This window comes from Protopterus annectens, chromosome 2.part1, assembly GCF_019279795.1.
Source record: "Protopterus annectens isolate FY-2018-M chromosome 2.part1, PAN1.0, whole genome shotgun sequence".
NCBI classification, from domain to species: Eukaryota; Metazoa; Chordata; order Ceratodontiformes; family Protopteridae; genus Protopterus; species Protopterus annectens.
The window spans coordinates 886,851,890-886,923,978 of record NC_056729.1 but is presented as its reverse complement, the minus strand read 5'-3'; positions in this window follow the sequence as shown (position 1 = coordinate 886,923,978).

The window sequence follows — 72,089 nt, the reverse complement described above, 5'->3', positions numbered from 1 at the left end:
CATCCAGCCCAGTCATGCAATAGTACAGATAATGTATTCCAACATTTAGATGTATGTGTGTAAATATATTAATATCTAAAAAGATACAACATATCTATATATGTGTATATATGTATATATATATATATATACATATATATATATATCTATATATATATATATATATATATATATATATATATATATATATATATATACATGCAAATGCAACACATATATATATGCTACACCTATATGTCTATATATACACTGCAAGTTACATATATGTAAGCAGATATATATCTATGTAGGTACATATGGACATAGTTTTTATATATATATATATATATATATATATATATATATATATATGGTTCTACCTGACTTCGTCGACAGCGCAGAAGACCGACAACGGAATCCGGAGCTCCAGAAGATCGACATCGAAGAAGACCGACGCGAATCGCGAGTGGCAGAACATCGACAATGCAGAAGACCGACACGACGGATGACAACACCAACGCCGAGGATGCCGACATGGGGAAAGGCTGTGTGAGTATGCGGTAGTGACGGACGTTAGGGTGCGAGGCAGGTAAGTGTGGAGATTGACGGTCTGTGGGGATAGGGTGGGTTAAGTGAGTTAGGGTTAGGGAGCGATAGGGGTGGGTTAAGTGAGTTAGGGTTAGGGAGCGATAGGGTGGGTTAAGTGAGTTAGGGTTAGGGAGGCGATAGGGGTGGGTTAAGTGAGTTAGGGTTAGGGAGGCGATAGGGTGGGTTAAGTGAGTTAGGTTAGGGAGCCGGGTAGGTAAGTGTGCGATAGTGTGGACCTTAGGGGGTAAGGTTTAGTGTGGGCTTGTAAGGATTTTGGTGTGCTTGTGTTGTGTGTGTGGTTTGTGGAATGGGGATGTGTTTTGTTTTTAATTGTTATTGTGGTGTGTGCAGTGTATGGGGTTTCGTGTTTGTGTACCGTCGGTTATTTCGTTGTCGGTTATGTGTGGTTTCGTGTTTATGGACTGTCGAATATGTGGTGTCGGTGATGTGGTTGTCGGTGTTGTGTGGTTTCGACTATGTCAGGTAGAACCATATATATATATATATGTAAGCAAATATATATACATATATATATATATATATATATATATATATATATATATATATATATATATATATATATATGGCCATATATCTGTAGACAACAATGGTAGATTAACTAACATATATGTCCACATGCACCGTTAATGTGGTTGAGAGGCCCCAACAATATACGTCTTGTATGAATAGGTATACCCCCCACAGCCAAACACGTATGCTCTGCAATACACTACCAAGTGTTGCAGATCCCGTAACCAGGACCTGACATGACATGGGCACAGGATGTTAACAGTACTACATCCCACCTGTATGATGTCAGGTTGGTATTGGTAACATATCATGCAATACATTAGGATACATCCTAATGTAACTTTTTCTTACCTGTGTATACTAACTATATGATGCTTTGTTTTTCTCTTTATAATTGTTATTGTACATACTAATGTAACTTTTTTTTTCTTCCCTGGGTATTTAGTGCATAACTACAATCGTATGTTAGCTGTCAAACATTGTTGTAACCTACTATGTACTATTGGAACTTTTTGTAACCTACTATGTACTATTGGAGCTTTTCTCCCCGGGCCTCCGCTGAAAATGGACATGTGTCCAGTCGGACTTTCCCGGTCAACAAATGTAAAATAAATAAATAAATAAAATACAGTCTGGCTCCCATAGGAAATGTAAAATGTGGAAGCTATCAACATCCCCAGGATACATGTACACAGACACATATATGCAGGTACAGATATACGTGTGTGTGTGTGTGTGTATGTATATATATATATATATATATATATATATACATATATATATATATGTATGTGTATATATATATATATATATATATATATATATATATATATATATATATATATATATATATATATATATATATATATATATATATATATATATATATATATATACATATATATATATATAGATAGATATACATGTGATTACACATACACATGCAGTGATATTTACAGTAAGATACATATGTAGAAGGTGCACACAATATACAACAGCCACTATGCCTACAGTTAACACCTTAACAACTGGACACTGTATGGGCTCCACCCATACAAATGGCAATTGTTTCCTGCAACATATAAAAACAGAGAGGTCATAGGATAAAACACCACACACAGGTTTGCAGAAATGGAAAACCTTTATTTGTGTTCTAATACAGTTTTATATGCCATGTCATATAGCTGTTCAGACACTGATATCCATATAAACAGAGTAATGCAACTGTGAAACAGTTATACTAATACAGTAGTCTGGAAAGGTTCACAACTGTTGCTGTCCAGGCCAAGCTATTCAAATTATACAATAGTAAAAACAGACTGGGCCACGGGATACCAAACAATCAACAGTAAGTCATGCAGGTGTATAGTTCAGCAGCCTCTATCTACACTCTGTACAAGATCACTAGGTGGTAAAGACTTCAGTTGACAAAATGAGATGTAACTATTACATCACAAGGCATAACTGACACCATCATAAGCACTCTGACAAACAGAACCGTCTGTATGGCAAGAGGCAGTAGGCCTGCATTAACCCAATTTATGTAAGTAATGTAAATATAGGTGGATATTATGGTACTGTACATTCAGTTACCTTATACCAGCCCACTCTTGATACCCCCAGATTTTGTAACAGCCTAGGTTATTTATGGTGCATCCCCCCACAGACTCAATAATACAGGACCATATACCACTGTTACATATACTGGCCTCTGGAGTGCATAAGGGCACACATGTACTGTGTAGGTGAAGCTGACACATATATGGCCCCAGCCCCACCATATGTGTGGGTGATACAACAGCAGTGGACTGATGGCAGCAATGGCAGCATGTTATACTCACAGTCCACTACAGAACAACCCCTGACAGCATGTCATGTGTGCAAAGCTTGGTATGTAGGTGGAAGACAGAGGCTGGAACACAGGCCCATATTTGGAAAACTGTTGCCATACACTAAGTAAGTTGCTGGTGTTACAGAATAGTCTGCAACATACCCTTAGCCAGGGAATTGAGGTTAGAAACAGAAACACCACACACACTGCCAGTGAAATATCTGACACAGGGTCTGTTCGGTGGACAGACAAAACATGATAGGCACACCTCTGACCACCAAGAGGATAGGCCCACAGTTGAGAGCTATGCAGACAGACTGCATTCCAAGGTAAACTAGTATGTACAAACACACCCTGTAACACCAGTACTATACAAAGCATAACACAACTCTACTCACACTCTGTCTGTAGTTCTGGAACCTCCTACAAATATGTAGCTGGCCTGAGTGTGCCAGTTCTCCTGTAAGAGGTATTGCTACCTGCTGTCTGTAACACTGATGCCCACACACTAGAAGGATGTCCATCACACAGGAAAGTTCAAGGGACCACATTTATAGTAGGTGGTTGCCATGGCAGTGGTAATTGGAAGCACTACACACCAAGCTGCATGCAGTTAGCAAGTGGAGGACACAGATTGGTGCAGAGACCATCACCTGATCATGTGCATCTCCTACTAAAGCCAGGCTGCAATCTATTCAAAGCAGCTCATTCCATTTACTGGAGAGAGAGTGAGAGAGAGAGAGAGAGAGAGAGAGAGAGAGAGAGACAGAAAATAAAAAAAAGGCAGACAAATCTCTTTGCAATAAAAGCCTAAGTCAAAGGCATTTAGCCAGTTGTCATTCAACAAGACATCATTCCCACAACAGGTATGTGAAGTATATATACATGTAATAGAATGTAGTACTGGTCCATAATAATGGGGTAGATGATGAGGAATGGTTTATATGTGTCATCAAGTGTTGTTGTGATGATGTTCAACTGAACAACTGCTATGGACAATAGTGTCTGTCCCTGTGGGTAGTGACTCATAGCCATCAACTATGCAGGTCAGCACTGACAGACAAGATGTAAGCTATCATAGTGTCTGTTGTGTAATGGAAAGTATGTATATTATGTGGCCAATAGCTGTTGGTGGAAGTAATGCCATTATGATGGACATGTGGGAGCCATGGCCCAACAGTGGCAGGATACTCAGGTTAATCTGTAATGTAGCATGCCAGAATGCTATAGGTGTATAATAGGGTTACCTGCAGGCGGGTCCTACATATACCCCCTAATATCAGGCCATGTCCATATGTGGCACCTGTCTGTGTTGTAGCAAGGTAGAACATTGCAGCTGTGCAGGAAGGTGTTGTGAGATTATGGAGCTGATGTCTGAATGTACCCCACATATAGGTATGCATATGTGTACATATGTCACATATTTAATATATAAAGATATATATGTTTATCAGCATGCATGTCCAGAAATATACATATATCCATGTGTAGAACTATATATGTGCGGGATCCTTATAAACTGCATCTTTCACCAAATCCTAATTTGGTGAGCATACTTGCATAAAAGTGCTGTTCACTGAAGCAGCACTTTCGCGCAAGTATGCTTACTGGTCCGGTCGTACTACGGTGTGATAAGGGAAAATTCTCTTTTCCTCACTATAGTGCAACCGCAGAGTGAGAATATTAAAGTAGGGGGGTGTGGGGGCACAGCCCCCCACATGGGGGGTGTAGGGGGGCTTGCCCCACTGCATTAAAGTAGATTTAGTGGGGTTTTTTTAACATACTTTAATGAAAGCGCTTTTTTGATGAAAGCGTTTTCATTAAAGAGTATTCGGTGGTTTTGGATTCGGGCTTTTGAACTTTCATTCAAAAGTCCTAGATCCATATGTGCACATGTATATAACATTGCATATATCTACACATATATAGATATATACCTATATGCACATGTCTACATATATATACAAACACACACACAAACATATATGCATATAAAGACACGTCCCCTGTATTGTTACCACAGTGATGCATGATATTTGCGAGGCAACAGCACACATAGCAATACACACAGATATCCACAGCTGGCAGTGTGTGCAACATGGGTGGGTATGTCACATGTCAGTCCCTTGTTGGGACCACATTGCCCCTGTCTGTGAAGTATGCAATGGGAATATGGGGAAGTATGGCAGGTACACATGTGGAGGTGGTCAGGATTGGTAGATATAGATGGCAGTCTACAGGGGTGGTATGTGACACATGTGGTGGGTAAACATCGTGGATGGTGTGTGTGGTCTGTGATGTGGATGCCCCATGGGCCCCAATATGCTACTGCTACTCACAGCAGCAGTCCATGTCCTAAAGGTGCCTGGTCTGGAGGCTGAGCAGGAGGAGCATGTTGGCTTTGTGAATGTGTACTGGGTGCCTTAGACTGATGTAGCACATCCCACATGTGTCTGTGGAGCCTGGTATGGAACAGACCCTAGACCTGACCTCAGTGGACAGGAACATGTCTGTGTGTGCCCCGAGGTGGCAGAGGACAACATCTCCTGGGTGGTTCCACCTGATGCTATTGCTGGAACAGTAAATGAGGAGGCCCCAGGTTGAGTCACACATGTGATGTGGCCAGCTATCATGGTCAGATGGGTTTGGAGAGTTGGATCTGCTGGCCAATAAAACATATACATGTTATTGTGTCACTGTTATATAACATATCTTGGTAGTAATAGTCTACACAATCCTGGTACATGTCCAACAGTATGCATAGATATCCCCAATAACACAGAATGTCAGATGTGCAGCAATCCCAGAGCAGCCACACCTCTGGCATATATGGAACCACAGTGGCCCTGACAATGGCATGCAGGTGAATAGTCTGAAACAGGCCAGCAATGATAGTGTCCACACAGGGAAATGGCTACAATCGCATAGCAGAAAGTGTGGTCCAATACAATATCTGTCCAACCAGTAGGTAAGATGTAGCCATACCTAATGAGTTGTGTGTACAGTTTGTTGAAGCTGATATGGTGGGCAGTGACAGAGATGTGTATTATGAACTGCGGTAACCTTGCTGTAAGAGTTGCTCAGACCTGTTTCCATCTTTATGTCTTTCAGCCAAGGTGGCACATGCATGGTTGCCCACCTACTTCCCTGCGGAAAATGAAATATTGATATCACACTTGATCCAGCACTATCCACTGCTGTTTGGCAGGGCCACACAAGAGCAGCAGGAGTGGTCCTCCCTGTGGAATAACCTAGTCCACAGGATCAATGATGTCGGACTGCACAACCACAGTTATGAGCATGTCCAGCGTCATTGTATTGACATGCTTCCCAATGCTCGTTAGTATGCTGCTGCAGTTTAGGGGGGATCACCATGCCACAGGGGGCAGGGCCTGCCATCCATCCCCCCGGACATGTGTGGAGAAGCTCCTGGCCAAGCTTGTGGCACCTGCCAGTCCAGACATCCGTCAACCACTGGACTCCTTTGTGGAGGTGGGTGTCACCCACACACCGGCCAAGGAGCATGCAGGTAAGGACATAGGGCACATCAGTAGACCACTGTTGTGTATACATCTGCATTGGTACAGGTAGATCATGCATATCTGACATGTCAGAGATATATTGTGTTGCTGCATTGTAGTGATAAACAGATGTCCAGATGTGGAAGTATCGTGGGAATGTACTGTTGATGTATTGTAATACTGCATCCACCCTGTAGCACTGTCACAGGTGTGGCCACTGACATTGCATCTCTCACCCTCTTATGTAGGTCCCTCCAGGATACCACCAAGGCAGCAGCCTGTAGCTGGTGAGTATGTTTTATGTAGATGCTTGCCAACACACTGGGTATGTAATGGTGATGGTATATTCCATGCACACATCTAACAAAACTACCCTGAATGCATGCTGTACATGTGCATGTATTGTTGCTATGAAATGCACGATCTCACAGGGGTGACCATGATGGGGTAGTGGAATGGTATGGCAGACACCTTAATGATAACTAACATCCTGTCATTGCGCAATGTGTCCACAGGGAGCAACATACTGGTGGTAGACATGGCCTGCAGTAGGAACGTGCTTGGAACAATACCCATATACAGTGCAACACCAGTGTATATACATGTATAACAATGGCAACTGCTGCCAGAGATACACTATGGCATAAGGCATTACAGTAGTTCACATTATCAGCTGGGTCTAGGCTGCAACATGTGGTGTTCAGTGTTTGGGACATTGCAAAGTGACACACATGTGTAGAACGCACTTGTCATGCATCTGCATAAAGGCTGAAGGACGGGAGTTCAGCATGACACACCACTACACTGCAGCGGGGATCCTAAGGATGCTAGGAAAGTGTCTATCTGCACATAGACAGGTTCAGAACCTGTGGCAGCCATAACCCTACCCACACAGCAATAGTGATGGCAGTATGTGAACACCATGGGATGTGCACATGAGTAGAAGTTGCAAACATGCAGAATAGGGGGACATGTGTAGGGCACACTGAACATACACTGGCAAATGCAGATGGTCCATGCTGGTATAGCCCTGCCAGGAGCAGTGACTGCTGTAGTACATGAAACAAGAGGTGCGATAAACCGTCATGATAAGTATGTGCACACATATGCCCACATGGTGTGTATGCATTGTGGTCAGCAGCTGCACACCTTACACAACCTGTAAACACTGCATTTGAAAGTACAGGACATATGTCAAATATCAGACCCATGTACTGCTAAAATATGCAGTGATGTGGTTCCATGTCAGATCAAGGATGTGTGTTTCTAATCAATAAAGGTGTGTACACCCCCATAGCCACAGTATGCTCTTATGGTTGTCAGTGTAAGAGTATTGTAGTGGTCATACATGGTCTGTTGATGTTCATAGGTTCATAGGTTCATACTATATCTCGCCCCCTGGGGCATTTTATAAAGCCTAGTGTGTTTGTGTGTTTGGCTTTCGCCACCCATTTTAAATTAATTTTGCTATGTCCTTTTAAATTAATTTTTCTAGCTGTAAATCAGGCATCAGGCATTCACCAATGACAACTGTCCACATATCATCCCAGGTAGGTGTTGCTGAAAAACATAGGGGCTGTGAGAAGTAAAGCTGAAATAACTGACACAGTACTACACATTCCACAATGGGTTGTACACCTGTGAGTTGTGGTGCACAGTACATGGCAGGGTGCAGAGCAGGTGCACAGCAATACTGTGTACATAGCTGCAGTGGGATCCAGGGGAAGGGGCATCACCTAGTGACATAGCACATGTATCACACACACGTATACAATTGCTAGCATGGATTGACTATAGCTGAACTGCATGCTGTTCTGTACCATATGTTCTGCATGTTGGCAGATGGGTAATAGGAGGAATGTGTGTACTACCATTGTGCAACCTCACCTGTATGTGTGTGTGTGAGTGTGTGCATCCTGGTGGTTAGTTAGTTTGTTTGCAGGGTCACTCTGGTGAAGTGGAGGGAGGTGGATGCATGTAGGATGTCTGTGTGTATGTGTGTGTTTGTGTGGGTGGCCATGTATGCACATGTGTGCTTGTGGGGTGTTCATACAGCTGTATCTCCCTTTAGGACAGTGGAGTACATGGACATGGACTGTCACATTACACACCAGGAATACCTGTCATGTGTGTAATCACAGGACAGCAAATAGTATAATATGGTCTGTAGCATGGAACAGTCATCAAGAGGGAAGGTAGACACCAGGTACACCCTTAATATCACAGTCAGCAGAGAGGTCACCTACAACCCACGTATGCAACTCTACAAATGCATTGGAGAAGTACTAGTCAACACCAGGGAGTGTATCCAAATATAACAGTTGTCACATGATAGGCTGAAGGAGCAGCATATCTGGCATGTACTAAGCATTACTTGCACATGACACACCAATGCGACATATTATGGATACAACATACTAGCCCACACATATAGGGGCCATGCACATCATATCTGGACATGCAGAGGTTGCATACCGAATAACAGCAGTGAGGCCATGTAAAACCACTACACACAGCTCAGGCAGGTAAAGTAGCAACAGGCCTTGTGTTGTGGCCACTTTTGTGGGCATTTAGAGGACTGAGATGTTAAGGAGTGGTATCAATGTGTGTATGTTAACAAGTGTGATGCAGGAGGGGGAAATACATGGACATATATGTGGGACTGTCTGTAAAGCCATGGAGAGTTAGGTATTATGGAGATGTGTATGTGTGTGTGTGTGTGTGTGTGTGTGTGTGTGTGTGTGTGTGTGTGTGTGTGTGTGTGTGTGTGTGTGTGTGTGTGTGTGTGTGTGTACTGTTAGGCAATGCTGTACAGGTTTTAAAGTGCTTTTATTGTTTTCCCCAACAGGTGGCAAGGTGGGTGAGGGTCCCTCCTGCATGCAATCTGATGTTGGTGTCCATACAGACACCGATGATGATATTAATGTTGAGGCACAGGTGGGGTTGTCAGGGGCTGACACTGTGCCAACATTTGACATCCCCCTTTAGCCATCCCACCTCCGCACACAGTTTTAGTGCCTATACAGGCCCTATCACCAGTGGCCATAGCAGAAGGACAGCTGGCATTTGGTGGCAGTGCACAGGAAGGTGTGGTAACCATGCCTACTGTGTCCAGTTGCAGCAGGTATTGCCAGATGTCTGGCAGACCACCACATAGGCAGATGTCCCAGGGTGCTTGTGAAGTGGCGGCTGGACATCATGCCCCTGACAGAGCCGACAAAGTTGGTACCAGCCAAAGCATGTTTCAGGCTGTCATGGCAGCGCAGGCATGTATAGAAAATTACCACAGACAGGGCCTGAGGCTGCAGAGGGCTGCTCTCACATCTTCAAATGATAATGCCCGTGAACTGGCTGGTGCCATCCGTGGATTAACTGAATGCATGGATAGATGGTCTGGTGAGATGATGGCCTTCATCAAACATTGTCTGTCCATGCTTGAACGTGTAGTGAGAGTGTGGTACTGGCCACACGGACGTAGGCCAGCAATGCCAACTGCTGGTAGTCAATGTGGACGTGCCAAACTCCAAGGAGCTCCTGTAGTGGGAGTAGCAGCCCTGGCAGTGCAGGGGTGTGCTGTCCACACCACACCAAAGCAGGCCACTTGCACATGGTCCTGGCCAGTCCCCGGAGGGACCTGGTACCAGCATACAAATGTCATCAGCAGGTGAGAGTTGCACATCAAGGCCTGTACCTGGACGTGCCAGTGGAATCCCTGGCAGGCACAGTCCACGTGTCCATGGCTGGAAGCAGTGAACTACACAACCTGCCAGGTATGGTCTGCAGCTGTCCATAATCATCTGTGTAGGGCAGCCACATGGCAGAACTGTGTGCATGCATAACCAAACACTATGCAATCACACCTAGGACAACCCCATACCTACACACACCACATCTTCTCACCCAGCTCCCAAAAGTACACCCCCTGTCCCATACACATGGTGTCAAATGTATGGCCTACCCTCGGCCTCTGGCAAACTAACATCACACCCTGTGTATATGATGATACCTGTGCCACATCCCTGTCATCCATACCATCAATGCAGGGACAGGCTGATATGGTTCTGATGCACATGGTGACTGTACAATAGTGTACCACAATACTGCAGTGTAACATGTAGTAGGGAGTAGAGTGTAAGGCATATTTGGCAGGTAGTGTAGCTGTCCAGCAATGATGCCTTATAGCTGTTAGTAACATTGGTTGGTTGTAGTCTCTATAATGTTATCCATTTGTGTTGTAGGTGTACATGTGTCAGCACTAGGATGCCCTGTGCATATAATGATACCTGTGCCACATCCCTGTCATCCATACCATCAATGCAGGGACAGGCTGATAGGGTTCTGATGCACACAGTGACTATACAACAGTGTACCACAGTACTGCAGTGTAGCACGTTGTAGGGAGTAAACTGTAAGGCATATTTATCAGGTAGTGTAGCCATCCAGCAATGATGCCTTATAGCTGTTAGTAACACTGGTTGGTTGTGGTCTCTATAATGTTATCCTTTTGTGTTGTAGGTGTATATGTGTCAGCACTAGGACGCCCTGTGCCTATAATGATACCTGTGCCACATCCCTGTCATCCATACCATCAATGCAGGGACAGGTTGATATGGTTCTGATGCACACGGTAACTGTACCACACTGTACCACAGTACTGCAGTGTACCATGTTGTAGTGAGTAGACTGTAAGGTATATTTGGTGGGTAGTGTAGCCATCCAGCAAGGATGCATTAGAGCTGTTAGTAACACTGGATGACTATAGTCCCTATAATGTTACCCATTTGTGTTGTAGGTGTACATGTGTCAGCATGAGGATGGTCCGCAGTCATATTCCACAATGGGGTATGTCATTGTGGTGACACCATAGCTGTGACATATCTGGGGTACAGTCTAACAAATTTCACAAGTTACTACACTGGTTATTACCTGTGCCACATGGACAGGTGGCCCGCTGAAGCATGTATACCCTTAAACCTGATGTAGACCCATCCACATACACGCACACTGTTACTTGGCAACACTGGTACTAACCCCCTACCTAGCTATGTCATGATACTGACGTGTGTGGCTTACATTGCACACACCGCACAAGGTTTAGGGTAAGGTCTGTTCTAGATTACATGGTACATACAGAACCTCCCCGACATGGACAGTATGCTAATGGGTGATGTAATAGGTGTATTTGGACAATGCATAAGTGTGACATACCATCATATACACATTTACAGACACATAACAGCCAGACACACATCTGAGATACCAGGACCTATAGCTGCTAACTAACTTGACCGTGTCTCCAATGCATTACAGGTAGGCTGCACACATCACATGCATAACTGGCTTGGATTGTGGTAACAGTTACCTGTATGATTGATGGTGACAGTGGTAACCATAACGTGGTACATGGGACATATACTGGGTGTACCTTTGTGTAATTACAGTTTACACAGCACCCACATCCCCCACTGGATATTGTACTCTCTGAACCCTATGATAACACTCTGCCATACCCACCATCACACCCCACCATCACACATTGGCCACGACTGTGATACAACCCATAGTATACCCCATCACTGGTACTACATTGATATGCATCTCATGCACATGCCACATGCATATTAGGTCGTTGCATTGTCATGCCTCGCCTATGGGCAGCAACAACACTATCTGTACTACTGTGTGGCAATGGGTATTGTAATAGGAGTATGTGACCTTGGACTACTGTACTCTACAGATATATGGACATGCGCAACTACACACGCATGCCAGAACACAATGAGTATCCCATGCTTATCATCACATTTGTAAACCACTGTTGTGCTGGTACTGCAAGGCTCATGTAGCCGGTATGGGGGCAAGCTTAACAGGGTACATGTAATGTCCCATACAGCAGCAGCCACAACTTACTATGGCAATGGGTGTTGCATTGGTTGTGAAGGCCCTCATGGAATTCCCATGTACAGGTGTGATAACACACAGACACTGCTATACTCAGTCATGCACACGTACACATGTGTCAGTACAGGGGTGCATCCCTGCAGGTGGTCATAGCTGTGTACCTAGCTATTGTCCAAGGGGAGATGTGTTGTGTAGCTGTTGTGTGTACAGTGTTATCCTGCCACCTGCTAGGTGGCAGCGTGCAACCAACCAACAGGCACTCCTGTCGTGAACCTCAGGGTGAGAATGACATTCATCAGCCATTCCTCCAGGTGCCTCCTGCACTTGACCACTGAGGTGGTCAAGGTGACATGTATGCAACATGCATTACAACACATGGTTAGTGTCTGTGATGGTGACCTGTACCCAAGCATGTTACGTTGGCTGTGTTAGTGTAGTGGAGGTACCTGTGGCATGTGGTATGTACAGGGTGACATCACCTAAATGTGCCACTTCTTACACAGCTGGACAGACATGTCAGTGTCAATCAAGCTGCAGTTGCCAGTACCTATCCCAGCTGGATACCTGCCATCTGCACATCTGCACAGGGACTGACAGTCATCAGATTGGCAAGTAGCTATGCAGTAGCATGAGTGAGTTGACAGACATCTGACAACAATATGTATGCCATAACTACATTTCTGATGCCCTCATTAACATGTGCTGTACAGATGGTAGTCTACAGTTACAGTCCCCATGATGGATCATTACCCAGTAAGGGATATATACTGTGACACAGCTCACACACCAGGGATACAACAGGGAGGCATTGGTGCCCTGTTGTCAGTACTACATTAAGCACTCTGCTCTTGTCTGGGTTAGCACTGTCAACAGTAGTACTGCCATGATACACTACATGCCAGTGTGGTAGTGTGCACCCTGGGCTACTGCACCTGTATGTAACATATTCACATGGATAACAGTGCTGTACTGGCCTCATATATGTCTGTGTCCCACACATGACACCCACTCCCCTTGCTACTGTAATGACAGCACATAAGTGCATGTAGTGCACATGGCATTACATACACTTATTATAGGTTATCAGACTGGGTTGTGTGTCCTTGTTACCAGGGCTAAGCTATGCTAAGCAAGTATCAACATTGCTGCAATATTACAGCTAAGCTGATTTGTGCACTGATAAGTGAAGCCTACATGGTGTAAGCGCCCGCATGTTTATCCGTAGCTTAGCACCACTTAACTTCTCTCAAACCCGCATAAATGAGCTTAAAGCTGCTCAGAACTGCCTTAACCACTCTGTATCTGACAACCCATGATGTGCTCATTAACAAAATGAACAGCCCTTAGAGGTCTTGAACCCAGGACCCTTTACACTGAAGTCACAGCACTTAACCACTATGCCATCACCACTATGTAAAGACTGCTATTGTTTTACCAATATAGCAGTCAATACACATATCGAGTAGTATTGAACATTTTGCTGTAGTTCCTAAATTGTGTAGTCCTTGTTATTAATTTGACTTTTGCATCACATATGTTGTTTTATCATAATGTGCACATAGCAGATAAATACGGTGACATACATGTGGGAGGGTGTACACAACCGTGACATTTACTCATGACAGGAATATGGTCATATACATATAATAGTTGTATTTATGTCTACATTTACATACAAATCTATACTCATACATATGTCTGTATACACATATGTATAGTGCTACATATATATGGCCACATGTAATGTACATTTCATATATATATATATATATATATATATATATATATATATATATATATATATATATATACATACAAACATATATGCATATATAGATATGTGTATATATAGATATACCTATATGTATATATAGATATATGTCTATATAGCTATATATGAATGTACATCCTATGTGTACAGATATGTCTAGTTATGTTGGTATATATGTAGATAAAGTACCAACAGCAGACCAGACTATTGTTAAAACTAAAATGCTTTACTTGTTAGCGCTTTCATGCAGAAAAATCTCCGCACTTCTTCAGACAAGTTTACAAGCATTAAACATCAAACATTTATACATCACTTAATGATCAAACAATTAATCAAAATTGCCAATTAGCAATTAACAGATAATTGTATACCAAAATTAAAAAAAAACAAATTACAACTATTTTAACTGTAAGTATTATATTAAAATATGTGAATACCACAAATCCATTCAACGATTCATTCACAGACATAGTGTGTGTGGGAGGTCAAATCTGCTTTTCGTATGTGTACCATTGGCTACTGACAGACATCCTAAGGACATCATAGTACAGTACCACTGCTAGCACATAATGTTGCTGTGGACTACAGCAGAGATATTGGCCAATATATGTGGACATTCTGACCCACTCTGGACAATCCAGAGGTATACACTGAACCCCTTAGTGCGAAACATGTGAACCAAGCCTGACAATGTGGATGTTAACAGCCATGTAGTGGTATACATTTTCCCCATAGGTTATGCATTCACACACCCCTGTCTGTCCTGACACATAATAACTATTGGTACAGAGGTGCCATGGCCACATACTACCCACTAGATATTGACATACATCTGTACAGTATTCCACTTCTCTGCCTGACATACATGACTGTTAAGGGAGGCCTGGTAGCAGTACATCTTGTAAGTATCTGGACATAGCATCTCACTGGGTAAGTACACTAAGCTGCTATGCATGTAACCAAGCACTGTTCAGGCTACAGGCAGACTGGCTCAACACTGGCCTATGGTGGAATGCACATGTACCTGCATATACAGCAGGCTCTACAGGCATGTCACAGCACAGGGTAAGATACGTGTGTGAAAGTGCATAACCACAACAAATGTGAACACAGCCACAGCCACATATGGTAAGCTAGCATAATATTATGGTATATGGACTATCTGTTCAACACCATCCTCATATGTGCCACACACACACTAACCCTACATATACTGGGAAGCTACACAGTGTGGTCCAATCCGGTCTGTGGTATGGGACATGTGTGTGTGTGGCCCTACAAACATTTAATCCGATACAATAACATACAGTGGAACAGCGTGTAACATCAGATAGGATGGGACCAAGAACACTGACATCTTCCACAGTCTGTATACAGGCCAAAGAACATATTAACAATACACACACTGTCGACATTCAAAATAAGTACACAGACCTTAGTACTGTACACACAACCACAGAATGTCCAGGTTATGTCATTAAATGTAACCCCTGCTGTACATAACATGTGTAGCAGTCTGATATCTCACTGGCTTGTTATCAGATATGATGTCACTAATTATGGTGTACAGCACATATGCACCTCTTAATGCATGACATATGTACAAAGGTTGACAGACTTGTGGCTGGAAGCACATCCACAGGGCCAATATTGACATGTAGCTGTGATAACCTCATACATTTACTATTGTAACAGGGTATGTTGCAACATATATCCTATGAGGGATATGAAGTCAGTAAATGTCATAGCTTTCGCCATCTACAGACTGCAATCCTCATACTACCTTCTGCAGTTCACAGATAGATGTTCTGTGGGTAACACATGAAACCAAAGGCACCACACACTGTCCATTCTGCAGATGGCCCTACAGATGGGGATTCATCATAAACCTAGCACTGACATGGCAGGTATTAAAACATGTAGGACAGCCATATCCACACACTCCCTGTTAAACCAACATTACTCCAAATGCAGTATAGCAGCACTTACAGTCTGTAGTCAGGTCAGGCACATCCCTCTACTCTGTATTGATCTGTTTCCACAGTGTATGTTGTTAGAGGTAAATCCCCACTCCATCTGAGATGCTGTTTGCCAAACAACAGATCGAGTTCCTGCTCACAGTGAATGAAAAGCCTCACCACCAACATGATGTTCCTAGATATCAGAGTGTGTTACCATGCAATTAACTATGGGAATGTTACCACAGCTGTTCTGCATGCAATCAACTAGAGGAGGGCTGCAATTCGTGCAGAGGCCATCAGCTGATCATGAGCATCACTTAAAATACATATGCTGCTGCCTAAGCAAAGCAGGTGTAGATCTCCACATCCACCAGAGAGGGAGTGAGAAAGGCAGACAGAGGTAATGACAAGTCAGGGAGTGTTGGGAGAGTAAAACCTAAGCATGTTTGTGTCACACACCTACCAGCACATGGTATCAACCCCCTGATGACTATGTAGTGCTTTCACATTTCTATGCAGTTATTGGATATACCACATAGGTTACATGTTGAGTAGCCCTCAGAACGTATATGTTATGTTGAGTGACATCTGCAACAGGGATATGGTAGCTATACGGTAGGTGTAGTATACATGCCTGTCCAACTGAAAAGGTGCCAGCATCAACACAGCCACACTCTCACAGGGACACACACATATTGACACACTTGGCAGGCCAGGAATACAACTCATCACTAGTGAGATTGCTGAAACATGTTATTGTGCAGGAATCACATGCACCACTGGGGTCATATGGAGATTATATGGGCAAAGTGTATGAGGAGGTGTCTGACATCAGACAGCATGCTTCAGTATGCCAATGGGTGTTGTAGTGAGTGTGAATGTGATCACTGGCATCATACAACACACACACACACACACACACACACACACACACACACAGGGTGCCAGTACTGACATGCATGGGTGCATTGATTCACAGGTGTGTGGTGGTCGACTGTGCCAGTTGGCTATACAAGGCTAGGTGATGGGTATACCTTTGCATCACACAACATGACAATGGTCTGCTTTGTGGCTCACGGGTGTAGTTTCTGGATTTGCCCACACAGGTGGGTATTGTATTCACCATCCAGTCACCTGGGTGACTATTGCATGTGGCAGATGCTGTGCATTGCTTGCCATGCATGTGTTCCTTAGTCCATGACATAGATGGTGTCTGAAGTGCACACCTCCCACATGCATGTACAGTGACATGTGGAACTGTACCTGGGGTGTCTGACCCATGTTGTGTACACAGATTATCATCAGATGTGCCAGTCTTGGCCTCATGTAGCAGGAACTGGTAATGGACAGCAGGTTTACCCTGCACCTTCATTGATAGCATGTTAACAGCATTCCCTGGTGCCAGTGGCATCTGTCCATACAGGGCATGTTTTCAGACATGGTATGTCCTTTGTGGGTCACATTTGATGGCACCACAGGTGTTGCAGGTGTCCAGTGGGGAACATGGGGAAGGTACACTGCCTGCATGTGCATGCTATTGGACAGATGAATAAGGTGCCATGCCCTCTGAAGGCCACTGCAATCACTCCATAGTAGCTATCAGTGGGCAATATGCAGTGTACTACACTAGCTACTATTGTGGGCATCCCTAAGGTACACAAGAATTTAGTCCAACCCCAATTTAGACCTATCATCTCGGGTAGCAGGTCAAAAACATACCCTATAGGGGTCTTTATCAACCGATGGATCAAACCGGTATACAATAATGTACCACACTTGGTAAAAGATTTGTGGGTCTTTTTAAGTTCCCTTACACCCACTATTTGGAACAAAGAACTTATTTTTGTTACCATTGATGTGGTCAACCTTTTTACGAGTATCCCAAAAGATATAGGCCTTGATTATTTTAGTAGTAGTCTAAGGAAATATTCTAATTTTGAATGAGACAAGATCTGCCTTCTTACCGATATGATGGGCCTAGTATTAGATTATAATTATATTTATTTAGAAAATGAGTTTTTTAAACAAATTAAAGGGGTGGCTATGGGGGCATCTTGTGCCCCCATATTTGCCAATTTGGTAATGTTAGAGTGGGAAACAGAAAAAGTATTTCAGAGTGAATTTTACAAATATGTGAAGTTCTACACAAGATTTTTGGATGATATCTTTTTATTATGGGAAGGACCTGAAACATTAATAGAACCATTTATTGAGTATATCAATCAAACAACTGATTTTTTACGTTTCACTTATAAATACAATAAAAAAGGGATAGCATATTTGGACACATATATTGAACATGGTGAAAATGGTTTTATATCTATTATTTATAGAAAAGAGACGTTCTCGAATGATTATCTCGAATATAGCAGTAATCATCCGAAACATGTGTTCAAGAATATTCTAAAAGGACAGTGCATTAGAGCAGCACGAATGTCCTCTACTAAAGAGATTATGTTAAAAGAAGTGAAACTCATTGGTTCTATGTTTCAGGACAGAGGATATCCACAGTACCTAATAAATGATATCAGTAGATATATTAGTGACCAATGGGAAGTCAAATATTTACCCATTTTGGGTAATCCTATTGCACAGAGAAAGAACAAAGAAACAGAGGCTTTCCAACGAGTGTGTGTATTGACATATTCGCCTGTGACTCAATACATTGAAAATATAATCAGGGACCATTGGAATCTGATCATTATGGATGATTATTTAGCACAAAGGGTGGGGAATTATCCTCGAATCGTTTACAAAACGGCACCCAATATAAAAAGATTGATGGAGACAGGAAAACAATACAATACCCTGAATAAAGCAACTGTAAAATGTGGTGCTTGCAATCAATGCAAGTACATATGTGAAAGTGAGGGAGTGAGATTGAGGAATGTCAATAAAACATTTATAAAAGGAGTAGGTGGTAGTTGCAATACCAAATTTGTGGTATATTTAGCCATCTGTGATGCATGTCCTGCCTTCTACATCGGAAAGACGGAGAGACAATTCAAACGTCGAATATACGATCATATGTACAGCATCAGAAAAGGAGATAATAAAAATGCGCTATGTAGACATATTATAAAGAATGGTGAAACTCATAGATTCAAATTTATCATTATAGATCATGTTGTATCCACACTAAGAGGGGGTAATATTAAAAATCTATTAGCTCAGAAAGAGAGTAAGTGGCAAATTCTCACCGACACAGTAAGAGCCCCTGGCATTAATGATTTTATCAGTATCAAGCCATTTCTTATTTCTTTTTAGACCTTCATATATTTTTAAAGCATTTAATAACAATTTTCAAATATTGCTTACACTTACATTCTATGCATTGTGTGTAGATTTTTATATACACACTTGTGTGTTATGTATATATTTTTATACACATACATTTTTATACATATTTTAATACTGCTTACATATTTAAGCATATGCATTATATATTGTATATACAATTGAATGAGGATGTTGGATCATGAATTGTGTCATTAAGCTATTTATATATATATATATGTTTTTTCTGATTATTTTAAAATACAACATATACACGTATAAGTGTTAGGCAAAATTGTATTTATAATATAACTACAGCAGTTTTTGCACAATCTCATAGGTTTATGAGATCAGAAGTTGTATATAGGGTTAATACAGCTTTAATTATCAATTAAGTTTTTTTAAAAAAGTTTTGGCGCCAAAGGTGATGAATAAATGCATTGGGAAGAGTGAAAATAGTAGTTCTGATGAAGTCTGCTTATCGCAGATGAAAGCGCTTAACACTGGTATTGTACTACGGATTTTTGGATGTACTGCATTTCTTGTAATTTTATTACTACATTAAAGGATTCCTGTTCCAGCTGAGGACTTGTGTGTGGCCGTCATGTAGGACATGTGTTTAAGGCCTAGGATCCTCTTCCTGAGGTGCTTTTGTGGCGTCTCCAGCTGTTGCAGGTGTCTAGTGAGTTACATGCCAAATGGGGCATTATACTCTATGATTGGTCTAATGAGGGAAGAGTAGAGAGAAATGATGACCTCTTTCTTCCTGGATGCAAAACCCTTGGTAATGAGATGCATCACATAGAAGGACTTTCTGACCACAGTGGCAATGTGGTGGATGAAGTAGAGGTTGCTGTCAACCTGTGTCCCCAGATCTCTTATAAAACCTTCAGTGTTCAGTGTGCTCCCATCAATGTGGTAAATAGTGGGAACAGTGTTTTTCCCAAAGGGAGTGATGATGCATTTGTTTGTCATTAAGCTTAAGGCCATGGTTTCAACACTAGTCATTGGTCTCAAAGAGGCCTTTCTGTAGGATATCTACATCACTTGGGGAGTTAATAATGACTCTCAGCTTGCAGTCATCTGTGAATTTGGTCAGACAGAGCCCCTCTATGTTGGCCTGGTCTTCTGAGAAGTAGATGCCAAACAGGAGAGGACCCAGGACCAATCCCTGTGGGATTCCACTCGTGACTGGTCAGCAGTCTGACTTGGAGTCCACTACTTTCACACTGTGTGTTCTGAGAGCCAATTTGCAACCCACCTAACGATATAGGTGTTGATGCCTAGGTTGGAGGGTTTATCAATAATTCCTGAGTGAGGAATGGTATCAAAGGCCTTGGCCAGGTCGAGGTAGACTGTATGAACTGCCTTAACTTCATCCACTGCTCTGGTGACTGACTCAAAGAAGTCAACCAGGTTGAGCAGACATGATCTACCTTTCACAAAACCAAATTGTGTGGGATCTAGAGTTTGGAGATTCCCTATATCCTTGTTAATTAGGCCCATGATGATGTGCTCCACAGCCTTACATATCAGACTCATCAGGCTAACGGGGCGATGATTTCCAGGGTCTGTAGTTACTCCTTCTTTATGAAGAGGGATAACTGTAGCAGTGCACCATTTGGTAGGGACAAACCTGAGGTGAGGCTGTGAGTGAACAGAGCACAGATATGTGGTGCCAGTTCACTTTATAATTCATGTAGAATACAGCCAGGGATATTGTTGGTTCCCATGGAAGCTGTATTCTACAATGCAGCTTTAACACTGTGCTGCAGTAATGCAGGGTGCCTGGCATTCTTCCGTTATTGAGTTTGGTCCTTTAAGGGGGGAGAGATGGGTAAAGTTGCCACTGAATCTGTCAGCAAGTATGTTGGCAATATATGTTTGCTCAGTATAGGAGGTACCATTGTGCAGTAACTCACAGCAAAACTGGGTATTGCCATGGAGATTCTTGTTATAACTAAAGAAGGTGTTGTGGTTGTTTTTAGTGTCTTCTGCAATTCTGCCTTCATAGCTAGCTTTGGAGGTTTTGATGAGGGATATCAACTTTTTTTGAGGCTATAAGGGAGTTTTTCCAGTCTTGAGACTTCAACTTTTTCTGCAACAGTTTATTCATTCTTTTGTAGAGTTTATTAATGGCAGGGAACCAGCAGACTGGCTTCATTTTTTTGGAGGAGAGAGTCTAGGTTCTGTTGGGTATGGCTAGTTCCATGCATTTATGTATGTGTTTGTACAGTGCATCGGTGTATGATTCGGCAGTCATGGATCTACTCTCCATTGGCATAGGTGCTGTGAAGTTAGCTACCTCTATTTTTAGGAGTCCAAAATCTGATTTGGAGAAGTTTTTCATGGTGGATACATTTGCAGGGTGTGTGGGTGAGATGTGGATTTCCATGGTGATTAGTTTGTGGTCGGATCTAACCAGGGAGGAATTGACTATTGGTGTAGAGCAATGGTTGCCCATGTTAGTAATAACTAGGTCAAGGATGTTGCTTCCTCTATGGGGGTTAAAAATGAGCTGGTCCAGGGCATTGGAACTGATGAATTCCAGGAAGCATTGGGCCAGTGGATTGGTGCTTGAGTAGTTTTCCCAGTTGATGGAGGGGTAGTTGAAGTCTCCTAGTATGAGACTGTTTGGTTTGACCTTGATAGATTCCAGGGTGCTTAGGTATTTGGAGTGAGAGTCTAGGGACATGGTTGGGGACCTGTAGCAGGCTATGACCTGGGTTGCAGTCTTACCTAATGTTTGTTGTTTTTTGTGAGCAAGCTTTGATCCATTCTGGTAAGGTAAGTCTATACACTTATAAAGGTGTTTATATAGGGCATGTCTGTATACCTGGATATAAGAGTCTTTACTGTCAGTGGTGTCAGGAGTTTTTAAACTATTTATGCCATTGCTTAAGATGTCATAGTTTGCTTTAGAGAACCATTTCCACCTTTTGTATCATGGGGGGGGGGGTTCAGGTATGATTGTTACATTGAAACTGACTGATTTATAGTCAGACCTTGCCAGGGAGGGTCTCACACATGGGGTGGTACAACAATCTCCCATGTTGTCGAGTAATAGCTCAGGGACATTTGAGACCCTTGCGAGGGTGTGGAACAACTGTTCCAGAGCATTTGTGTTTGCTAAGTGCATGAACCTTAGGGCGAGTGTGTTTGAGCTCATATATTTATCCCAATTGATAGAAGGATAGTTAAAGTCACCCATGCCTAGGGTATTTGGCTGTATTATGAATGATTCAAGTAGGTCCAGGAATGCACTGTGTGGTTTTCATGGTTCATGTTGGTGGACCTGTACCTAACAATGACATGGGGGTGGTCTATCCTACAATTAGTTGGACTTGGAGTAACTGTAGGGAATTGTACAGCTTAACCAGTCTTGAGGTGTATTTGTCTTTTATGATGATAAATACACCTCCTCTTTTGGTACCTTCATGTCCATTTTGTGGTCTGAATGTGTGGAACGCATTATAGCCTTTCATGGCCTGAGTACTCTCTGCAGCCCTAAACCATGTCTCTGTGACTGCACAAACACCAACATCTTCCCAAGTAAAACCAGAAAGAACTGTAGATACTCTGCCTGCCCACAAAAATTCAAAAGGATAAAAGAAAAAATCAGGTACTGGTCACCACGCTGAACAGCTTCAAAGCTTTTATTTAAAACACAATTAAAAACACAGGAATGAGCGCTTTGGGGACCAAGCCCTTCTTCAGATACAAAACTCAAATGAAACTGCAGTTTTTATATAGCTTTTCAGTTAACATTCAGTACCACACCCTCCTTTTCTTTACTGCAGGTCTTAAAGGTATAACCCCATTTAAACCTGGGGTTTTGTATGCTGCCAGCTCAATGATCCATTTAGTTTCATTCATCTCTGTCTCATTAATCAATTCACCTCCCCTTTTGTTTTTATTTACACATTGTATAATCATAAACTTAAACTTATGATTTTCTTATTTAGAAATGTGCTGAAAATGTGCATTATGTTCATGTTTTAGTCTTTTTTTCTCAATTTTTGTTTTATTTTTCAAATACATTTGAATGAATTCCATAGTATTTATACATAACATCTTAAATAACTATGTACACTATTTATGTTAGCCTGACACTAAAACAGATCTTAATGTATACAGTTACTTTATAAGTATGTCCAATCCATTATCGGAGTATATGATCAAATATTGTATAGTGTCATTCAACGATAATACTTTTCCACAAGCTTTGTGGATAAATGGCTTTGGAAAAATTCTTAGCTCTTTAATTTTAATTTCCAATAATGTTGTGGTCTTCAGCAGGCTGTAGAAGTCTTCCAAAGTTGGTATTGTGTTTGTATTTGATCTTCTTCTTATACACTTTCTTGAATCTGCAAGTATAATCCATACTAGATACGTTTGACCTATTCAAATGAGGACCTTCGTTCACATTTAATAATACAAGAGCTTTAATTAAATAAAATGATTCATTAAATAAAGCTTGTAGAAAGTTATTAATACCATTCCAAAATGGCTTAATTTTAACACAAAGAAAATGTGGTTCCAATCTGCATTGTGTACTTGCTCACATCTCCAGCATATTCTTTTTATGGAATAACTAATTTTCCTGATTCTATCTGGGGTTAAGAATGCTCTGTGCAACCATTTCCAATTAAAAACTTTCCAGTATTGTGTAAAGGATGCATATTTTATCGATAATAAGATATTTGTTTTAATATCTTCAGTTAACTGCATTGAGTGTCCTTTTGTTATATATTTCCAATATGAGGTTTTGGGTGTTGTTTTATAGTTTATCAATATTTTGTAAAATTTTGAAATACTGTTTCCCATGTCAAAGTCATTATATATGATTTCATATATGTGTTTTGTAAATTTAGGTATTTCTTTAAATGAAAAATTGTTAATTATTCTACTTAAATCTTGCAAATATGACAGAATACTCTGTAAAGTTAGCCAGTCCTGTTGTGGAATTTTGTATGCTGTTTTCATTACTTGCATATCTAAAACTTATAGTTCTTTGATACATTGGAAACAACAAACAAATCCTTTCTGTTCCCAATAATTAATAATTTCCCTACTTATTTTATGTGGAAAGTTTTTTATGACTATAAATGGTGTTAAAAGATCAAACCAGAATTTTAAATCTATATTTGCGTTAATAATTTTCCTAAATGAGTCAATGTAATAATTAATTATATGGGTTTTAGTGGGTTTAGTTATGTTATATTGTATACTAATACATAATGTGTGCCATGGCAAATTGTTTTTATCTATTTGATTTTTTTTTTGTAAATCAAATTCATTTATAGATATTAAAGTTAATAATTCTTTCCACTTTGCAGAGTAATTTGGACTTATCCAGTCTGAGATTGTTTGAGATATTGCTGGTTTTATATATGTTTCTGTATCAGGAATGTTTTATCCTCCCTGTTTAAATGGTTTCATATGATGTATTAAAGCTATTCTGTTTCTTTTGGGAAACCATACAAATGTTATTAGGCATGAATTTATTTCTTTAAGTATATTCCTTTCTTGTAGCAGTTGTATTGCCCAGGATATATATAGGATCTTGGGCAGTAAAACCAATTTTATTAACTGTAGTCTATCTTCAAATGTTAATATTATTTTATTCCATTTTACCATAGAGATTTTAATTGTAATGATGATAGCATTGTATTTTTTTAGACTAATTCATTATTATCCTTGCATAACTCAATTCCTAGATATTTTAAGGTAGCTACTTGTTTCCCTATGATGTGATCCCCCTTAGTCTGCAGTTCTTTTTTTTTTATTTAAAAATAAAAAAAATGATTTTGATTTATTGAAATGGAGTCCTGAAGTCATGTGAAATTTGTCAATGATTATATTGAATTCTTCTAATGTCTCTTTTGTATTAGATAATATTAGTAATATGTCATCAGCAAATAGCATTACTTTACAATTACATTGTTCATAAACATCCATTCCTTTGATTTTTATATTGCTATGAATTGAATCTGCCAATATTTCAATAGCCAGAGCAAATAGAATCAGTAACATGGGACATCTCTGTTTAGTGCCTTTTGTTATATGTATAGATTCAGAGGTAAAAAGGACATAACTTGACATACACTAAATTATTTGTATATATTCTTTAGGAGATTAACAAAGGACACAGGAAATTCAAATAGCATTAGGATTTAGATAAATAGTCCCAATTTAGGGAATGCTAGGCTTTTTCTATATCTAAGCCAATTATCAGTGTTTCTTATTTTCTTTATTAACATAATCTATAAGTGAAATTATCATTTTAATATTGTCATGTGTGTGTCTATGATATATAAATCCAGTTTTATCAATATTTATTGTTTTGGATAGTGGTATTTTCATTCTGCTAGTTAATATTGTCATAAATATCTTATAGTCATTATTTAATAATGATATAGGTCTATATGAGGTACAGAGGTTTGGGGGTTTGTTTTCCTTTAGGATTGGTGTGATTAAGGAATATCAATAAGAGGGTGGTATTAAAGCTTGTGACTAAATTTCTAATAGAGTTTTATGGAAGAGGGATAGTATCTTTGAAGGAAAAAGTTTGTATATTTCCATAATTATGCCATCTATACCTGAAGCTTTATTATTTGTACCCTCTTTTATTGTATCTGCAATTTCTTTGTAGGATATGGGTGCTTGGAGATCTAGTTTTAATTTTTCTGTTTTTTTTATATTAGACAATTTTTCATCTACATTTAATTGACCGATATGTATGTATGTTTTCTTTTTGGAAATGTTCCATATAATGATTTCTATAGGCATCAAGAATGTCACCTATATACAAGACATTTTTTCCTTTCTTTTCATGGAAGATACTTTTAATGATATTAGCTTTTGATTGTATTTTGATTCTTGTGGATAAAATTATGTAGATATTTGGGAGAAGTCGCCAAAGTATTAATTTTTAGTTTTTCTAAAGCTAAACTAGTTTTATGAGTTCGAATTTTGTTTTATTTATTGTTTAATACTTCTACTTTCTTTTTCATCTCCAAATGATTTTGATTTTTTTCAGCTTTTACTGACAAAAGTTTGGATTGTAGATCTAATACTTCAAAATCCCATTCTCTGATTTTTTTATACCAAGTTATGGTTTTACCATATATGTAAGCTTTTAATGAGTCCCATATCATTATTTTATTTATCTCTGTGGTGTAATTAATAACTAAGAAGAATTTTAATTCAGATGATAACCAGGGTTTGAACTCTTTAATTTTAGTTATATATGCTAGAATTCTGGAGTTAAAGATTAATGGTTTGCACCCATTTTGAAGTTTTAGTATTAATTAATTGTGGTCTGAAATGTGGCAGGGAGTGATTGAGAAAGTAATGGTTTTAGAGTGTAAGTCATGGGCAGCAAATATTTTATCTGCTCTAGTTTGGGTATGAAATCTGTGATCTTGATGGGAAAACAACAAAGATTTATCTTCTTTAAATTTGAAAGTATCTACAAGATTAAATTATTCTAACACCTTGTTTAAAGTTTTTGATACAGCAGATGTATGCAGCGGTCTTTTATTTGTAGTTTCAGAAATATCAACTATAAAGTTAAAATCTCCTCTTAATATTAAGTAGCCTTTATAATTATTGGAAATTAAATCCAAATTTCTTTAACAGTTCCTGTTCCAATGCTTGGGAACCAGTATAGATTGGCTAAGGTCCATATTGTTATTATATTTAACTATTACTAATGCCATAAGGTCTTCTTCATCTTCATACTTATAAATGATTTCAGGATTAATCACATTTGTTTTCCATAAAATTGTTACCCCTTTTGTCTTTGTCTTATAAGTGGATTGCATCAATATCATATATTCCTTAGGATTCCATTTGTAATTGTCATTTGTTTTAAAATGAGTTTCTTGAAGGAAGGCAGTCTGTGCTTTGTTCAATTTAAATATTTCAGTAGATTTGATCTCTTGCTATGATTGTTTAAGCCATTGGTATTTAAAGATAATAAAGTTAAATCCATCTTAGATTATTTAGACTATGTATTTTTTGTTTTATTGTGACTATTAAACATTTTCCTCTGATAACTATAAAGAATATGTTTGAGCTTTTAAAGGAAATTACCAGTTTTATACTTTGACTGTTTACCAATAAAGTAATGTTTTGGTCAGGCATACTAAAAATGTTTTTGTGAAATAACAAATTTAAATTAATAAATGTTAACTAAATTAAGATCCGCACTAGCCATGGAATGAAAATAATTCCTAATCTGATGGATAAACCTAAATCCATCAGATTATCACTCATACCTTGACAATCCAGAACATCTGAGCTCCATAAAATGAAGTATCATATGGATAATATTTGTAATAGGAATAAGCAATATTTATATTATTCTGAACAGGTACAGTACTATTGTAGATTAGACAGAATTCTAATACAATATAAATGTCTACTTATTGTATAAGCAATTAATATTTATATGAAAGATAGATGACAAGCAATTAAGTCATAGTAAAGTAGGGTGTATCATATATAAAATCTTAGTAAAAGATTATAGCACACAGTCATTTAACATATTCACCCTTATTGATGAAGTCTTTCAAAACTTATTACTTAAAATAAATACATGGTAATAATATTTATACCTAATGTTTATAATACAATGTATTTTACTGGATATATCAGAAGTTATATTTCATTGTTTACCAGCATTTAAGTAATCACTTTGTTTGTTGCTAACTTACTTAAAGCATCAAGTTTGTTTTATGTAAACATTGATGAAAGTTAGTGCATTTTAATTATCAATGCGTCCCTCTTCCCCCAATTACCTACACATAAGGATTTTCATATCTGTCATTTCTTATTATAAAATGAGTGAAATTATAGATTAAAATCAACAAATTCACTTATCTTGACTAATGATTACAAGTTCCCTTTCCATATTCATAAATTGCCATTTTATGGCATATAATGAAATTTTAGATTTAAATGGTAACATTCTATTTTGTATAATCAACAAAGGTTAAACTGAATGATTATTGTCAATTTAATACTATTTGCTCAAAATGTGGTTGTTACATTTTGTGACATTCCTAATTCAGGCTTCTACTGTTTCCCCTTGAACAACTTTGATAGTTGGATATCATGTGTTAAACATTAGTTACCTTGGTAACAGCTTAAGTATTATGTATGGTCAAGATGGGTTACAAAACCACAATTTAAGATAAAGCAATTATATGACTTGTTATGCTCATTTACTTATATGAGAAAATCATCACACTTCCCCTTGATGTTCAGTATAATGTATGTCATTTGTGACAAGTTAAAACAGTAGTGTTATTATACACAAGTCCATATTATTAAACCGAGTGTCTATTGTCAATTTAATACTATTTGTTCAGAATATGATTGTTATATTCTATGACATTTCAAGCTCAGGCTTCTATAGTTTCTCTTGAACAACTTTGTCAATTTGATGTCATGTATGAGCATTAGATACCTTGGTAACCGCTTAAGTATTATATATGGTCAAGATAGGTTACAAAAACTACAATTCAAGTTAAAGGAAGTACATGACTTGTTATGCATATTTATTTATACAAGAAAATCATCATGCTTCCCCTTGATGTTCAATGTAGTGTATGCCATTTATGACAAGTTAAGACAGTAATGTTATAATACACAAGCTCATGTTATTAAATCCTTTCTTTAATACTTAAATTCAGCAGACTGCTTCATTATATGGCGATTATATATTTTATGTCTAGATTTACTAAAATTATACACTATATAACTATTGTGTGTTTTTTTTTTTGGCTGTTGCTTAGTTATCTGAGAGACCACAAGCTGTAATGCTTATTCTTATTGTTAGCTCCTTCCAACCATGCTTATATAGTCCATAGACTTTAAATTATGAGACCCTTTCAGTTTATTTGTTATAAGTATATTTCTATCCTTACATACACACATATCAGTACTTCAAGCATGGGCAGCAATACCCATCCAATTTTTCCAGAATACCATTCGCTAGTTCATGTGGTGTGTTTCCAGGCTGTTCTTAAGATATCCAAACCAATATTTGTCCTGTTACATTTTACCAGCCTATTCCATGCAGTGGCCTCTCTGCCAGTGAACCACTCAACACACCTTCTATTCCCACAGAAATTTCCACAAAGGAAATCTGATGACTCTCTAGCACTTCCTGGCAACCCCAAACACCCCTAGAATCAGCTATCCCCATATGCCCAACACGTCCAAGCAAGCTCACCTCCCAGACCACTGCAAAGGGTACTGCACAAGACCAAGTGCTCTTAGTCTTTCACAATAACTCAGACTTCCACTCTTATGTAAGTCCTTAATGTGTTTGGACCAAAATATATTTTAAATATAAAATTGTGCTTATTATTTATTTATTTATTTTTATCAAAATCAACTTAATGAGCTAATTATATATATATATATATATATATATATATATATATATATATATATATATATATATTTTAAACCAAAAACATTGCTGAGAATCGTCTCAGAGGCTCCTCAAAGCCATTAAGCATTATCATCACTCTGTCTTTGTTACCATAGCAATCTGGGAGTGTCTGTTTCTGTTAGTGTGTCTGTGTATGGCATACCAGAAGCTAGCGATGCACCTGAAGCAAATCTTCACTTCACTACAACTTCAAGCATAAAGTCCCTCCCTTTCAGCATGCTCACTCAGAAGATGTATAAACAAACAATTATCTGCCAAAATATTTCAAATCACAGTTTTATCCACCCCTGGATCCAGGCTAAAACACCAAATGTCTCTCCCTAATACACACGCCACAACCCACAGCTTCCCGGAGATGAAAATGGCAACATACAACAGCTGCCAGACACAGCTGCATCCACACACACCATGTCAGGCTCAATCAAATAGCACTCAGAGCTATGATACCTGCCATAATTGATATTAACTATGTTTAGACAGAATAATAATGACATTTGTACTAGCTGGCAGATACGGCTGCATCCACACACACCATATCAGTATTGATCAAACAGCACTCGTAGCTGTGTTACCTACCATAATAGTCATTAAGGGTCTATATTAATAGACTGAAGATGCATTCTTTCAGTTGCATCTTGGTAACACTTAAAAGATTGAAAACACAAAATATCGAAGCAGCTGTTAAACAAATTCTTTCCCTGGGAAAGATTTTGCTTGGCCACTTTGGTACTTTGCTGTTTTCGGCACTGTAGTGCGGTCTCAGAGTTGGTATATTTAAGTAGGGGGGTGTGGGGGTGAAGACCCCACTTAATGTAATGTTTGAAATTGTTTTTTATTTATTTTTTTGTTGGAACAGCGATTTTTTCCCTTGGAAAAATATCGCTGTTCTGACACTTCGATGTTGTAAGCTTTCACTTACATAGGGTAGATTAATCACCGTTCGCTTTTTAAGCATTTGGTGATCTAATATAGACCAGATATTAACTATATTTAGACAGAATAATGATGACATTTGTACTAAGAGCTTGCTACTATTATTCAGTCAGGATATACATGACATTTCTATATCATACTCTAATTGAAGAAGGCATTAGTCTCCATGACAGCATTTTTTTTTTCAAAACACTCTACTGTTACTGCTATTATATATGATGTTAATGTGTTACATTTGAGTCTGAACTCTGATGAATGGAACCTTGTTGAATTAGTTCATTAATTACTTAAATTATTATAAGTAAAAACAATGAAAAATGAACAAGATAAGTACTCATTGAGTCCAAGTAGGGGAATAGAAACTTCTATGTTTGTATTATATGTTGCTTTATTTGGCTTATATATAATGTAAATAGTAATCCATCTTGACCTACCTTTGTTTGTTTATGAAGAATTATTGGACTCTGAATATTCTGAATAAATCATTACTGTTTCTCAGTTGTTTAAGAAACCTTCTTTTTTTTAAATAAAAACAGATGACAAATGATGTCAGCTGATACTTTGAGAGATGCAGTTGTAAGAGTTATTTATTTATTTATTTATTTTGAGACAGCTATCTTGGAATCAGATTTTTGTTTCTTCTTTCTAGCATCAGTCCAAGTATTCATTACTTTTATTCTTTTCCATTCCATTTCATCTGAGATAGACACTATGTTGGGGTTTGTGATGAATATAGTAGCTTCTTCTAAGTCATTAGAAATTCTCATCTCATTACAAAAAGTATTTTTATCTTGGCTGGAAAGGCAAACTGTGCTTTAATGTTGTTTTGTTTCAACAGTTTTATTATTGGCCAGACTTTTTTTTCTTTGTTCTAGTATTCTGGAAGAATAATCATTATCAAACCTTATCAGGCTTTGATTGTATTTTAAGGGTGATTTTCTCCAAGAAGATTTTAATATCAGTTCCTTGTCCAGAAATGAAAGAAATTTTATAACTATGGATCTAGGTGGAGTATTTGTTGAGTTAGAAGCAGGTTTCCTCAGTGCTCTATGCACCCTTTCAATTCCAAATGAAAGTCCCTCTTTCAAGTCTAAAAATTCAGGAATTCAGGTTAAGAATGAAATAATGTCTTCTCCTTCAATGTTTTCAGGCAGCTCAAAGATCCTTATGTTGTTCCTATGAAAGTTTTTGAGATGGGGAAAGGGTTCTTTTCTATCACTGCCTGTACCAGTCAAGAAGAAGGGCGAGTGGAGACAGAGCCATATGAATCAGAGAGAGAACTGAAGAAGTGATGAATATCCACTTGACTGGTGATACTAACTGCATTGTTTATAATATATCTGACTATTCTTTGTCTGCAGATGAACAATATGTTCTTAACAAAGGCTTAACATTTGTTCTGAGTACAGGAACTGTATATTCTCAGGTTATTCTTGACTTGATGTTATATGGTAGGAATGTGTCACTTAAAAATGTATATGGTAATTCAAACCTGCCACAAAACAAAGGGTTGAGACAGCTCAACACTTTTACTCCACCTATTAACTCTACTGTTAACACTTTTTTGAGAGTGTGTGAATCAGATATAAAGTGTTACCTAGAAGATAATGGCAATAGCAAGTTCTTTAATATGTCCATTTCACAGAGGCAAGCATTGAATTCATTGAAAAACAATGCAGATATTGTGATAAAACCCGCGGATAAGGGGGGAGCTGTAGTAGTAATGAATAAGAGTTTATATCAGAGAAAAGTCTTACAACTGCTACAGGATGAACATACTTTTATTTGTATATCCCCTATAATGGTTAATCATATAGCTGACAAGGTAAAGCAAATGTTTAGAGAATTAAAACAATCGGGGCTAATGTCAGTGGTCTTACACACATTTATATGGATAGAAAATCCAATGGTGCCTATATTTAAGGCATCCCTATGTCACAAGATGGGTTGCCAACTGGTTCACTGACAGAACCCACACTGTGAAAGTAGCAGACTCCAAATCCAGCTTCAGACCAGTGACAAGTGGAGTAAAACAGGGTTCAGTCCTGGGTCCTCTCCTGTTTGGTATCTACTTCTCTGAAGTACAGACCAACACATAAGGTCTTTGGCTAACGAAGTTCACAGATGACTGCAAACTAGGAGCCATCATCAAAACTCCAAAAGATGTGGACATCCTACAAAAGGGCCTTGCTGAGACAGATGCCTGGTGTCAAAGCCATGGCCTCAAGCTCACTGCCAAAAAGTGCATTGTCATTCCTTTTGGTAAAAACTCAGTACCCATGAACTACCACATAGGTGGTAGTCTACTTAACATTGAAAGTGTGATAAGAGACCTTGGCGCACAGGTGGACAGTAGTCTCTCCTTTGATAATCACATCACCACAGTAGTCAGGAAATCCTTCTATGTGGCACACTTCATCACAAATGGTTTCTCATCCAGGAAAAAAGAGGTCATTGTTCCCCTCTACTCGTCACTCATTAGACCCATTATAGAGTACAATGCCCCTTTTCGTATGTACCTCACAAGACATCTACAACAACTGGAAAGGCCACAGAAATACCTCACAAAGAGGATTACCGGTCTCAAAGAAATGCCCTATGCAGACCATCTAAATAAACGGCAGCTTTACTCCATTGCATATCACCTACTCAGAGGCGATTTCTGCCTAACACACAAAGCTATGTCAAACCCAGAGCTTTTAGACATGCTACACTTAAAGAAATCCCAATCCCTATGAGCTACATGCTCTAGGGACCTAAACCTCGTCGCCACAATAAACAGAACATGCTGGAGGGATAGATTCCTGTCCCAGAGACTTCCCATACTCTGGAACAAATAACCTATTTATATCAAACAAAGCTCCTCATTAGCACTGTTCAAGAAAAATCTTGATGATTGGATGGGAGATAAGAAATTCACCCCGGGTATCACTTCTGTGACTCTGCTCGACAGTGGCACAGGAAAATAATTTTCTTGGGTGGCGAAAGCCAGGGTACCTTTGGCTAGGCTTATATAGGCCCTAGGGCCAATAGACTAGTACCTACCTATGAACCTATGAACTACCCAAGATACATAAAGATCTGGTTGACCCCCCCCCCCACTGAGATCTATCATCTGAGACAGGGGTTGAGTTACAGAGAATGTATCCATTTGGATAGAATGTACATTAAAAAAAGTTTTAGATACATTTCCTAGTATACTAAGGGATACAGGGCACTTCTTAACCTTGTTGCGTGAGTGTATTATATGGAATGAAGGACAGAACTATATTATGGTTACACTAGATGTAAAGAATTTATTTACTGTTATTAGCAATACCTATGGCATATCAGCCATAGAACAAATACCATCACAAGTAGCTAACTTTCAGCTTGATAACATTAGACTGATAAGTGAGCTTCTTAAAATAATGTTAGAAAATAACATATTTATGTGTCAAGATGCATATTATTGCCATAAGCAGGGGGTGGCCATGGGCACCCTCTGTTTTAACACTTATGCAAATTTAGTGTTGGCTTACTGGGAGAACAAAGTTATATATGGAAGACAACATCCATGGAAGGATAAGTTAATTTTCTATGTGTGTTTTGTGGATGACATTTTTTGTTATGGGGGTTGTGGATTTACAAAAAAATTGTTGAATATTTGGAATCTATGACCACTTTTCTGAGATTTGCCATGCAGTATTCCAGTAGAGCTTTAGACTTTTTGGATGTAAAATTGCTGAAGGATGAGAATGGAGTTTTGGACATGACCTTATTCAGAAAAAACTGTTGGAAAAATGGCATGCTATCTTATGACAGCATACATCCAAGGTATATGTTCAATGGTATAATAAGAGGGCAGGTTGATAGAATGTCATGTATATGTACACATGATACACATTTTGAACAAGAAATAGACAAGTTAGAGAGTAACATTTGTTGAAGGAGATACAATTAAAGTAGAGTAAAAGATGCTATTACTAAGAACAAACAATACAGAAGCAATAGGTCTAGGTCTAGGCTTTGGTTCTCCCATAGACAACAGGATGGAATACCTGTTCAGTCTAGAGCCTCATAGATGGATAATGTGAGGCTAATGATAACATATAGTAATAACATAGGGGGAATATGTGATATAATAAAACAGAATTGGAATGTTCTACTGACAGATGAAAAAATAGCCAAGGTGGGAGAAAAAACAATTTTTCGCTTTAGAAGATATAAAACTCTGAATGATTTATTATGAGATAAAGGGAAGACAGAAAAAAAGTAGGAACAACTTTACACAGTGTGCAGGTACACGAAAGTGCAGAAATTGCAAAGCATGTGAATACATTGTGGAAGCAGAATCCTATGTACACCCTGTATCAGGAAAACAATATTGTTTTAACGATTCAAAGATGGCTGCCATTCTGTAAGCACTGTTAATCTATAGCTCTCCAAATAGTCAGAGGAAGACTTAACCCAGAGGTTATATTATGACTTATTTAACAATAATTTTTTGAAATAACAACTCTAACTATTGTTCAGAATCTCAGAAGGTGTGAATGAACCAGAAAAATCAACAAATCTAGCAGGATTACAACAGATTACCTGAAACTGAAGTGAGTCTCAAACAAAGAAGCTGTGTGCTCAGGAAAATCTCCTCATCTACATTTATAAATACATCAAGAACCTCTACTTGTACAATACGTCAAAAGAAGACAAAAACATGGACACAACAACAACAAAAACTAAACTTTCAGAGCTTTTATCTCCTGAGAAAGATTTAATTTCGAAATGACTGAAAATCACAAAACAACAAGAATCTCTAAAACCAGGGAATAAAAATAAAACAGATCAACTGGCAAACATGGGTGATATTAAAGCAGCTTTACTACCTATCCAGGAAGCTATAAAAGAATTATCTAATCAAGTCCAATCCTTTGGAACTTCCTTCAGTCAAATCTTGGAAAGAATGGATAAATCTGAAGCTAAAATCACTGAGAACGAAGACAAAATAACCCTGCTTACCAAAAAAGCTGATTCATATGAAGCAGATATTCAAGCTATGCAAGCTAAAATTATTGATCTGGAGTCAAGGTCTAGAAGAAATAACATAATCATCAGAGGAATGCCAGAAAGTATTCAATATAATGAACTAATCCCATCTATCATACAAATATTTACAACATTATTCAATGATCCTAAAGCTGCACAACAAATAACAATAGAGAGAGCCCACAGAACCCTGAGGGAATCCCAAGCTTCAAATATCCCAAGACCTGTATATGCCAAAATTCTCAAATTACAAGATGTTAACAAAATACTATTAACTGCAAAGAAACTTGGGGGCTCATTTATGTGGAACAATAACAAAATTTCCCTGGCCCAAGACTTGCCCCTTCAAATTAGGCAAGCCAGACAACTTTTATCTCCTTATTGCAAGTTTCTGATTGAAAAGCAGCTAAAATTCCAGATGAAGTATCCAAATTCACTATTGTTCTTGGATGGTGGGATTAAATTTTCAGTCTCAACTAAAAAAGAAGCAAAATCTACCTTTATGAAGGTTTTTAAAAGCATACCTCCTTCAGAGAATTAATGCCAAGTTCCGATGCAGTCCACAAGACCTCCGGGGTCTGTTGCATCTCCTACTGCCAGCCGAGGTCGTCCTTTTTGTATATTTGCTATTTTCCTGGATCTAGGCTGTATTTAGGGCTGGTACGACCTTTTTTTTTGAGCTTTAATCCGCGAGACTGATAACCGGAAGTCTACAGCCTCCACGTCATCCAATTTTCCCACGAGAGGAACCAAGAGTGGTTTTGATGCCTCAGAAGTCTTGTTTGCGATGTGGAGCATCTGGAAGTCCATCTGGTATATGGGTCCCCCATCGCGAAGCTAAGCAATCGGCTTAGCTGATCAAAAATCCGAAGGAGAATCTATAGCATCTGTTTTAAAGAAAGTCAAAAGAAGTAATTGTACTGTCACAAATTCACCAAATACATGTCCTGTAATGTCAAAAATCATTAGCATTGTCCCATTGATATTATGTAAGGTGTTAAACTGGTGATATATTTAAGTATATACAGTCCTTATTTATCTTCTGTGAGACTGAAATAGTTTGTTAGACTAGCTGACAGGAAACTAATCTATAGTAAGGCATCAAGTTACACCTGCAAAATATAACCAGAATATATTTTCATTACAACTAATTATGTTTAATTCTACCTATATACATTATAATTTACCATGCAATTGCACATTTACAATATCAGGCATGATAATTTTAAAGCTCAAACTTAACAAGATTGCTCATTTAACTACAGGCTCACTTTTACTAGTAATATGAGCACTAATCTATGATAACATTATAGTTATAAGCTGATACCTACTGAAATCCAGAAATAATTTCAGATGATGCAATCTAGGGATGTTTTGTGATATTCCTTACTTTGGATCCTAATACAACTTAAAGCATAAATTTTACTTTGAGGTTTCCACAGTTTTATGGGTATAATGTTATGCAATATACCTTTCTAGGCAATAAATAGTATAAACGATACTATGATAAGCTATTACAATGTAGGATTTTTAATGTATGTGGTTATTAGTACATCTAGATTAGGCTTTTTATATACCTTAATTTGATATAATTTAAAGGACTAAAAATATTTTAACAAAGGGGAATTACTTATAATAATTGGTTTAAACATAACTCAATACTTCGATTGGAACAAGTCACTTATAATCTTAAGAGAACATATACTAAAATAAATATGTGTTGTTTTTGGTCTGTTTATTAATAATTTAGTCAACATTGTTAGTTAATAATCCTCTATAGGTTCACTTGAGATGATGTGTGACATTAAGATTATATTATTCATGCTCACAATTATGGAAGTTTATGAATCTAAAAGTTTGAAGTAAACTTTTATGTCACTTTCTTGTTAACTTCGTACCAGGTTCAAATAAGTGTTTTGGTAAACTTGAAAATCTCCTTTACAAGTAAAACTAATGCTTTCCTAACTAATATATCCTTAACCATTTTAGACTTGTTATATATTGGACTATCTAACTACCTGGGTTTATGTTCATATACTTATTGAAAGTTGAACTGAGAAATATTTACATTGTTTTTCTCCAGGAATCAGTAACCTATTACTAAATCTAATGAATGTTGAATACCATATCTATAACTGAAAAATATCGCCTCAAACCTATCTAAAGCTGTGGTATCTAAGCTCTTTAAATCACTAGGTGAAAGGCGTAAAGCTGGGAGAAATTAGGCACTGGGATTTCATAAGTAGTGTGATAAGACTTGAACCTAGAGGAAAGTGTAGGACCACACATAAATGAAGGCTACATATACTGGATTTATATTTTATGTATTTAGTTGTTTTATTAATCTGAGAATACAGATTTAGTAATATTTCAATATACTACTTCTGATAAGTTGTGTAATTTGATGATGCATATGTTGAGCTATAATTGAGACAGATGATAATGTCTATACATTCTTTGAAATCACATAAACAAATTCATTAAGAAGAGATGTAGGTGATAAGCAGTGTTTACTAGGGAATGAGTGGGATAGGCTTTGTACAAATATTTCTAGATTATTCAGGACCAATATGTTTCACTTACCTTTCATACGTTAACTTCCAGAACATATTCTTACCAATGACACAATATAATATAACTTCCAATTATGCTAAGGTCCTGGGTATTTACTGGTCAAGGGGTTTAGTGGGTAGGCACTGGAAAGGGACGGGAATTCAAGAATGCTTTCATAACTTACATCTGGTAACTGAGCAAAATAATCTATCATATTTTCTCAGATTTCTAGATTACTTACATAAAATTAGCTTTAGATATGTGGGAAATAGATTCATGGAATATTAAAGGACTGCAGAACATTAAGAAAAGGAAACTGTTTCTGCACTTATTTCTGCAGGCTAAGGCATGCTTTATACTACTTCAGGAAACCCATTTAACCAATGAACAATGGTCAGAAATTAAAAAGAAAAAATGGATAACAGAAATAATTGCCTCTGAAGGCAAAACTAATAGTGCGGGAGTTGCGATTATTATTAAAGATCAGTTTCAAGACAAAATTATAGAATACAAAATAGACAAAGAAGGTAGATGGTGCTATGTGATTCTTTCTTCTACTGTATATGATAAACCCATTATACTTCTCAATATATACGCAACTTGTTATAATCAGCATTCCTTCTTCGCTTCACTATATCCTATTTTAAATCAATACAACAACCACTACATAATCATAGGAGGGAACTGGAATGCTTAACAAAATCCTAAACTGGATAAATCAAGTTCACAAAGATCATATAATAGTCAAGCAGTGTTAACTTTAAGTGAACTTAAATGTGATTTTAAATTATATGATCACTATAAGTATGGTAATAAATCTCATACTTCAAATAGCTTTACATTCTACTCAAACTGCCATAAAATGTGGTCAAGAATTGACTTTTTTCTAGTTTCGGAAGCAATAATTAACTTTGAGCCCATAGTATCTATCCAGGCCCACTACCTATCAGATCATTCTAAAATTACTTTAAGTTTTATCAAGGACTCTAGAAATAATGTATCTCACAAGGGCTATAATTGGTCCTTAAACCCCAACTTATTATAAAAAGCAGATAACCCAGGAAGTCCAGGACATTCTTAAATCTTTCTTAGCTAAGTTAGTTAAACCGCAACACCCACCTGATATTGAATGGGCATCAACTAAAGCACAGATAAGGGGTATCTTTCTTCAAAAAGCCTCTTATTATAAAAAAAACTCAACTCAGGGAAGAACAAGTTTTAGAGGCTAAAATTAAAACATTAGATCAGGAATTAATGGGAAACCATATTATACAAACTGAAACAGAACTATTGAAATGCCAGAAAGACCTCTTCTTGATCCAAAATAATAGATTGTCATTTCATGAAACTAAAATACTTGCAAAATATGCTAATTATATTCAAACTCCATCAAGGGCACTAGCAAGAATTATTAATCAATCTAAATCTCCCTCTCAAATTCCGGAATTATACTATAAAAATGAAACATATACGAAATCTGATGATATTATTAACACTTTTGAATTGATATACTCTCAAATCTATGGAGAACAAGAAAACCTACCTACAAATGAAAATGATTATGATCTCCTACAAAAAATTAACCTCCCTAAAATAGAAGAGAATTCACAGAAAGATCTAATAAAACCAATATCCATTGAAGAAATAACAACAACAATTAAAAAATTGAAATCGCACAAAGCTCCTGGCCCAGATGGCCTTACAACAGAGTTTTATAAAACCTTTTATAGTATTATTGCCCAAATATTGTCATACATATTTAATTATATAATCAATAATAAAATTAATGACCTACATTTTAATGCATCCAAAACAACTTTTTATACTCAAGGAAAACTCAGATCCTCAGAACCCAGATAACTATAGACCTATAGCACTTTTAAACATTGATACTAAAATTCTGACATCTATTTTAGCTAATAGACTGAAGAAAATAATGAACCTAATCATTTCTAACATCTAGGCAGGCCAGTGACAATACCTTAACACTTCACACATTAATCTCTTATGCTAATCAAAATAATTTAAATATGTACGCTCTCATTATAGATGCACAAAAGGCTTTCGATAGAGTCAACGTAAAATTTCTATTTAAAATTTTACCCTACTTTAATATACCTTAAGAATTCATCCTAAATTTAATATTATATAATAACCCTTATACAACTTTATATATAAATACAATGTGTTCTAAAAGAATCCAAATCAGAAATGGTACCAAACAAGGATGTCCTTTATCCCCCTTATTATTTAACCTATATTTAGAACCTTTATTTTTACACATTAAACAAAATGTGTACCATAATGCCCCAGTAATTTATGGTACTAAGATCTCTCTGGCAGCTTTTGCTGATGACCTTAATATATATTCTACAACACCGGTCTCAGACACGAAAAAAATGCTATCTGCTACTGATGATTTTGCATTAACATCAAACTATAAAATAAACCTTAAAAAAAAACAATATATTTCCTTTAAAAACTCCAAAACCCTTCTCACTTTTACCATTGATAGGTCAAGTAAAATCTGAAGAAAAGATTAAATATTTAGGTATTACTTTTTCTACAGATAACAAGGACTTTTATCTTAATAATGTTAAACAAACTTGGGATCACATTGTATCTGATCTAAAGAGATGGAACAATCTGAAACTACCACCACTTGCAAAGGTCTCTATTATTAAAATGAATGTCTTGCCCAGACTATTATACATCTTTAGGTGTACACAGTTGATAATACCCAAGAAGTTTTTTAAACAAATCCACACCGAATTTGCTAAATTTATATGGGAACCAAAGAAAACTAGAATATCATATGATAATCTGATGATCCCGAAAAATAGAGGTGGTTTAGACTTACCCAACTTCGAAAACTATTACTTAATCATAAATGCCAATAAAATTTTAAGAATTGCAAATTATGATACACAAAGCAATAATTGGTCTCCAAACTGGGTAAGACTAAGCAATAAACATACTGAGAACCTGAATATAAATCCTAAATCACTACCCTTTTTAAACAGAGACAATATTAAAACATATGATCTAATGAATTACATCAAAAACTATATAACACTATCACAAAATCTCTTTAGATCATTAAATCTTTTCCAATACATGATGATCCTACAACCTTTACATAGAAATCCTAACCTGAAGATTAACAATCAGCTAATAGATCTCAAAAGCTTCCCACTCATAATTAACTTATGTATACCCATACTTGAATTACTCGGCTCATGAACTAAGACAGGAAATGGGTCTTCCCAAATCATATTTATTGATCTTGAGACAGATCAAAGAGTTGTCCACAAGTTACTTTAAAAATTTAACCATTAGTAAAGAGAATTTAATGAAAGGTATCTCAATTTGGCAAGCCCTCTTACAAAGTACCAAATTTATAACATCAAATGTCAAGACCACCCTCTCCTATCCAAATATTGGAAAGAAAAATTACCATTGGTTGAAGAAAGTAAAATAATAAAAGCAATCACTTTAATGGCGAATTCCATCTCCCTGAAAAAGTTATCATTTACCCAACTCATGATATATAATAATGCCTACTATACACGTCTTAGCTTGCATAAATTTAACCCAAAAAATTCTCCTAAATGCCCATATTGTAAAGATGAAATGGCTGACCTCTTGCATATGTTCTGGGGCTGTAAATGCATATATAAACTTTGGAATTCCTTAAAACTACAACTACAGAAGATGGGATACCAAAATTCAACACTTTCTTGGGAATTTATGATATTGCATATCCCTCCAAACAACTTATCTAGATCCCAAATGACTATACTCATCAATATTTTTCTACTAATGAAGCTTTATATAGCTACTAACTGGCTGACTCCATCTTAAACCTCATGGGAGAATTTTAGGACCTTAGCGATAAAACACATCTTAGCCCATAAATACGTAATTAATAATCAAAACAAAAATCCACATAATTTGAAACTATGGGAACAAATCTTCAATATTATACTTATTTAAAACATGGAATCTGAAATATTCCTTTGTTATACATATTATAAATTACAATGCTACTTGGAACCACATTATTATAAGATACTATTCCTGGAGAAATAAGCTTTATTTGTACAATTATGGAAAGTATGGAAGCATTCATGTAAATAGTGTATATATGTTGTCAGAATGTTGTTAGAAACTTTGTTTGAAAACCTCCTGTGTATTTCTCTGTCAAATATTTTGTATGAATAAGGAGAAAAACAATAAAGAATTATTGTTGAATATAAAAAAGGAAAACAATATTGTTTTGATTTGTATGCAGATTGTAGAACATAAAATGTTATTTACCTGGCTGTTTGTCAGGACTGCAGCTCATTGTATGTAGGAAAATCTAACTGCAGGCTGAAAAACAGAATTGTGAACTATTTGTCCTCTGTAAGATTAAAACACAAACATAATGCACTTTTCCAGCACATTTCTAAATATGAAAATCATAAGTTTAAGTTTATGATTACACAATGTGTAAATAAAAACAAAAGGGGAGGTGATTTGATTAATGAGACCGAGTTGAATGAAACTAAATGGATCACTGAGCTAGCAGCATAGAATACCCTAGGTTTAAATGGGGTAATACCTTTAAGACATGCAGTAAAGAAAATGAGGGTGTGGTACTGAATGTTAACTGAAGAGCTATATAAAAACTGCAGTTTCATTTGAGTTTTGTATCTGAAAAAGGGCTTGGTCCTGAAAATGCTCCTTCCTCTGTTTTTAATTGTGTTTTAAATAAAAGTTTTGAAGCTGTTCAGCGTGGTGGCCAGTACCTGCTTTTTTCTATCTTCCCAAGTAAGTAGTGCCTCCATTGAGCATAGTTTCTGATTTACATTCATAGTATTAAGCAGCATAACCTTGAGTTTGTCTTTTGAGGATATATTTATTTCAGGAATTTTGTTCTTATGACATTGCCTAAAAAGCCAGTATGGAGAGGCATGTACCTTTGCCAGTAACTGATAGGCAAGGGGTGAGAGATGAAGACCATCCCTGGTAAAGCAGAATGGTCTGTCGACTATATCATCCCAGGCTGAGCCAGTAGCTAAGCCAATTGTTGAAGTCAATAATGCTTTTGTTTGCATTGAGGCATCATCCTAGGTGAAGGTAGAATGTTGCTTAGGGCTGCAGATACCTGTCTGGGTCATATAATCTGAGAGCTCAGTCATATCTCTCTTGATATAGTCCAGTGAAGTACAGCTGAAGTCATTTACTCCAACATGGTGCATAACAGAGGTGTAACTTTGCTTGTTGTTGAGACACTTGATTGAATGTATGACTTTACAGATCTTGGCACCAGACAGGTAGCTGTCTCCTGACTTTCTGCTTGTACAACCTGATGAGAGGAACATGTGTGTGTCTCACTATGGATTCTCCTATGACCAGGTTTTCAGGTGTTTTGCCTTAAGACCTTAATGGGTGACACAATGATACATTTGATTTTATGTGTAGTGAATTCCATTGGGAGTGTAATGTGTGCAGAAGATTTGCATTTGCTAGGTCTCTGCTCGTTTAGTAAGCTTCTAATGACTGCCTCTGTTTATGTGGGGTTCTGTGTTGTGCACTTGTTGAAGAGGTGGTGTGTGTGTGTGTGTGTGTGTGTGTGTGTGTGTGTGTGTGTGTGTGTGTGTGTGTGTGTGTGTGTTGACAACCTGTTTGATATCCAGTTTGTTGTTACCTGAGAGAGAGAGAGCATTTATTGTAGATTCATTGTATAGTTTCATCTGTCACATACTGTATTTGTAAGTTTTAGGAGCACATGGTTGTCAGTATCTATTAAGCATATTTAGATGGTCATTGTTAGCAGAGAGATTTTGTGAGCAGCAACAACTGAGCCTATCATTGAGAGACATAGCTGCCAACCCAGAGGTGACTTTACAAGCTTGAGCAGGGTTATTAAGGAACACCGCTTCGCAAACAGGGAGAGACTATTACAGAGGAGTGTAAATCGCGTGATATATCTGTCTCCCCAGCATGTTCTGTTTATGTCTTCGACTAGGTTGAGAACCCTGGGGCAAATTATAGTTGTCCATTTGAATTGCAGAAGTCCATCATTTCCATAAGTGCAGGTCTGAGACTTCTCTGCAAGGCAGGCATAGGTCACATCTCAGCAGCCTGCATGATACCGAGTATAGTGTTAGGTATGTAAGTCTTTCCATGTATGTCATGTTTGTAGGCCTAGGAATCTTCCAGGTGCTATAGTCTATTCTCTCCAGTTGGTGAAGGTGTCTGGTGAGGTACAGAGAGATGTCGGCATTGTACTCCATTATTGGTGTAATAAGGGTAGAGTACAGCAGAGGTATGGCTACCCTGGTCTTGGATGTGATGTCCATATGTGTGATGTTTGCAATGTGTGTCTCACTACTACGGACACATAGTGATTAAAGTGTAGATTGCTATGCACGTGTTGTGTTCACAAGTCTCACAACACTGTATATGAGCTGAGGGGGGTGCTATATTTATCTTAATTAGAATGGGTACTTCATTAGCACAAGGTACAATGAGGCATTGTTTGCTGTAAGGTTCAGTCTGTGAGTTTGGCACCAATCATTTGTCTCTATTAGCCCCTTCTCTAATATGTCACCATCATTGGGGCAATCTATATGACTGTGTCCAATTAACAGTCATCTGCAAACTTTGTAAACCATAGACCATCTACCATTGCCTGTTCTTCAGGGAAGTAGTTAGCACAGTTGAGGGGCAAGCAAAGATCCTTGGTGTATTCCAATGGAAAGTGGAGTGGCTAGTGGGGGAGTGCAGTCCCCAACTTTGAGAGTGTGTGTTCTGTTGGTGAGCCAGTTGGCTATCCAGGTAGTACTGTATGGCTTAATTTCCAGATGGAATATTTTTACTATGAGACATGAATGAGGGACATTGTCAAAGGCCTTGAATAACTGATGATAGGCTGTATGTCCTGTTATCCATCATCCAGGTCTTTGGGATCAATATCAAAGAAGTCCACTATGTTCAATAGGCAAGGTCTATCTTGAAAACACATGGATTGACTCAAGTGTATTGAAGTTCACCTATGTCCCTGTTGATAAGTTCTGTGCTGATTCCTTCCCTAGCCTTGAAGATAAAGCTTGTTAGGCTTATGGGTCTATAGTTGTAGTTCTGCATGTTACCAGACTGATGTGCACTGTATGTGATACAACATTTGATGTTACTGTCGGTAGTGTAGGTGATATATGAATGAAAAAAGTACAGAGACACCAGGGTTGCATTGCTTGGGGGGCAACACATGGCGGTACTGTAAATATGTGACATAGTGTGTGATAGGGCCTTCATTGTTTAATGTTTTCACATGTAATGTCATGTCATACACACAAAATGGATAGTAATATTTAATAATATGAATGTCATGCAACTAATCCTGTTGCAGTAGGTGTTAAGTGCAGTGCTACAGTCCAAATGGTCTGGGGTTCTAGTACAGGGTGTGTAAAGTCAGTTTTACTATTGTGACATTGCAGTTTATATCAATGAACTGCAACATAAGCAAGTGCTTTGTCAACCTTCTTGCGGCAACAGGTGCAAGTATAGAACTACCATGCATATGGTCCTGGGTTCAAATACAGCACATTTCAAACACTTTTAATGTTGTTCCATTTACTATTGTAGTCACTCTCACTTATAACCCTTGACATATAGTGTAGCTAATACTAATTTTTATAAGTATGAGAGCTGAGTCACTAATATTTTGTCAGTTATTTACTTATTTATGCATCTATGTATTGCCCATTTATTATCAAATGTATGATGTGGGAATACTGTGTACTATGTTCCTGTAAGCATATTTATTCTGTCTGGAGTGGAATGACCTTCACATTTGAGAAAGACACTTACACAACTGCCTGCACATCAAATGACCTTGAAATTGCATTGTTCACCACTGTTGCACACAGCTTAGCATTGTGCAGCCCGGAGCCCAGTGTTTGCATGATGGTGTGTGATGTGCACCATTTCCAAACAGTGTGCACATTCTCAGAAAATGTGATAACTGGAAATTGGCAGGAAACCATCAGTCTCCATTGCTCTTGATCTTTAGTAGACATGGCAGGTGTTTGTGGAGAGTGTCTGAAATATAAGGCTTAGAAATGGGGTGTCCAGGAGTCCAAGATTTTTGTTGGGCTCCTAGTGAAAGAACACAGTGCCAGGCTGGTGCAGGAGGACTATTCTGGGAGCCAGTTTAAGACAGAGGCTTGGGGTAGTTTGGCCTGGGCTGTGACCAGTGCCAACAGTATCCTCGCATTGGTGAACAATGTAGGCATCTGGAGGAGGAAAAGGGGTACCCTCAATGCTTGGATCAAGGAATTTAGGACAGAGGGCACCCTGCAGATGTGTAGGTATCAACTACATAGAGTACTTGTAACTCTTAAAAGCTGAATATAGGCAAGACTGATATTCATAATAGCATTCTGTTCTGTTCTGTTTTTTCCAAAGCTGCGGCTGAGAGGGAGTACAATATTAGGACCCATGCCACTAGATTGCTGAGGATGAAGGAGGCATGTGGTATGAATGCAGAAGAAGAGTAGTAAGTATTGTACCATTAAAGGTTAAAGATAGCTGTTTTGGAATTTTATCGAATTGTATCAAAGTGAGCATGCATATTCCAACTGTAAATGCAAGTATGCATGTATTAGTCTGTAGCACAAACCAAAGGTGCAACATTAGACTTTAGTCAGAGGTGGTAGGTTCAAAATTTCTCACTTTCCAACTATGCACTAACTGTTAATTCTTCAATTATGTATAATGTAAAGGTTTAAAGTAAAAGATCTATACAAGTGGCACACATGGCCTGCTGTAAACTGTATTCTGGATAACTGGAACATACATATGTGCAATATATGCACATGTAAAGGAATAGTTGCTGCAATCTGTAGTAGACTGTGCATCTGTTAGGAGCTGCTAGTCTTAAAAGTAACATGTTATCTGTTAGGAGGTGGTAGTCTTAAGAGTAAAGGTTAAGATAATAGAGTCAAATAATTGTATTAATGCATTGTATGTTACATATGAAGGTACTAATCATATCCTTTTTTCTCTCACCCCAACCCTTATCTCTTTTAATTAATTTATTTTTTTATTTATTTACTTTTTTGTTTTATTTTATTATGCATTGTCAAAATGTGTTCCATGTCATCCATGTGTACCACATCATGAAATGCTCCACAGCACAGCAGGGTAGGCCTGCCCCACAAGATCCACCTGCCCCCACTCCAGCAGGCATGGCACTGATGTCCAGCATGTCTGGGGGCCAACCTGGTAGCACCACCTCTGCTACCCCTACACTACCTACTGCCACAGGTAGCTCTGTTCCGAAGGATAGGCCAGTGGTTCCCTCAGGAGTGGCAGGAGGTGGTGCATTTATTACCCATGCTGAACTGCCAAGGATGGTGTGTAGGGTTGTGCACCACACTGTTGGTGCAACCCTATGCAGGGTGGAGGGGCTGCTGTTCCTCATTTTACATAGGAACAGGAAGATGAAGAGTAGCAGATATTGTCAACTCCAGCCAGTGGCAGAGTGAGTTGAGAGTGATTACAGCCCTGTGGGTGAGAACTCAATTCTCACTGTCAACAAGTTTGACATCCATGGGTCCTGGATATCCCCACCCTTACCCCATATATGGTGTCCACTGATGTCTTGTGTCTTATCACCATCCCTGTGTCTTGTCTATCTACAATTTCATCCTCACTTACCCAAATTAGCAGACCCAGACATACCTACATCCCTTCCCCAACATTCATATCTCTATCTCCAAAATAAAATGGGCGCCTGTCCCCCCAAAAAAATTACCCCATGCGCAGCTTTCCATTTCACATACTTGTCTTCTTGACACACGTGATGCAGTCCAGTTCGCTATACAACATGATTGTGTTGTGGTCAACCCTCTCTCTGGAGGTGACAGTCCAAATTCAAGTAATATTTTGCATATATTATCAGTATTTACTACTGAAGAATGGATAGCTATGGTTCTTTCCTACCTTTCTCCTGCATGTTCTTGTGTTGCTTTCCATTTCTTCCTCCCGCTGCTTACTCCCCATTTCATCACTGTCTTATCTTCCCAATTTTCTTTTCTTTAATGCATTATTGTTCAATGGTGTGCAATGGTAATATGAAAGAACTTAAAAGTATTGAATTGAACTGTATTTAAACCCAGTACCATCTGGCCCCAAAAAGGAGCATAGCCTTGCATTCAGTACATTAACACCTGCTGCCACAGAGTCAGTTAAGCAGCAGGTGTGTTTCCTAAACTCAATCCTATTTGTCAAACTTTAGCAATGCAGCTCACGTTTGTGCACTGCTTAGCTAAGTGCATGCACTTTGCTAACCATTGCACAAACCTGCTGCTCACCATGCTATGGAAATTTATATATTATGCTGAAGTTTTGTTGTTTGCTGTCCATTTCTTTTGTATGACATGAAATTAGATGTATAAACATACAAACTGAGGCCCTACCTAACTGTATGTTGTACATTTAAAATACAGCCAAGTGTTGGCACCCCATCAAGCATTTCAACCCGGGGATCTCAGCACTTTTTCCACACATTTATCAGCCATGCTACAAAATGTAATATCAAATGTTGTATGCTATGCAAAACTCATCAATCTGGTAACATGCAAAACTACAACTACTGACCCATATACCTAAAAAGCCTTATCTGCAAGGCTACTGCAGGAATCAACATGGACCATATCCAAAGGGACAGAGGTGACCTTAAATACACTTCACCCTACTCATCTTGGTTTTGTCAAGGGTAGATCTTGCTTATTGACCCTTGTAGACTTCTTGGATAGTGACCCCAAAGACCTCTATGTGGGATAACAGGACATGCTACCTATGTTGAGTTATCCAAGGACTTTGACACTATCCCCCACTCATGTATCATACTGAACATCTCTCATCTGGGAATTAGGCTATACAACATTAGATGAATAGCCAACTGGCTCAATGACAAAATACACACTGTAAAAGTCCCTAAAGCATAGCCAACAGCACATGGTGTGTGGTTTACCAAGTTTGCAGATGGCTGTTAACTAGCTGCACTCATATACACTGCTCCAGTGATGGTCACATATTAAGTAGGAGCTGACATAGACAGATGATTGGTGACAAACTCACAGACTGAACATTAAGCATACAACGACTTTTTGTCACCTTTGTCAATGAAGTACCCCTGACAATTATCGTATATATATCACCCCCTTAAGCTCAAAGACAGTGTTGTGAGACTTGGTAACACATGTGCATGGCACTCTACACCTTCATCACTATGTGCCCATAGTGGTGAGACATACAATCTGCATTGTGGTCATCATACATATGGACATTACATCTAAAACCAGGGTAGTTATACCTCTACTGTACTCTACCCTTGTCACACCAATAATGGAGTACAGTTCTAACATCTCTGCAGAAATTGACAGAACACTGGAATGTGCCTCGGAGAATCCCAGGCCTACAAACATGACATACATGGAAAAACTGACATACTTGTCACAGTACTTGGTATCATGCAGGCTGCTGAGAAGTGGGTTATGGCTGCCCTGCAGATCAGTCTCAGACCCTGCCCTTCCAGAAATGATGGACATCTGCAATTTAAATGCGGCAACTATAATTTGCCCCAGGGTTCTCATCTTAGCCTGTGACATAAACTGAACATGGTCCAGAGACAGATATATCCCACAACAATTCACACTTCCCTATAATAGGCTCCCGCTGTGTGTGAAGCAGTGATCCTCAATGAACCTGTTCAAGCATACACTTGACTACTTGTTGGGTGATTGTAAAGTCACATGTGGGCTGGCACCAGTGTCTCTCATAGAGAAGGCCAGTTGGTGCTGCTCATAAACATGCTCTGCTAAAAATGAACATCCAACTATGCTCAATAAGGGTACTTGTATTTTTACATAGCTACACTACTAAACACCCTAGTGCTATTAGGCTGGCAGCCTCATATGAACCTATGAAGCTATGTGTCTATGCAGGCCTCACAATCTGTTGTTTCCCACATGGCCTGCTGATGTCATCTACTATATGTTCACCTGCTCTCTTGGATAAATCAGATTTGTGCCATGGTGCTTGCATTGAGAACTGTGTTTTGTAGTCTGTGTACTTAGATAGATAAGGGTACTATTCTGACTCCAGTCAACTGTGAGTGTGTGTGTGAGCTGCTGCATGAAATTACTGTGAGGAGTTTGCTGTAGAATGTGGGACACTATCTTATCCTCAACAGATGCTGCTGATTTCATCAGCTATAAAGTGTTGTCTGACAGATGCAAAGTCTGACTTGAACTGTGGTGCTTGCATAAATTACAGTGCTCTTTAATATGTGTACTTAGATATGTAGGGATTCTATTCTCACTGCAGTCATCTATGTGTGTGTGTCTAGACAGCAGAGCAGTCATGTATATCCTATAGTTACTTCTCTAATTACATGGATACTTGCTCATGCCTACACATGCATTTCATACAGGCCAACCAACCTCTTGTCTCCCACATGGTCTGTTGATGTAACCTGCTATAAGTTCACCTGCACTCTTGTATAAATCAGACTTGTGCTGTGGAGATCGCATAAAGTGTTGTGTTCTATAGTCTATCTACTTAGGTAGGGGCTCTACTCTCACTCCAGTCAACTGTGTTTGTCTGTATCTGAGCTGTTGCTTGACATTAGAAAAAGCATTTTACACCAACATGTGGGACACTGTCATCTTCTCTCCAACAGACACTGCTGATGTCATCAGCTATATCACATTTTTGGATATGCAGTACTCACACCAGGGCAGGGTCAGAGACTGGGGACCAGGCAGAAGTCACCTCATTGTATACAGTAAAGTTTACAGTGATATGGCTTTTAATCTACCCACATACATCATGGCATGGTGTGTTGGCCCTGTGTTTTCTTGCTGAGAAAGCTCTGTTGCTTCTCCAGCTGCTACATGTGTCTGGTGAGGTACGTATAAAAATGCACTTTATACTCTGTTAGTGCTGTAATAAGGTTTGACTACAGTGCTGTCATACAATCCTAGCATCTCAACATGATGGCATGAGTTATGATGTGCACAACATAGGCTTTCAATAGCAGTGTGGACACTTGGTGGTCAAAGTTCAGAATGTCTATCTAAATGTGATCCCAGTGGTTGCATCACTGGGTTTCTACACAGCAGGACTGTTGTCAATGCTGTGATTAACATGGAACTTAACTTTTCAGGTGGACAAAATTGCAAACACAAATTTCTAAATGTATTTGTAAGACATGTGACTTTGTCACCATTCAGTTGTGTGTGTTGGCTCCTCCAGTACTATATTATCACCATTGGTGGATTCAATGGCTGCATACAATATGCAAGAATCATCAGACTTGGTCAGCCAAAGGTCATATACTTTAGGCTGAACTGTTGAGAAATACAGTTGTGAAAGGCCAGGAACAGGTCTCTGGGGTTTGACAATGGTGACACCACTACTTGTACAGGTTAATTCACCAACTTTCACATGATGTGTTCTGTCAGTGAGCCAATTGTTTACCCATCAACTGACATAAGGTTGAATTCCCAGCTTGAGGGTTCCCTCAATGATACTTGTGTGTGTGTTATTGTGTCAAAACCCTAAGCCAGATAACAGTAGGTAGTATGCACTGTCTTACTTTATCCAGACCTATCACATGGAATCCATGTTCTGTGACAGCATTACCAGTCACCTATGGCATGACCCAGCACATTAAACCTTACTGATATGGTTGAATACATAGTTCAACACAACCTCCACATAGACTGTGTTCCCATACAAGGGTGTACATCAACATGCATCCATCTGAGTTGGGGGGACAGCACCTAATGCATGCATGTATAGGGATATACTGACTCTTCTCAACTGTGAGGTAGACCAAGATGTCATCATGGACCTCTTCTACATGTATACTAGTAATATTCCAGGGTGTGTGCAACAGACCTGTGTGATTTGTTACAGCTGCATCAGGTACGTTACATCTGATAGATGTCCTCAAAGAGGTCATTGAGAGCATGCATGATGACAGCAGTATCATCTTATGGAACATGACCAAGTCAAGGCATCTGACAAAAATCCACACTGAGGCATTCAATCAACAGTGTCATACATGGCCATGAACAGCTATATCACCAAATGGGTGGACCAGTGTATGAAATACTTAGCATCTCGCTATGTTGAAATGTGTGATGTGCATACATCTCAGGTCCAGTGATCAGTTTGGTACATCAGGTGTGTCTGCTAGGCCACCAATAAGTTCATAGGTGTTTACTAGGCTAACTACACCAAGGGCCTTTTTAAACCTAGCCATGCATCCCGAATCTCAGAAAAGTTCTGATACCCTTGGCTTGGGAGATGAAACATTTACAAGCAGGGGCCTGGGAGATTAACCATTTACAGGCTGCCTGTGTCCATTAAAGACATAGGTGCCAGACCGGGTCTATATTATAAACATGAAAGCCCAAAATAGTGAATACATCTACATCGACACATAAAGGTTGATGTACAAAAAGAGCGAAATATGTAATGCGACGAAACTGAAAACACCAAACATATTTGCTAGGCCAGCATGGCGATTGTGGGGATGAGGAAATATATCATTTTCTCCACTGTAGTGCAGTCTCAGAGTTGGTATATTTAAGTAGGGGGGATGTGGCAGGTGCAGGGGGGCTTGTCCCCCTGCAAAAGTGTGTTAATTTAATTGTATTTAGTTAGTTTGAGCTTACCAGCATGGCACTGTTGGTTGACAAAATACGTTTGGCGTTTTCATTTTCGCCAATTATGTATTTTTCTCTTTTTGTACATAGACCTTTATGTGTCGTTGTAGTTTTATTCACTGTTTACAGCTTTCATCTTTATAATATAGACCTGCCAAACCAGGGATGAATTTCCGGTTCCCCATCCAATTGACCAAACTGCATTTGAAATGGGATAGGGAGGAACTCTGCTTCACATGAATGGTGAGCCTGTTCCAGAGACTGGGTGTTCTCTAGGATACATACCTGTCTCTCCAGCAAGTACTATTTATATCACAAGCAAGGTTTACATTTTTAGAATGGGTAATTCTGTTGCTGTTTGTTTTGTGGATATGTAAGCGATCCATCAGAATGGGGTCAGACAATGCCCTGCATGTCAGGCATAGATGTTCCCTCAAACATCTGTAGCAAACAGAATACAGGGATAGGGCCCTGAGGTGGTCTGCATAGGACATTTTACATACACCCTGTATTCTTTTAGTGAGGAGGCTCTGTAGATGTTCCAATTGTTGGATATGCCTACTCAAGTACATACCAAAGGGGGCATTGCACTCAATGATAGGTCTGATAAATGCAAAATACAGTGGAACAATGACTTCTTTGGACTTAGATGCTTTATCTTTGTTTATAACATGCACAACATAGAATGATTTCCTCCATACTGTAGACACGTGATGGTCAAAGGTCTAGATTGCTACCTATGTGTGTCCCTAAGTCCATGACTACTGTGTCAACTGTAAGGGGGGTGTTATCAATATGATATTTAACAGGGAAGGATGACTTCCCATACGGTACTATTATGCATTTTTTGGCATTTAGTTTTAGTCCATGGCTCTGACACCAGTTCTTTGTCTGTGTCAGCCCTTCCTGGAGAACATTTGTGTTAGAGTGGGATTCAATGACAGCTCCTAATTTGCAATCATGTGCAAATTTAGTCAGCCAGAGACCATTGACATTGGCCTTGACTTCTGAAAAGTAAATGCCAAAAAGGATCAGTCCACTTGTGACTGGCCTCTTTGTAAATGTGGACTCCTCAGTTCTAACTAATTGGGTCCTGTCTATGAGCCAGTTGTCTGTCCACTAGGTGGCCTATACAGTTGTACCTACCCTATTGAGTTTGTCAACAATGCTTGGCTGCGGTATTTTGAAAAATGTCTTGGCCATGTCAATGTAGGCAGTGTGAACCATTTTGCCCTTATCCATCGCTTTGGTGGCCTTCTCAAAGAAGTCCACCCAGTTAAGTAGGGATGACCTGACATGATGAAGGCAAACTGGGTTGGATCCAGTGTCTGGAGGTTTACTATATTACTACTGGTCATTTTAATGATAATCATTTCCATGCCTTTATATATAATACTAGTGAGACTTATGGTTCTGTAGTTTCCAAGGTGTGCAGATAGTCCACCTTTGTGCCAAGGGATGACTGTTGCTGTTCTGCATTCATGAGGCATAAAGCATGTTTGGAGGCTACAGCTAAATAGCAATTCCACAGGGCCTGATAAGTCATGTTTCTTGCTATTTTGAAGGCATCCTGAGATATTGTCTGGTCCCATCGATGCAGTATGTTTGGCCTTAGAGAGTTGTTACATCAGATGCATGTCTGGTACCTGTTCAGCTTATGCACACACTGCATACATAGGTGATTGACAACATTAATGGCATGTATATCATTCATGACAGTGTGGATTGTTCCATAGATATATGCCATGCACACAAGGCAATTAGCCTGTATTGCTCATACTGTCACATACAGGTATAGTAGTGTCCCTCTTAACACCTCATGCAGGTAGAACAGTACCATGACAGTGTGCCTGGTTACACTCATAGAGTGTGGATGTATCATAATAGTTGTCAAGTGTGTATGCACAGGCTCATCTGTTATCAATACACACAACATATGTTATGTTATGTTACAGGCAGGGCATTAGTGGTGGTATTATTCTGATATTGCCCATGATTGTGGCTGATTCTTATAATGTTTGCCATGATCCTTTTCCTGTAGCCACCTTGCTGGAGACCTCTGCTGAGAGTACACTCATGTTCAGGTATAACAGTTTGCACAGCTTCCCAGTATGCACCCTACCCCAAATGTATGTCCGATCCCTGATAGATGTCCTCCTCATTGTTCATGTAAAGATGCTTATCTCACACACACATCCTCTCCATTGTTATGTCACCTTGTCTGACAGTCGCAGACAACAGATTTTCATTGTACAGTCCATTCTCTACCACATAGATATGTACTTGGTGTTGGTGCTACAGCCATATTCCACTGACATGCCTTCCTCTGCTATACATGCAGGGTTTACACCTGTACTCTTTCCATGAGTTCATTTGTAAAATTCATCTGTGTGTCCCTATTCAATACACACATTTCCCCTGAGTGATTATTTTACGTGGTAGTCCCATGTCTTTTTACAGATCATTAACACAGCTTCGGTACAGAATGCCAGGCATGGAATATCACATACTTTGCACTGTAGGTACACTGTCCTGTACTGTGTTTGGACCATATACTTCACATTCATACCTCTCAACTGTTCAGACATTCCCAGGATGTCCAGATGTTTTTCTTATCAAATATGTGGCTTTATGCCATATCACTGGGATGATCTCTGGTTTGATGTGTGTCAGTAATACATACATTTGAGTGCATGGCTCTCAACTGTCCTGATCTGTGCAGAATGTGCAGTTTTAGTGTCATATTTGTGATCTTTTCCTAATAACATTATTTGTCTGACAAATCATTGCAATTTCATTGCAGAGTGCAGCTTGAAACTGATGATTGACATTTGAGTTTCAAACTTCATGATCTTCATAAAGTTCATCTAATGTGCAACCTATATATTCTATCAAGTTCCTCAGTGTGGAAGTGCAATATTAAACATCTCTCCCTATTTCTGGCCTTTTGTCCCTCCATTGCTATGGCTTTGTCCACATTTCTCACTCTAAGAGTTTGAGAGTGTACATTCTAACACATTCCTATGTGTCATCTATGGAGAAATATGTCCCTATTACTGGTTGTTGTCGTCTGATTAAGTTTGCCTCTGTGCAGATATGTTGCAACAACAAAATGATAGCTATTTGTAAAGTCCTGGTGATCACTGTGGCATTCCGCACAGATCTGTGCACCATAGCTGAGCTTATTTACACAGAATTGCTATCTGCATTTGATTAAAAAGGTTTCACAGCCAGCAACAATGTTGCAGGCTGCAAAACCTAGCTAAAGCACCCTGTACCTCATTAATATGCATTGCATGATGATGTGCCTCGAGCATCATTGTGCTAAGACATGCACTCAGTGTAGGCTCTGTGTGAAGCCTACACAGAGTTTATTGAATCATCCAGATAATTTATCTTTCTGTTTTCCTTTTATACTTGTTTTTATAGTTTTGCTTTCTACAGTTATGATATAATAGCTATTACCAACTTGTACTGTTTGTATCAGGTTTTTTTTACTTTTTATATGTGCTTTATACTATTTTTTTACATTCTGTATTATAATGAAATGCATATTACTCATTTTCATATCTGTAGAGTAATGGAATACATATCACTTAGTAGTTTTTTCCATAGATGCTTGCTACAGATCCCCCACCACGCCCCAAGATTCTCACTACACCTTTCTAAATATACTGGAAAATATTAAGATACAACCAAACATTCTAGTACTGGGTGATTTCAACTACCTTGCCATTAACTGGAAAAACTACTCATGTACCAACACCTTTGCCCAGCGGTTCTTGGAATTCAGAAATTCCAATACCCTGGATGAACTAATCATTAGTCCCACCAGTGGCTCCAATATCCTAGACCTGGTCATTACCAACATGGGAAATCGATGCTCCTCACTTATGGTCACCCCCTCGTTGGTCAGGTCTGACCATAAGCTAATCTCACTTGACATCAACATTCCACCCCCACCCCCCAGTAATGAAACCTCTGTAAAAAAGTTCTCCAAAGCCAGCTTCATGCTACTCAAGTCAGAAGTGGCAAACTTCATGACACGCATGCAAACGGGAACTGAAAGTTCGACTGCTGAATCCTACACTAAGGTGCTGTATGAGCACATCCACTCATGCATGAATCATGCCATCCTCAATAGACCCAAGATGCTCTCCTCCAAAAAAAAAAAAAACAATCTGGTGGTCCCTTGCCATAAACAAACTTTAAAACAAAAGGAAGAAACTGTTGCAGAAAAGAGGAAAATCCCAGGATGCAAAAAAACTCCCTTACCAGCCTCATTACGAAGCTGAGATCCCTCATAAAATTCTCCAAAGCTAGATACAAAAATAAAATTGCCAAAGATTCCAAAGACAACCACAAGGCATTCTATAGCTATGTCAAGAATCTAAATGGCAATGCTCAGATCTGCTCTGAGCTACAACAGAATGGTATTAAATATACTGATCCCAAGGATATTGCCAATATCCTGGCAGATCAATTCACTGCAAATTTCACATCCTCTCACCCCCTAAAGGGTCCATCTCAATACCGAAAGATTGCCAAATTCTGGTAATAATGGCCACACAGATAAAAAACGCACCCTTCAAAGCTAAGAATACAGCATCCATGGGACCATATGACATCTCAGGATGTGTACTACATGAACTACAAAATGAACTGGCACCTCACCTAAGTGTCATGTTTAATCATAGCCTCACCTCAGGCTTCATGCCCACTGAGTGGTGTTGCACAGCTACAGTTATCCCACTCCACAAGGGAGGATCCACCTTGGATCCCAGGAACTACCACCCCATCAGTCTAATGAGCCTGATCTGCAAGGCCATGGAACATATTATCATGGAACTTATAAACAAAGACATTGGCAGCCTTCAAACACTGGACCCCATGCAGTTTTGGTTCATGAAGGACCGATCTTGTCTCCTGAACCTGATTGACTTCTTCGAATCAGTCTCCAGATCTGTGGACAAGGGTAAGGTGGTCCATACAGCCTATCTGGACCTCACCAAGGCCTTCAACACCATCCCCCACTCTGGAATCCCAGATAAACGTACTAAGCTGGGCATTAATCCCTATGTCACTCGATGGGTTGCTAACTGGCTTACTGACAGAACCCAGACTGTAAAAGTAGCCGACTCCAAATCCAGCTCCAGATAAGTGACAAGTGGAGTACTTCAGGGTTCAGTCCTGGGGCCTCTCTTGTTTGGCATCTACTTCTCTGAAGTACAGGCCAACACTATGGGATTCTGGCTAAGAAAGATGACTGCAAACTGGGAGCCATCATTGAATGCCTAAATGATGTGGATATTCTACAAAAGGGCCTTACAGAAACAGATGCTTGGTGCCAGAGCCATGAGCTCAAGCTCAATGCCAAGAAATGTATAGTTATCCCCTTTGGGAAAAATCATGTACCTGTGATTTACCACATAGATGGCAGTACACTAAACACCGAAAGTGTGATAAGAGATTTAGGGACACAGGTGGACAGTGGTCTCACCTTCAATAACCATATCATCACAACAGTCAGTAAATCCTTCTATGTGGCACACGTCATCATGAAGGGCTTTTCATCCAGAAAAAAGGAGGTCATTGTCCCACTGTACTCATCAATCATTAGACCCACTATAGAATACAATGCCCCATTTGGTATGTACCTCTCAAGACATCTGCAACAACTGGAAAGGCCACGAAATAACTCACTAAAAGAGTCACAGGCCTAAAGCCGATGCCCTATGCTGACCATCTAAAAAAACTCCACCTATACTCTGTAGCATATCGTCTACTCAGAGGCAATCTCTGCTTAACATACAAGGCCATGTCAAACCCAGAGCTGTTGGACATGCTACACTTAAAGAAATCCCAATTCCTCAGAGACACATGCTCCAGGGATCTAAACCTTGTCATCACAATGAACAAAACATGTTGGAGGGATAGGTTCCTGAACCAGGGACTCCCCAGACTCTGGAATAGACTGCTCATACATGTCAAGCAGAGTGCTTCTTTGGCCCTCTTCAAAATTAACCTTGATGATTGGATGGGAGATAGGAAATTCACTCCAGGGATCACGTCCGTCACCCTGCTAGACAGGTGTCCAAGGAAGTAAATTCTGTGGGAAGAAATAGCTAGTGAATTGTTATGGCTAGGCTTGTAAAAGCCCTAGGGCCGATAGCCTAGTACCAACCTATGAACCTATATTACACAACTGGGTTGAGATAGTACTACTTCTTGCTTAAATTGCTTGTACACACTCCACAACTAGTAAACGTCAGAAACCAAATACACAACTTGTTGTAGACTTCAGAAAACAGCACGGAAAACATAAATCAAATATAAAAAAGAAAAAAACAAGTTTTATTAAGCGCTTTTTATTTCTTTGGGTAGAGAGACGTCTTCAGATACTAATCCATTACATTCTTGCCATCTTATACCCACCCTTCCTCATCATTAACAGCCATCATTTTACCATTAATTATTTAATTACCCTATAAGCATTTTTACTACAACACCTAATTCTAAAAATATAAATGTATAGGTTGTCTACAGTTAATTATTTGATAAAAAATACAGAAGTAATAATAGTAAATAGGTTAACCAAGATTAATAAAATTCATTTATTATACATAAAAACTCCTATCTCAAAAGACTTTTTAATTTTAATATACACACTATTGAGGCTACCTCATTCCACCCTGAAAAATTGCAAGCACTTGTTCTTAGCTGCCATAGGATTTCCAGTCTTTCTAAATTCAGTGTTTCTGGGCCCCCTCTATTACTAATCTTAGTTTGGTCTATACCTCTAAAACTAAATTTATGAGTAGGATATTCTGTGATATGTCTATCCAGAGCATTTTCCTGTTTACCTTTATTTATGCTGTAGATGTGTTCGTAAACCCATTCTCTCAATTTTCTGTCCATCTTTCTTATATAAAAGGCTGGACATTGCTGACACTGGACAAGATATACTATTGATTTTGACTGGCAGTTTAATCTGTCTAGTTATTCTTTATTTTTCACTATAAATTTCCTACCTATTGTGATGTGTTTACAATAGCTACACATTCCACATCTATACATCTCTTTTCTACTAGGATTTTTTTAATTTTTCTTTCCATGAGTTCTTTCAAATTAGGACCTCTTTTATAAGTAACCTGTGGAATAGCTTGTGCCCTTTGTCTAATAAAACCATCATTCCTCAATATTTCCCAAATCTTCACAATAATGTTCCTTATTTCCTTTGATTCCAGACTGTAGGTTATTACTAAATTGTGTAGAACAAAGGTGTCCTTCACCTGTTCTATAAAGGTGTTATTGTATGCCATATTACTCAAATAAGTATGTTCAAGTAAAATCAGTCTATATACCCCATTTCTCCTCTTATTCTATATCTCTATAACTAGATTCTCTATTAGGGCTTTAGGATAACCCCTTTTCATAAACATTTCAGTCATTTTCATGCATTCTAAATCAAAATCCACATCCCTAGTTACCATCTTGGCAGCCCAAACTAGCTGCCCCTTCACTACTGATCTTTTCTGATGTAGTGCGTGGCAACTAGAGGAATGTAAATATATATTTGAGTGTTTTTCTTTACTGTGTATTTTTGCTTTGTATTGTTCTTTTTCCTCATCTTTCTTTAGTTCTACATCTAAAAATGTTATCCTTTCAGTCTGGTAGTCTGATGGAAACTGTAAGAATTCAGTAGACTGTGGTGGTGGTGCTGTGGTAGCATTGTCACCTCACAGTAAGACGTTGTCCAGTTCGATTCTCAGCTAGAGCGTCTTCTGTGTGGAGACATGCATGAATGGGCATACCTTTGTTGAAGGTTGTGCATCAGGGCCGGCAACTCGGCATGTAAAAATCTACCGCCAATTATTAGCGGACCGGAGTTCCGCTGTGGCAATCCCTAACCGGGAAAAGCCGAAAGGCACAACAACATTAAAATATGCCAATAAGTAATTAGCTGTTTTTCTATTCCCCTTTAATAATCATGAAAATGTCATCCAAAAATCTTGTAAAATAGTGGATCTTTTCTTTAATCTCCTCTACCTTTTTAATAAATTCATACTCCTAGTGGGCCATTGCGAGATTTGCTAAACTTGCTCCATAAGGGGAGCCCATCACTTCCCCTATTTTTTGGAGGAAAAATCTGTTGTTAAATGTTATAAAATTGTTTGATAACATAATATCCAATAGTTCTTCAATTAGAGTAATTTCTTCTTGGTGCACCCCATTTTCCTCAGCATTTGGTTCATCCATTATATTCCTTCAAGGTGGGGAATCGAGGAATACAAGTCCCTAACATCTACTGTTAGGAAATTGTATTCCCTCTTAAATTTCAATTTGTTGATGTTACATAGAAAAGGTCCACAAATCTTTCAGATTTGTTCTTCTTCTTCTTTAACATATTTCTTTAACATGCTATCCACTATTTTAGCTTCTGCATATGTAATTCTATTCCTGGCATCCACTAGGGGCCTCATTGGTGGATCTATATTTTTATGTATTTTTGGTATACCAAACAAAATAGGAATTTGTGGTATTGGCATAGTCAAATAGTTAAACATATCTATGTTAATTCTTGCTTCCACAAGCATTTCATTAAGTTCAGCATTAATGCGTGAATAAGCAATGCATTACTCAAGTCTGGACACTTCCATATAGGTGTCACTTTCTAAATATTTATTCATTCTTGTTACATAATTCTCATTGTCCATTATGACTAGGCCCCTACCCTTGTCTGGTTTCATAATCCTTACTGGCAGCAGTTTTAAGTCCCTTAGATACCGTCCTTGAGAGGATGGTGGTTTTGGATAGGCTGTTCCATTTTTCTATGCTTGCCTGTCTCTCTCCAACTTTTTTATTTTTGTACCTTTTAGTTTAATCAGATATTGATTGATACTGTTAAACAGCCTCTCATGCTCATACTTGTACCTCTGGAAGTCAATATGGACTTTAATTGGAACTCCTATGGCAGCTAAGAGCAAGTGCTTGCAATTTTCCAGGGTTGAATGAGTTGGCCTCAATATTGTGTATATTAAAATTAAAAAGTCTTTTGAGATGGGATTTTTTAATGTATAATAAATGAATTTTGTGAATCTTGGTTAACCAATTTAGTATTATTACTTCTGTATTTTTTATCAAATAATTAACTGTAGATAACCTATATATTTATATTTTTAGAATTTGGTGTTGTAGTAAAAATGCTTATAGGGTAATTAAATACTTAATAGTAAATTGATGGTTCCACAAAAAACACCCATGCATCAAATGATGAATTTCAGGTAGTCATCCAATAGAGGCTGTCCAATTCAAAAATCCACAAGTCTCAGCCATTCACTTCAACAGTTTATTATAAACACACAGCACAAAAGATATTGGATTAAGCGCTTTCATCTCTTTTCCAGAGACTTCATCAGAATCAAATACCTGCAAGGGAAGTTCATTTAAATAATCAATCTATTGCACAAGCATCCACTTCATTGGTTAAGTATACAATTGATAAATTGTGCATTCACAATTAAAGTGCAAAAGCTTTGCTTGTAAAACAACATGTCACATCCTTTCTATGCATTGATGTCATTACTTAAATGTACTTCCTCAAACTAAAAACAAAAAACATATATTGCTCATTATTATTAATAGTACAAATGAATAAATAAATATATACTATTATGTTGTAAATATATATTATTATTAAAAAATATGTATATAAATATACTGCTAATATATTATAAAATCAGAAAAAATAAGAAATATGTACAATATGTATGTGTGCTGTCCTAAAATCATTAATTACATAAAATATATATAAAATATATATAAAATACCTACTAGACCATAATATCATCTACATGAAATACATCTTATATTATTTTATTAAATATTAATGTATAGTTGTTGTTGTTATAATTTGGTACCCCCTATATCAATTTAATGTCTTTTAGGATCCAAAGCTCTCAATTTAAGAACTGGGGTGATGGCTAGATGGTCACTGAGGCCAGGAAAATGTATAGCATCTAACCTCAATTGCCAAATTAATTCTCAAAACTCCAATTTTGTTTCCCAATCACCCCCTCTTTCTCCCAATAAAACTTCTTCCAATACCCAAAATCTAAACTCCGCTTGCTGGCAGTTCAATTTATGTCTGTATAGGGCATTGTGTTCATTCATTTTATCTATATCTCTAATATGTTCATAGATTCTCTGTCTAAGGAATCTCTCCGTCTTGCCTACATAATATGGCCAACATTTAATGCAGTAGGCAAGGTAAACCACACCCTTAGTATAACAGCTAAAATATTTCTTGGCTTTCATTGAATATTTAATGCTTGTAATGTTTAATTCTTTAGTACCAGCCATAAATGTACATTGCTTACATCTACCACATTTAAAGGTACCAACTCTATTTGTTGCTCCTCTCAGTGTCTCTTCTTTCTTTTGTTCATATATTTCTTTCAAATTCCTATTTCTTCTGTAACTAATTCTTAAAGGTCTAGAAAAACAGTCCACATTAGATGGTATCTTTTTAAAAATGTTCCACACTGTGTTAATACATTTCTTCAACCATATTATATTATTACTATATGTAAGTATTAAATATTGATTAACTTTGTTGTTTTGTTCTTTGGACAATCCAGTACTTTGTTCTCCAGTTCTTAATATTAATCCACTATTCAGCAATGGTTTATAAGAATCACCCCAACCTTGAATAATGGCTTCTTTTATTGGGACAATAATTCTATCAGGATATCCCCTATCTCTAAATAACTCATGAACAAAACTTATTTCTTTCAAAAATTCTTCCTCGTCAGACGTCATACAAGCTATATGAACCATCTGTCCTTCAATAATGTTGTTCTTCAAAAAGGAAGGATGGTCACTGTCATAATGCAAATATGCATTGGAGAAGCATTCCTTACGATATATTTTGGATTTGTATTTTTTATTATCTCTATCTTTTGAGATTGTGACATCTAAATAATTAGCTTCTATGCTATCACTCTTATATGTAAACTCCAAGAACTTTGTAGTTTGGTTCAAGTATTCCATAAATTTTGGAATCATTTTTTCACTCCCCTCCCAAACAATAAAAATATCATCCAGGAATCTGTAATATCCCTGGATATACTTAGAAAACAATGTTCCAAATATGTAATGTTTCTCCCAGTATAACATGACTATGTTAGCATATAGGGAAGCACAGGCAGAACCCATAGCCACACCATGCAACTGATGGTATATATCACCCTGAAAGTATATGTAGTTGTACTTTAAAACTAGCTCCATATTTTCCAATACCAGCATATATTCATCAGCTGATAAAAAGCCAAATTCAGTAATCATTTGTTCGAACCAGTTCATTCCCACATTGTGGGGAATAACTGAGAACAAATCTTTTACATCTATTGTTATAAAAATAGCTTCTGGCAGAAATTCTGATTTTCCTATTTTCTCCAAAAAATCCCAAGAGTCGATAAGTATATGTTCGTAGCCCTTATGAAACCTCTTGATTTTCTCATCAACATAAATGGCCATAGGTTGTGCTTTGGAACCTTTAGAAGTAACAATAGGCCTCATAGGTGGATTTTGGATCCCTTTATGTACCTTGGGGATCCCCGAGTATAGCTGGAATAATTGGATTACTGACTTTAAAGTATTGATAAAGGTCCATATCAATAAGCCCTTGCATAAGGTTATCTTCTAAGATGAGGTCAATTCTCCTATAAGAAATATTCACTTCATTTCTTGATACTAAAAAGTAGCATGCAACATTGTCAAGAATTTGTAACATTTTAGCCATATATTCCCAATGCTCCATCAGCACCACACCTCCCCCTTTGTCAGGTTTCATTATACATATTTTTTCATCATTCCTTAACTGTGTTAATAATCTATTTTCATCCATAGACAAATTGGAATGTATGTTCCTATTACTATAATAATTCATTCTAACCAATCCAGTTAGACATATTTCAAAATTGTGTATGTCTTGCTGTAATGGGGGATTGTAGGTGCTTCTCCTAGTCAAAGTCTTATTCCTATTCAATTCCTTGGGCTTGTTCTTAAATAAATGCTCCAAGTTTAAACTCCTAGTGAAAAGTTTTATATCTATCAAAATGTCTTCTAAACTAGGAGTCACGGCTGGTACAAATGAAAACCCCTTTAGAAATAAAGAAAAATAAGTTTCATCTATCTGTAATTCCATATAATTGTAAATAGTAAAATTCTGCTGTTGATAAATTATTTGTCTCTCTTCATTCTGTCCTACAATTGCTTGGTTATACATATCTGACATAGCTTGATTTATTATTGCTTCATGATATTCATCACCCTGTCCCTCATTTGTATCAGAATTATTGGAGAGATCTCTCCTAGAAGTATACATATTATCTTGATTAACTTCCAAATCAGAACAATAATTTCTCCCTTCAATCATATTCTCACAATTCCTAAGCACAACAGCTCCATCAAAATTAACAGTGGCTGCTTCACTTTGCTCATTCTTACTTATTAGGTGTATGGATGTGGGTATCGTATGGCTTCTGCATAAGTCTGTTGTTTTTGCCTTTGACGTATTCTCTCTTTTGATGGTAAATTGATGGTTGTTAATGTTGAGGAAGGGTGGGTATAAGAAGGCAATAATGGAATGGATTAGTATCTGGAGAAGTCTCTCTACCCAGAGAGATAAAAAGCACTTAATAAAACTTGGTTTTCTCTTTTTTTATACTTGATTTACATTTTCTGTGGTGTTTTCTGAAGTCTGCAGTAAATTATGTATTTGGTTTCTGAAGTTTACTAGTTGTGGAGTGTGTCTGATGATGGCAACAGACATAAGTAACAGCAGTCAGCTTTCATCTTTCCAAAATGAAGAAATTGGGAACCTTACTCAGTTAATCGAACTGCTGTCACAAACGGTTGAGAATCTTGCCGTTAAGCTAGGCACCATGGTGGAGGCTAGCCAACAAACCCAAAGGGATTATAATGCAATGAATAACTGTACAACAAACACAGTGGAAATAAGACAACCTAACCCTGCTTCAACAACCATGAATATACAGGAAAGGCTCGGAAGAGGAGCAATAGTGTGAATGCTCTGGATCGCCTGTTGGAGATGAGTACATCACAGGCAGGGTGAACCACATCCTCAAGGCTTATTGGAGCTCAGGACTTTGAAGACTGGCTGAATGCAATGCCAGAATTGCTGAATCAACCAAGAGAAGCACAAGAACAGCGGCCGACCGGACGAAATAATAACTTAGTAGATACCCTGAAAGATGTTGTCCATAAACTAATCAAATGTAAGAAACTACAATTAAAAATAGTTTATTTTAAAGAATGTATAAAAGAAGGGATAGTGCCAAAGGGTTTAAGGAATTGGCAATATCCAACAGGGTTGACAGAAGAGTCTGTGTTTTTCTCGGATCTTGTTAAGTTATTTAACAGACATGGACTCAAACTGTTAGAACTTATGTGCAAACACTACCAGGACATGCTAGATCAGTTAATGAGGGAGATGACGGAAATGGACAAATTAATTAAAGTCCATACTGACTTCCAGAGGTACAAGTATGAGTACGAAAGGCTGTTTAACAGTATCAGTCAATATCTGATTAAACTAAAAGGTACAAAAGTAAAAAAGTTGGAGAGAGACAGGTAAGCATACAAGAATGGAACAGCCTATCTGAATCCACCATGCTCTCAAGGATGGTATCCGATTGGTCAAGAACAAACTGGGGTGGATCAACAGTAAACCTAGAGAACACAGAACCATTAACATCAAATGGAAACAGTATGGCGATTTAACCTCCTTGGAACATTTTGTACAATTTTTGACCAACACAACTTCATTTTTGAAGTTTGAAGTGACATCTTCTAATACGGAGATAGAATTCTTAGATGTTAAGTTAATATTAGATGACACAAGAAGCATCAATACTAGAATGTATAGGAAACCTGTATGGTGCAATCATTTACTACACAATACTAGCATGCATCCCAGGCATGTTCTTGACAACATAGTGATTAACCAACTAACTTGAGTGTCCAAGCTCTGCACAAGGGATGAGGATTATAGGGAGGAGCAAATTAAACTTATCAATGACTTTACTAAGAGAGGATGACTTTACTAAGAGAGGATACAAAGTCAAAGAGACACAGACCAATGAAGCAACTACCTTGAAACTACACTCTCAGAGGGGAAGACCCTATTATTTGGACTAAGGTGAAATAGTTAAGATCAAGCTAAAGGAGGTAAAGTCCAATCTGAGATGCCAGTTGGCATACATTACTGACAATTTCACTATTCGTAATACCATCAGAAAATTTTGGCCAGTGCTAACACCTGACAACAAAATTGGGGAAATTGTTGGAGATCAACCCAGCTTTTCTTTTAAGAACAGGAAAAATTTAAAAAGACTATTATGTTATAAAACAGAAAGTGAAGCTATTTCTGAAGACAGGAGTTTTCAGATGAACAGGAGCATTGGTACATTCAGATGTGAAGCTGCAAGGCATGCTCTCATATAAACATCTCAAATACTTTTACACATCCCCTGACTAAAAGGAACTATAAGTTTGAAGGATTTGCAAACTGTCAGAGTAAGAACATTATCTATGTGGCAACCTGCAGTAACTGCAAGGCATACTACATAGGGAAAAAATAATCAAATGCTCAAGGAACATATCGTAAAGCACTTATCTGACATAAGAAAAAAAGTCACCAGCAATGCACTTTATATGCATATTAGTATAAATGACAGTCATTCTTTCAAGTTCATGGCACTAACTAGGCTTCATGAAACACCAAGAGGTGGGGATTTAGTAAACTAAACAGAAATTGAAGAGATGAAGTGGATAATGAATTTGCAATCAGATCAGTCACCAGGTCTGAATGCATTTGTCCCTTTAAAACCTGCACTAAAAGGGAAAGCTCTTCAGCACTCAAAATGACATAATTAGAAGGGTGAGTATGCTGCTCTGGTTACTAAATGCATCGAAGTGAGTGAACACTGGGAAATGAACGTATTTAAGAGGAAGTTTCACTGGCAAATATTTAGGATTTGAAAAAGGTATTATACCAAAAGCGCTTATCCGGTTTATGAGCCATTGTGTTTATTTTATTTTATTTTATCTTATCATCAAATATTTTATTAAAGTTTTCAAGTTTCAAGTGTTTTTAAGTGAAATTGGTGCAGAACCATTTGTTTTTGGACTTTGACGACTGGCTGAATGCAATGCCAGAATTGCTGAATCAACCAAGAGAAGCACAAGAACAGCGGCCGGCTGGAGGAAATAATGACTTAATAGATACCCTGAAAGATTTTGACCATAAACGAATCAAATGTAAGAAACTACAATTAGAAATAGTTTATTTTAAAGAATGTATAAAAGAAGGGATAGTGCCAAAGGGTTTAAGGAATTGGCAATATCAGACAGGTTTAACAGAAGAGTCTGTGTTTTTCTCGGATCTTAAGTTATTTAACAGACATGGACTCAAACTGTTAGAACTTATGTGCAAACACTACCAGGATATGGTAGATCAGTTAATGGGGGAGATGACAGAAATGGACAAATTAATTAAAGTCCATACTGACTTCCAGAGGTACAAGTATGAGTATGAAAGGCTGTTTAACAGTATCGATCAATATCTGATTAAACTAAAAGGTACGAAAGTAAAAAAGTTGGAGAGAGACAGGTAAGCATACAAAAATGGAACAGCCTGTCTGAATCCACCATGCTCTCAAGGATGGTATCTGATTGGTCAAGAACAAAGTGGGGCAGATCAACAGTAAACCTAGAGAACACAGAACCATTAACATCAAATGGAAACAGTATTAGTGAACAAGAAGGGCAAGGGAGCACATGTAGAAGCGAGAGACTAGAAAATAGAAATGGAGGCAATATAGAGTGAAACCACCATAAAAATGAAATGAATAAGCAAACATTTTCAGAACTGGGATCAAAAACCACAATCCCCGATGCAATGGGCAGCAGCAGGCAAACAGACAGGGGAAGAGGTGCCACAAGAGATGAGACAGGCCAGAAAGCAAAAACTGTAAGATTTTATTTAACAAGGACAATGATATTAAAATATTTAATTACTCTGACTGCCAAATAGAACCCTGTTTGATAGAACTTTTAGCAAAAGTGTACTCTGTTGTCCCTTCAGTAAAAATTGATATAGCAAGTGTTTTAATTGACATCAAACTGTTTGTAAGGAAGTTAAACTTCTTATTATGCTTGCAGCAAAATGAAGTTAATAACAGAGAATGTTATATTGCAAGCACTTAGAGCCCACCCCCCATTGCACCCTGTATTATTGCTGTTTGAACAAATCGGCCAGATGGATATTCAGAACTGTTTAGAGAATTTTTACAATGAAAATGTTGGGTTTAACATAAGTAAAGAGGAAAAGCAAGCACTAAGGGACTTAAAAATGCTGCCAGTAAGGATTATGAAATCAGACAAGGGCTGGGCCTAGTCATAATGGACAATTAGAATTATATAACAAGAATGAATAAATATTTAGAAAGTGATAACTATATGGAAGTGTCCAGACATGAGTTAAACATTGCTTGTTCATGCATTAAAGCTGAAGCCAAGGCTTAAGGTTCTGAAATTATTGCATAAAGAGTCTTCAGTTATGAGGCCAAAATCCTTGGCTCCGATCTCGGCTCTAAAAGAGGTGATTTCATTGGTGCCATCTGTTCCATCTTAATGAAATGTTTGTAGAAGCAAGAATTAACATAGATATGTTTAACTATTTGACTATGCCAATGCCACAAACTCCTATTTTGTTTGGTATCCCAAAAATACATAAAGATATAGAAGATTCACCAATAAGGCCCCTAGTGGATGCCAGGAATAGCATTACATATGCAGGAGCTGAAATAGTGGATAGCATGTTAAAGAAATATGTTAAATAAGAAGAACAAATCTGTAAAGATCCGTGGACATTTTTGTAATATCAACAAATTGGAATTTAAGAGGGAATACAATTTCTTAACAGTAGATGTTAGAGACTTGTATTCCTCGATTACCCACCTTGAAGGAATAGAATGGATGAGCCAAATGCTGAGGAAAAGGGGTGCACCAAGAGAAGAAATTACTCTAATTGAAGAACCATTGGATATTGTGTTATCAAACAATTTTATAACATTTAACAACAGATTTTTCCTACAAAAAATAGGGGTAGTGATGGGCTCCCCTTGTGGAGCAAGTTTAGCAAACCTCGTAATGGCCCACTGGGAGTATGAATTTATTGAAAAGGTAGAGGAGATTAAAGAAAAGATCCACTATTTTACAAGATTTTTGGACGACATTTTCATGATTATTAAAGGGGATAGAGAAACAGCTAATTACTTACTGACACATTTTCAACAGTACTACAGAATTCTTACAGTTTCCATCAGACTACCAGACTGAAAGGATAACATTTTTAGATGTAGAGCTAAAGAAAGATGAGGAAAAAGAACTATACAAAGCAAAAATACAGAGGAAAGAAACGCACTTGAATGCATATCTACATTTCTCTAGTTGCCACCCACTACATCAGAAAAGAGCAGTAATGAAGGGGCAGCTAATTTGGGCTGTCTGGATGGTAACTAGGGATGTGTATTTTGATTTTGAATGTATGAAAATGACTGAAATGCTTATGAAAAGGGGTTACCCTAAATCCCTAATAGAGAATCTAATTGTAGAGGTACAGAATAAGAGGAGAAACGGGGTATATAGACCGATTTTACTTTAATGTACTTATATGAGTAATACGGCATACACTAACACTGTTATAGAACAGGTGAAGGACACCTTTGTTCTACACAATTTAGTAATAACCTACAGTCTGGAATCAAAGGAAATAAGGAACATTATTGTGAAGAATTGGGAAATATTGAGGAATGATGGTTTTATTAGACAAAGGGTACAAGTTATTCCACAGGTTACTTATAAAAGAGGTACTAATTTGAAAGAATTCCTGGAAAGAAAAATTGAAAAAATTCCTAGTAGACAAGGGATGCATAGATGTGGAATGTGTAACTATTGTAAACACATGACAACAGGTAGGAAATTTATAGTGAAAAATAAAAAATATACAACCAGACATAGATTAAACTTCCAATCAAAATCAATAGCATGCCTTGCCCTGTGTCAGCAATGTCCAGCCTTTTATATAGGAAAGACAGACAGAAAAGTGAGAGAACGGGTTTACGAACACATCTACAGCATAAATAAAGGTAAACAGGAAAATGCTCTGGCCAGACATATTAAAGAATATCCTACTCATAAGTTTAGCTTTAGAGGTATAGACCAAACTAAGAGTAGTAATAGAGGGGGCCCCAGAAACACTGAATTTAGAAAGACTGGAGCTCCTATGGCAGCTAAGAACAAGTGCTTGCAATTTTCCAAGGTTGAATGAGGTAGCCTCAATATTGTGTATATTAAAATTAAAAAGTGTTTTGAGATAGGATTTTTGATGTATAATAAATGAATTTTATTAATCTTGGTTAACCTATTTACTATTATTACGTCTGTATTTTTTATCAAATAATTAACTGTAGATAACCTATATATTTATATTTTTAGAATTTGGTGTTGTAGTAAAAATGCTTATAGGATAATTACATAATTAATGGTAAATTGATGGTTGTTAATGATGAGGAAGGGTGGGTATAAGAAGGCAAGAATATAATGGATTAGTATCTGAAGAAGTCTGTCTACCCAGAGAGATGAAAAGCACTTAATAAAACTTGGTTTTCTCTTTTTATACTTGATTTATGTTTTCCGTGCTGTTTTCTGAAGTCTGCAGCAAGTTGTGCTTGTATTTATACAATTGGTTCTGCTCACCTAAAATACATTTACATGCAGACCCCTATACTTCAAATTAAAAACATCTGAAGAAATTAAGTTTGCTCCCAGACAGAAGTTTCTGTCCATGGGCATCTGCTTGTGGATAATGTCAGGAGAAGGGTGGCATAGGCTAGATGGATTAAAGCATAGCTCTCGATGTTCCA